The sequence below is a fragment of the Apium graveolens genome, chromosome 2, assembly GCF_009905375.1.
Source record: "Apium graveolens cultivar Ventura chromosome 2, ASM990537v1, whole genome shotgun sequence".
Lineage (NCBI taxonomy): Eukaryota > Viridiplantae > Streptophyta > Magnoliopsida > Apiales > Apiaceae > Apium > Apium graveolens.
In genome coordinates, this window is record NC_133648.1 from 11,537,287 (window position 1) to 11,609,375 (window position 72,089).

The following is a 72,089-nucleotide window of genomic DNA, read 5'->3' on the forward strand; positions in this document are numbered from 1 at the left end:
GGGTAATTATTTAACGTTCCGGGAACGTCGAGTGGGAATCTAATTAGGGTTTTGATTTTGGATTGTAGATCCGGATCGTGAAGGAATTCAGGCTAGGAAAGGGAAAGGTATTCTAGGCGGCAGTAGCTCAAACCCCGTAAGGCAGGAAAGCAATTTCAGGAAATTAACTCTTCCTACTTGTATAAAATGATTATAGAGAGGATATTGATGATGCAATGATAGAATAATGATCTTTTATAACACTTGTGATAACCTGTTATTGATTCTTGAACCCTGATATTGATACTTGTGTTATATCTATCATTGATCCCTTGAAACACCCTAATATTGTTCTTGTAATGACTTGATATGATTATTGTTCAAACCTTTATAGTAACCTTTTGATTCATATCATGATCACCTGTTGATACCTTGAATTCTTGTAAACCCTATCAGAACCTTTATAAATTTCCTTGCGTATTGTTTCGAATAACCTAAATCCTTCGTTCTTTTGTATACCTTATCTGTAATGATCCTTAGCATTGTTCTGTTTCCTAACTTGCGTACTTTGTTCATCATTTGATCAAGATCCTTAGAATTGATCTTTGCTTACCTTTGATACGTTCACTTTCTTTGAATTCCTGAATTGAACCTAAGAATGATTCTCGACTTGAAAGAATCTGAATGATTTCACATTCGTGGTAATGATAAAATGAACTTAGTCAAACCTTTCTTTTCCAACACAAGGTTCTCCAAATGAATTCATGATGGATTGGATTGAGACGTAAGAGACTAGTGGGACTAATCCAGTCATATAAGAGGCTAGCGGGGCTAGCCCAATTTAAGGCTGAAATTATGCCATAGGTACCTTAACGACCAGATGGAGGTCGGTACGGGATGATCACCCGTATTATTATTTATAAAAGTTAAAGTAGTTCAATCAAGGGTTCCCTATCACTTTATAAAGAGTAATTGAAAACATTTTTTTAGCAATAGGTTTCTTGAAAATGAAATGATTTAAATTGAATTTAGGTGAGTTGATTCTGTTATTGTTTAGCATATAGCTTTGAGAACCCTGATTCTTATCTCTAATATTGTTATTAATCATAAAATTGATTTCCAGAGTTGAATAGATTCTTGCTTTCCACTTGAAAGATCCATTGAGATCCTGCTATTGATTTGTGATGAATGTCGACTTTCACTCTGTCATAACCCTTGAACCTTGAAAGCCCAAAACCCTTTCTCGATACCTTTGTTCACCCAAAGACGGAAATCTGCCACCTAGAGATTTAAAGGAGAATGCCTTAAAATTTATTTTGGATATTTGATATGGTTGCATCATAGAACTGTCATATAGTTACTTGCTGAACTTTTGTGCTCATATATTTTGCTTTGTTCTAACAATGATAATTAAGCAAGAGGATGGCCAGACTTAGGCGCACTGCTCGTAAGAGCGTACCTGTGGCCCATACCATGTCGTAGGCTTCCAGATGCCAGAGCAAGTAGTATAGAATGTGTGAGCAAGCACTATAGTTGGAAAGTTTGTAATGATACAATGGGTTATCTGTCGGTTCCAAGTCGGAATCGATTATGTAAATTTATTAGTATATTTTGGGTTGTAATAATATTTACTGGTTGGTAGTTATGTCTTATCTCAAACTTAATCTTGTTTAGATCATGTTAATAGTTAATCGGGGTTTATGCTTTTTTAATGTTAGTTTAATGGTGTGTAAGTCCTCATTTCCTAACCCCGAGATTGAGGGTGTCACATTAATCTAATGCATTTTAACAGTTTTCACTAGCAGTTTACAGGGATGAAAAACAATTTTAGTTACATAAACCTGTTATAGCCTATATTGTGCGGATTGTTTTGGTAAATTGTGAACGTGTAGCTAAAATTATATAAACTTTCTCATTGCTAGTCATTTGTTTGAGTTCAATATCGGAGTGTTATGTATTCTTTAAATTAAATGTGTCATATTTATCCCACTTGAATTAGGTTTATACACAATATAAAACTATCAATTGCACCCAAATAGACTTTTCTTCTTTAATTTACCAGTAAAACCTCAAATTATCCCATCCTCCTTTCTTTAACATCACATGGGCAGGATTTTCAAACTAAATAAAATATCTTATAAGCTTGGTTTACATTAATTTTAGTAAGCAAATTAAGCTTTTTACTTAGTATTTTCTAATTAATTACTATTAGTTATATTTGGCACTTGCAAAATTTGTACTACTATCCCATTATTTTTATATTTCGGATATAAACTAGTACCCTTTCATTATATAGCTCATTTGTATATTATTTTTAATTTTTATATTTGTCAGTTTTGTAACCGAAATCGAGCCGATTATAACGAAATGGAAACTTTTAAACCAAAACCAATTCCGAACTAGCACATGTAGTTTTCGATTTTAGAAACCAAAAATATATGGTTGTGGTTCGATTTTATCTAGAAATCAAACTGAATCGGCCCATGATCTCCCTTAATCACAATGGCGGAGGTGGTACGATGATGATTGTAGATGTGAGTATTAATTAAAGTGAACGGTGATGTGTGATTAAATATATTTGAAAATTCAAATGAAATAAAAAATTAATATACTTATATAATGGAGAAGACAGGAGCGTTTAGGTGACGCCCTGTCAGATGCGCTAAGGATGCTTATTCTCGTAGCGTCTCAGCCTATTTTTCTAACTTTCTCAAAAAAATTAATTACTAAACAAAATTAATTTTAATTACCTTATTCTCTTAAGCTCAGATTACCATTTATTACTCGATAATAATTTTTCTTCAATTACCTTCCAAAGATTTGATAATAATGAAAAATAAATAATTAATTTAGATTTTTCTAAATTTTTTTTGAAGTAAAAAAAACTTCAATTGAACTTTCAAAGATTTAATAACAGAGGGAAGTCAAAATTTTATTTTAGTATTTTTCTAAACTTTCTCTTCAAGTCAAAAGAAAATTATAAAAATCATGTTTATGAATCAATATATCATTATATAAAATTATAAAATGATGGGTTTATTATTGCAGGAAAGTTTATGTGAGCCGTCTTCTTTCTTCTTTTGATATACATTTGCATGTGTATGTGTATGTGTAAATATAAATATATAGATATATTGATTTAATTTTGTAATAATCAGGTGAAGTATTCAAGAACCTTACAATCAAATCAGATGTAAGTGTTGTTTCTGAATTAAACTCTCGATTTTATGTTTATTTTTTATTGTATGGTATGATTGAAATTGTGAATGTACTAATGTTTATGTTTCAAATTTTAAGGTACTTTTGTTCTACTCCCTATGTCCATGTGATATCTTTACATTGTGTTTTTGCAGAAATACCAAGGAATATTGTAAAAGTAAACAAGCTAGTAGAAGAAATAATATTTAAATAAAAATATGTGCTTGACATGACATTAAATAAAGTTTACAGCATATGATTAAAGTATGGTGGGAATAGAGTTTAAGAACACCCGCCTAACTTAATTCACATTACAAAAGTTTTGAATTTGCCTCCATGTGCACCCATATGCTGCTACTATAAAACACCAACTTTATACAAAAATATGTGTAGCTACTTTACAAAATACAACAGACTAAATAATGGAAAGAGGGTCCATATTTCCAGATTCGGGGAGAGGCCAAAATGGGGAGCATATCAACACTTCTACACTGTCATCATCTGCAAAAATCAAAAGATTGTCAAACTCACAAAAAAGGGAAATAGTGCACACATTGTCATTAAACTTTAGCAAAAACAAGTTGCATAGGGATCAATCAACAAGATTGCCAGTGATTTTGGAGCTAGCAGAATGACTATTTCCAATATATGAAAAGATGTTCAACAATCAATTAAAGATGGAAAGGAGCTACCTAACATGGACAGAAAGTATAAAGGTGGCAACAAGAAATATTATTTTGACTAGGAAAAGGTAAGAACCATACCTTTACATCTAAGAACTAATATTAGAACACTTGCTTGTCGGTTAAAGGCATGTAAGTCTACTGTGCATAGAATGATTCAAAAGGGAAGTATTAAATCTCATTCAAATACTTTGAAGCCATATTTAACACCTACAAATATGAAAGTTAGGGTGAGATTTTGTCTACCACATATTGAAAAATCTACAATTCGTACAAACCCAACATATATAGGAATGTTTTCTATAGTTCATATAGATGAGAAGTGGTTTTATGACTAGAACTTCACAAAAGTACTACCTACTGCCTAGTGAACCAGAGCCATATAGAACTTGTAAGTCCAAGAGATTTATTACCAAAGTTGTGTTTATGAGTGCAGTGGATAGGCCTAGGTTTGACCAAGATGAAAATTGTATTTTTGATGGAAAAATAGGCATATTTCCATTCACTAAAGAAGAACCCGTTGTTAGAACAAGTAAGAACCGTGCAAAGGGTTATGTGGAACTCAAGCCTATAGAAAATATAAATAAAGTTGTGGTTAAACAATGTATGATAAAAAAAATCCTTCTGGCTATTAAAGTCAAATGGCCACAAGACAACATTGAACATATCATTATACAACAAGATAATGCTAGGCCTCATATCAATGGTGACGACTTAGAGTTCATGGAAGCCGCAAAATCTGATGGGTTTAAAATAACATTGGCTAATCAACCGGCTAATAGTCCAGATTTGAATATCAATGATTTGGGTTTCTTTATAATTATACAAGGATTGCAACACGAGAAAGCCCCTAAAACAATCTGTGAGCTAGTCGATGCAGTGATTGAAGCATATGAAGAAGTGGAACCTTCTACTTTAAATTGCGTTTGGTTATCTCTACAAAATTATATGACCAATGTACTAAAAAATGGTGGCAATAACAATTCATATGCTCTGTACTACTCCCTGTAGTTTAATTCCTCTGCTCAAATACTGGACAAATCACACAAATAATTTAAATCAAGTAAATCAGACAAGGGACAGTGCAACTAAGTCCCTGGCAGCGAGAGTGTTGTTACCTTGTATGTTAATGACGTTTCTCATTCTTACTGACCGCATCACTTTTAAATTGTCCTCCTAAATTTGTCTCATGCATAATGGTATTGCAATTAAACTAGGAAATTGAATATAAGAAGCCTATAAACAATTAGACAAGCCAAGTTGGGCAGCAAATGTATCTTTTAAACAAAGAAAGAAATATTGCATGGACTTGGATTGTCGACGAAGCCAATGCCATATATAATTGCCTTTCACATTGTTTTTATCATTTCTTCTCATATGACTTGTTTTGTCAATTAAAGTATAAATCGTAAACAAGTTAAAAAATTTACACGATTTGAGGGAGAAAAATTCGCATCATTCCGGTTGGGTCCTCGAATTGCAACTTTCTCGGTTTTAAAGTGTTCTTCTTAGCTTTTACATATTGCTCAATAATCTTATCGGGTGTGTCTTCAACAATTCCATTCATGAATAGCTCTGCCTTGTTTTCAACGATTTCGAGATCATCCTCACAAATCAAGACAGTGAGAGTTTTAAGAGGAAGTGGTGAAGATGCTGAAGAAAGAGGATTTTTTGAATATTCGAATTTTGGGTATGAATCGATAAGATACCGTGATTCCATTTTAAGAAAAAGATCAAACTTGGGAATAAAGCTGCAGTTGAATATGGGCAAAAAGGATTTTAGGGTTTGGGACGATTGTACTACGCCTGATTAATTGAGAGAGGGACAGGAAGTTGGGTGGGTGGGGATGTGGCTGATTCAAAGTAATTAAAATTAGAGCTAAACTAATTATCTGTATTACCCCACTCTTAATTACTGTCAACTCTATCCACTTGTCTATTATAATAATATTACTTTTCTTTATTTTAGTATATAAAAGTTTCTATTAAAGGTAATGTAAAGAATTGGTGGAACGACCCAAAAAGGAAAATGTAAAGAAATGAGGGGGACGGAGGAAGTATAATTGAAGATTATAGTTATGTTTTTAAGTTTGTTTTAATACTTATTTTTAATCGATTTTTCTTGTATGTGCCAATAAACACATGCTAAGCGCGAAAATCTTATGAGTTTAACTTATTTTGATTGGTTCATATTTATTATTAATAGTCGACCCCAATCAAAATAAGTTAAACTCATGAGATTCTGCGCATAATATGTGCCCATGGGCACACACTAGAAAAACTGTTACTATCTCTGTTTTTTTGTCAATTTGACTTTTGCTCACATTTATGTGCTTTGACCGGCTAGTTAGAAATATCATTTTAAAAAATTTCTTTTTGTGAATAAAATATAGGTTGTTACTTTTATTTAAAAAAAATCTATAAACAATAATTCTAACTAACCGATCAAAATATATTAAAATGTGTGTAAAAGTCAAAGTGACAAATAAAAAATTGAGGGAGTATTTAATATCTTCGTAAACACACGGTTCAGTAAACAATGGGTCAAAACCAAGTGATGGTTGTCTTCTCTTATATCGTCTCAGTCTAATTATGTTTAGTTAGAGGAAGTTTCTTTAAAATTATCAATTTATTCGGAATTTTAAAATGACCAACACGAAATCGAAAGTTCTAAAAAAATTGTATTCCTATTTTAAAATAAATTATTTATTTTATTTAAAAACATATTTGTAAGGTCGCTGCGAAGCGCGGTTAATAAATTAGTTACAAAAATGTTATTAGGGTATTATTTCTAAACACGATCTCTGATCTCATTAGAGTAGAGTAGCCCCTAGATTTTTAACTACTTTGAAATATTTATTTAAATTTAAGATTACTTTAGATATCTTTTATTTATTAAAAAAATATTTGTGTAAATTATAATAGTGGAGGAGTAGAAATGCACTTGATCGCTTCAAGTTGTTTTTCTTGAATTTCTACTTTTTGACTTTTTATTAAAATATATTTTAAAGAATTAATAACATCTTGGTAGTCATTAATTACATGTATTAATTATATATTAAATTTTCTTTATGATATCCATAATTACACGTATTAGTTATATATTTAATTTACTTAATATTATACATACAAAAGTTAAGGGGACTTTTTCCGAGCGCTATAATTATTATTTCAATATAAAATATTAGTTATTAATATGAAAAAAGAATTAGGTGAAATAATGACTATAAATTATTTATATTTTGGTAATAAATCTTTCTAAAATGGATACCAAATGCCAATTGGAAAAAATTGATTGGTAATACTTTTTTATAAAATGATTGGTTCATCGTGTATTAATATGCACCTACAAATCATATTAGTCATGTGTCATTTTGGGAATTATTTTGAAACTAATTTTGATACCCCTATCATTACTTTTTTTATTACCTATTAGAATAATGCAATATATTTTGAGACAATAGGTTATTAATAAGAAAAAAATACTTTTAGGTGAAATGCTGAATATAAATTATTTATATTTTGTCATTTTTTATTTCCATATAAGATTAATACAATTTATTATCGGACAACGGTAGGTTAGACGATCTTAAATTTTCAACAAATAATTTATTTATAATAGTGACAAACCGTGATAAATTATGAAAATATATAAAATTTTCAATTTGCATCTAAATTTTTAATACAATTAATATAAAAACTTCTATACATGAATAAGTAACATATAACCAACCATATTAAGTTAACCAACAAGACTCTTTTTTTATATTAAATTGAACTAACTCGATCCTTTTCTCAGTTGATTAAATCAAAAACAAATATGCACTTTTTTTCATTATATTGTACTTAAATAAATTAATATTGAATATATATTACGAGACGGGCGACGATTTTTAAAATATTACTCAATTATATTTAAAATTTACGATATCAACTGTCAAATAATTAATTCCGCTCGACTATATAACAAAATACATGTATTAAAATAATTTTAATACCGCACAGAACGCAGATTTATATCCTAATTTAATTTATGACTAATGAAAATAATTTCATTCGCACGGTTATATGACCAATTATATGACTCGGCAAGTCCATATTAAAATTAGAAAGATAATATGAAATTATAAATACAACTAAACAAATATCGTTACAGAACCAACACAAGGGTTTTATAGTTATAGCCAAGATTCAAGAAAATCAAAAGAGGGCTTATAGCTTCTTCTTCATCATCAAAACCCATCCAAGATTCATCCTTTTTTAAGGTTAGTAATTACATACTCACACCCTTTTTGTATCTATGCTTCTTTCACTATCTATTTTATATATTTTTCTGCAATTTTTTGCTGTAAAAATTGAAACTTTTGATGCAATATGTAAGTAGAAAATAACCCATTTAAATTACACTCTGTGTCTGTGTGAATGTTTGTGTATTCTTGAAACTCAGCTGGGTTTGTGTTGAAATTGATGTAAGAAGGAAAAAGAAAGCTAGGGTTTGTGATATGAGGACTTGGGGCGGTTTGATTTTGGAGAATTTGTTGCTTTAGAGTGAATGTTTACCTGGTTTGTACTAAGAAAATTATCGGGTTGTAAAATTGAGCTTCAAAATCGCATCCTTTTCGTTTTTGATAAATAAAAATTGAATCTTTATCTTGGTTTGGAGTGAAATAGTTGATTGTAAGTTTATTGTTTGAGGGTAACTATGATTTTCTGTAGGACTTGTGTTCATTTTTTATATATGCTTATGTGTTACTTGCCATGGCGGCCTTTTGGTTAACTTTGTGAAAGGTTTTGTGGAGTGGACTTCTTTTGTGTCAATTTTTTTAGAAGTGACAATGTCGTTAATTTGTAGTACTGGAAACAATTCGTTATTTTTCGTTTGTTTGTGTTATGTTTTGATTGCTGTTGTACTTGATTTCTTATTGTGATTAGCATATAATTGAGTTTCAAAGAGCATAAGTGTGGGTTTGGGAAGAATTATATTAGTACTATCAGATAGTAAGTGTCATAAATTTGTGACATCCTAAGTTATTTGTGGGAATTGGTGGTTTCACTGGTTTTGATGTGGAGTCATTTTATTTTTACTCCGTGCGACTATTCATTACTGCCAGTTTTGACTATAAGTAGCAGCTTTACAGGTCTATCACAGTTTCTGTCAACATGTCGGGTCAATTGACTCCAGCCAAGAGACAGCATGATCGGAGTGAGCAAAATGTGAGGGGCAAGTGGCAGAAGACTGCCTCCTTCAATTCACAAAATTTGAGAATCCCTCCCGGAACTTCCTTCTTTCGTGTACTCTGTCCTGCGTCTAAAGGTGGCAGTGTAATTGGGAAAGGGGGGACAATAATCTCACAAATCCGTCAAGAAACAGGTGCGAAGGTCAGAGTTGAGGAAACTGTCCCTGGTTGTGAGGAAAGAATCATTGTCATTATTGAGCCTGACAAGGAAAATGAAGGCGGTAGTGAACAGAACAAAGTGGAGGAAGAAAAAAATGCTACCGATGAAGTTGATAATTCAGATGAACGAGAGAAGGAAGGTGAGGATAAGGAATCTGCTGCTACCACCGATAAGGAGTCTGATGCTTCCAAAGATCCACAGTTTGAGAAGGGACCATCTGCAGCTCAGAAGGCGCTGCTACTTGTTTTTGAAAGAATTGCTGAAGGAGAACCTGAAACAGATGGTGGGAATGAAGAAAATGATAATGCTTCAACATTTTCTTTGAGGTTACTTATTCTTTCTAGTCAGGCGGGTTGCATTTCAGAAAATGGAGGGAGTATCATCAATCAAATGGAATCAGAAAGTGGGGCACAGATTAAAATTCTTCCTAGTGATAAACTTCCCGTTTGTGCCTCTTCTTCCGATGAACTGCTTCAGGTTTGATGATTAAATTTTTATTGTTCCCCTCTTCTGTTTCTGTCCAAATATAGATGTCATATTTTGTTACTCCATGCCGATTGCTGAGTACGAGACTTTTCTGATTTCAAAAAATAGAATAAAATCCAAGTTTCTTCATAATTACTACAATAATTATTACTCACATCCTTCACAACATCAGTTAAACCTTTAGTACTTCAGTTCTCTCATAAAACCTGCTCTTACTTTTCAAATCGTTTCTCTCTCTCTCTCTCTCTCTCTCTCTCTCTCTCTCTCTCTCTCTCTCTCTCTCTCTCCCCCCCCCCTCCCTCTCTCTCCCCCCCCCCCATCTCTCCCTCACTCACTCTCTATCTCTCTAACCTAAAAAGTTCTTGTAATCACTGCAATTTGCAAAAATGTCAATTATTGATTAATTTAGCTTTAATGCATAATCTCGCCAGGTCTTCAATTTTAATCAATTTGAGGGTGTTGATTGGATGAACTGGAATATAATCTATTACAGAAAGAAAATATCTCCGCATTATTTAGGGGAAAAAAAAGAGAATATTATTACATTTTATATAGGAAAAGTGGATGTTGAATAATAGTGCAGGAAGCATCATGTAATTTTTTTGAGTCATAACATAGAAGATGGTTATTTTTAGCTTGCTTTAGTTATTTCTATTCTAATGTCACTAAATATTATGTTGTTATATAGTATGTTTTTGTAATAACTAAAAAAGGCCCTGTTAATGCTAATGAATATGTTGTTTGCTTTACCTAAATTAAATTATGCCCGAAGCGTTTAGTTTGAAAGGCTCCTTCTGATTTAATCTTTCAAAACAAATATATATGTGTTAACTGCCCCATCCCTTAAATGGAAAAAAATAAAGTATGGGACTCAACAAGGTACTGCAGAATCTTTTGCTCTTTCACAGTCCTGGTGGACTTTGTCGATTGAGATGCCCCTTGACCCTTAAAATTGAATCTTGCCGCTTCTTTAACCCGTGATGTTTATCAGTGTAGCTGATTTTAATAGGCTTATTTATTTCTTTTAACTCATATTATTTTTAATCGTAATTTCACAATGTCATCGTCTTTCATGTTCTTATTGCAGATATCTGGGAGCCCGGATACTATAAGGAAGGTTCTTTTATCTGTCTCTCAACAGCTCTTGGAGAATCCTCCTCGTGATGATGAATTACTCTCCCTCAACGCTAGCATGCCGTCTTCTCATTCTTCTGGCCATCAATTTCCAAAACAAGAGCCAACCTATCCTTTCACTTCTCAAGGACCACCTTATGTTGGGCCTCGAGATAGTGAAAATGGTATTCTTGGTCGCATGAACCCTTCCCAAGATATCCTGACTTTCCGATTACTATGTCCTGATGAAAAGGCTGGAGGTGTGATTGGGAAGGGAGGATCTATTGTCAAGGCACTACAGCATGAGAGTGGCTGTGAAATAAAAGTTCTTGATGGGTTTCCTGGTTCAGAGGATCGTGTAATCATCATATCGGGTCCAGCGGTATAGTTTTGTATATTTTCTCTTTGTTCTTTTCAGCATCACGCTATAACTAATGATATTGGTCTACAAACATCTTTTAACTTTTAAGGCAAATACAATGCAGCATCCAGATGATAGGATATCTGCTCCCCAAGATGCAGTTCTTCGTGTCCAGACCAGGATTGTTAGGGCTGCACCCGAGGGCAAGGAAAAGACTGTGGTGGCAAAAATTCTTGTAGCCTCCAATCAAATTGGATGTCTCCTTGGCAAGGGTGGTGCTGTTATATCTGAAATGAGAAAGTTTACTGGGGCTTATATTCGTATATTGGGGAAGGATCAAATACCTAAGTGTGCCTCAGAAAATGAAGAAGTCGTTCAGGTTTTGTTGCACATAGTCCTTTAAATAGACTGTACTTGTCTAACAATCAAAATGGTTTAACTTTTAACTTTTCCTATTTACTGACATGCTTATCGTATGTAGCACAAGTTATATGACTATATTAACATATATACAAGTCTGTTGCCTACTAACTTTTTTAAACATTGACTTCCCCTTGAGACAGATAAATGGAGAATTTGACCAAGTTCAGGAGGCCCTACTGCAGATAACCAACAGACTGCGTGAACACTATTTCCGTGATGCATTCCCTTCAATGAACCATCCTTCAAATCACGCATTTTCAGATCAAGGACCTCCATTTCCGTCATACATGGGCAGAAGGGAATTATCACCTCCTGGAATGTTTTCCAACCTAGGCCCATCATTTCACAAATTTAATGCTGGTATGCCTCCTATGCATGGTGGCTTTCATCCGCATGATGACCGCCCTCCTTTTATGCACAATATCCACAGACCAGGCTTTCCCCCTCATCTCTCTGAAAGATTTCCACCTGCAGCCCCATGGGGACCTCAGGTACTGTATCTCATTACTTCTATAGTAATCTCTTTTGATATTTATCCTAAATAAGTATAAGCATGTACCTTGGCTTTCCATTTGTAATTTTGTTAAGTATTCCCTTTTGCTATTTACATATAGCATATGTTCTTGGTTGACAAAATATCAGTTTTTCTTTTTCAAAAGTTGTATCAAGAAGCTTCAGAACTCTTGGTTTCCAGATTGGTAATCTAAGGGATGTCAAAGAAGTTTTTTTTCTTTTGCAATGCATTATGTATCATTGATACATAGGGTAAAGCCTACCCACCTCAACTAGTTCATTGTAGGTTCAATGATGCTGTTTATAGAAGAAAATTGTTGCACATCAGCAAGGAAATAGCAAAGTGCAATTGATATTCATGTTATCCTTTTCTGTGTTATGATTTGTAATTGTACTGTTTCTTCCCTTCCCATATAATGGCTTTTAGGGACCAAGTGAAGGTGGTGGCGGACCTATAGGATTGCCCGACTATCCAGGAGGGCCACAGAGAAGGATGGGTGGATTTGGAGGGTATACTAGTTTTCTTTAGTTCAATTTGTGTATACTACTGATAAACAATGCTTGATTTGTATTATTAATCGTTTTATTGTGTACATTAATGCAATTTTCATGTAGAGGAAGCCATCAGGCTATTATCACTAATACCACTGTAGAAGTAGTTGTACCTCGTTCAGCTGTTCCTGCAATCTATGGCGAGGATGGTGGATGTTTGAAGCAAATCCGAGAGGTATATCTCATGGTCGAAGTTTCTATAAAATTACACTTCTGCTGGAAAGGAATTTGCAGAATAATGTTTTCGTATTAGCAATCATAATTTTTTTTCCTTATCTAACTTATTGAAGAACACACCTCCATTCATATCTTTCCTGATCAACTCCATGATATGTTCGTGATTGTTTTTTCTTTCTTCAGCATAAATTTATGACAAGCTGGATGTCGTATATATTTACATTCTAATTTTCCAGACAATCTATAGCTTACTGTAATTTAAATCATAACGACGACCAAATAGACTAATTCACTATTTTTATGACCTGCTGGACGTCCTATATATTTGTACTCTACTTTGCTACAAGTCAAATAACACTGGACTGTTACTATAAATATGTTGAATATAAGAGAACTATAATTCTGATGAAACTAATATTGTTTCAGATATCCGATGCCAAAATCACAATCAATGATCCGAAACCTGGAGCAACAGAAACTGCAATAATAATATCCGGTACTCCTGAACAGACACATGCCGCACAGAGTCTTATTCAAGCATTTGTTATTAGTGAGTCTAATACAGCATGATAGTTGAATTGAGGTAAGGCTCCTGGCTTCTGTTTTTACTTCGGTAAACAATCTTCCAAATATTTGTTAACGACATAGTAAATATATTGCAGATGACTTTGCATTTTTGATGTTAGCGTCTTTCTTTCAGCGGAAGATTATGGTTACCTTGCATATTGCTGTTAGTTACTTTCTGTAAGCAGAAGATTGTGGCAACTGTTGTGCAGGTCTTTTAAGGTGGTTCACTAGTATTGCCGATACTTTGTAGTGAAATTCGATGGCTCGATAGATAAAATAATATTCTAACTGTCAAGGCAAATGGGACAGTCTCTTATGCAAATGGGACAGTCCCTTTACAAATGAGACAGGGTATGAGACAGTCTCAATTACACTGCAGAAAATAAATAACAGAAATAAAATGCAGAATGCTGAAAACTGAAAAGTAAAAAACACCAGAAGTTTTCACTTGGTTCGGCCCCTACACCTAGTCTATGGCCTACATCCAAGTCCCCATGCCAACTAGCATAGAGAATGTATTATATCAACTTTAATAAAAGAACTTACAATCTTTTCCTTGATTACAAATATAGCACCTGAAAGAAACCCTTTCCCAAGCTACCTTGCTACCTAGCCCACTGCTATTCCTTAGCCTTCTAGCTACCTTGCTATACTTTGAAATCAAGCTTGCCACAACCCGGCACAAAGTTGATATGAATACACTATTCAGTTACAAGAATAAACAAATTGATTACAACTCAAACTAGGTTTCTTGTTTTTCTGGATATGAATATCTCGGGTATGAAACAAGAAAATGATTTCAGATGTTGAAAGATTCTCGTGAAAGTGTTAGCTACAAATCTGAAATGAAGAGTTGTATTTATAAGCAAAGTTCTAACAGATTTATTTTCAAACACAAGATAAGGTTGGAAGATAAGTTTGTTTGAAAATATTTGAATGAAACTTTGAAACTAATCTGTTAGTACGTTTGAAAAAGAGATAAATCAAGTAAAGAGATAAGGCTTGAGAGATTTAAACTTGATTTATAAGATAAGGTGGTGAGTTTGTTTGAGATAAGGTTTATCCAGATAAACAAGATTAACACAAAACCCTAACAAACTTAATCCTGAGAAATAGCCTCTGCTGAAACTTCTGAACAAACTGCAAAGCTTGAATCTCGATTATTTGCATTCTGAATATCATCATAAACTCGTAGATTAACATTCTCCCCCTTTTATGATGATGACAAAGAAAGCATAAATGCTCCCCCTATCAAAAACACTAAAGGCCTGTAAAACAAAGTTAGAACCAACAGAATATATTGCAGTTTATGATATGTGCAATTATATGAGAATGAGACAACTAAAGAATGAATGAGACAACAGAACAATATGCATAAAAGAAACAGTCTCAATCAATAAATACTTAAAACATAACAACCCATCCCTAAACCAGGATGTCCAGTTGTTATCTAAACAGAATCCAGAATAACAATTAAACACATAAAGCACATCCAGAATCAAAGTTCAAAACCAACACAACCAACAATCAAAGTCTTAAAAACGAAACACCCATCAAAGAAACCAAAATGAAACAAACGTCTTAAAAACATCTTAAAAACACATCTCATAATTTCTCCCCCTTCATCATAAAAGGGTCCTTCAATCAGAATCGTCATCAACATGAACTGGAGCTTTGTCTTTGCCTTTGCCTGTTCCTGAACCAGAAGCCTTGTTCTGGGATGAAGGAAACACCGGAGCTGAGCCGTACTCTGAAAATAGCTTGTCAAAAGCTTCCTGAGCTGGTGCCTTCCCGTCCCGTTCACGAAGCCAGTCAAAAATCTTTGCCTTGTATTCTTCTCTGGTCATACCAAAAACTGAAGGTGGAGGAATGGCAGGGAGTGGCAGAGGAGCAGTGATTTCTTCTAGAGTACAATCGCCAATCCAGTCTCTTTTCTTGTGCCAATACATCTTGCTCTTGTCTTGCATGGCTGACAACTGCTGAGATAAAAACTTAGTCTCTGACCCAAGCTTAAAAAACAACTTAACAAATTCTTTTTCCCATGCCTTAGCAGAGGAAACCATCCCTTCCTGCAGAGTCCCAAACTCAAAATCTATGGTCTTAGACAACTTGACATCAGAAGTATGCAAAACAGAAAGTTTAGCATTGATATCATCCAAAGACGAACAGACATACTTCCTAAACAACTCAAAAGAAGCATTGAGAATACTAACTTCAGAAGTTAGTGATCCAAGAGTTTTGACAGAAGCAAAATGCTGATTTAAATTAGCCAGAGCAGCAGAATTTTCATTTAATTTTATCAACAGAGAATTAAGAAGAGTATTGGTAGGCTGATCAAAGGGGTCTGAGGCATAATTGGGAGACTTAGGAATACCACCAACATTCCTAGAAGCATCATCAAAAACTAACTCATTTGATTCAGAAACTACGAGACCATTCGCAGTTAAAACAGACAAGTCAAAAACAACATTCAATTTTTCTGATTTAGCAGACTCAAAAGGAACACGAAAATACTGAAAAATCTTTGTTAACAAAGCAGGGTATGGAAGATGCATGGATTCATGTTTAGCACAATGATTCATGTTGGAAATAATCAATGAAGCCAAATTACAAGGGGTTTTCTTAACAAACACAGACAGAAGAATAGAATCCTGAAATGTGACTCTATCACGACCAGATTTACGAGGCAAAACATTCGAATGAAACAGTTTAAACAATAATAAGCACATAGGAGTTAAATCAGTTACCGATGGTTTGACAGACACAGAAACAAAGTTGTCACCGAGAATAGCTTTGAGTTGTTCCTCATATTGCAATCCAGGAATCTCGTCAAACGCCTGATGAGTGGTAAACGGGCAGGGGCCTTGATCGGATACTCCTGTGAGCCTGGCCAGCAAATCCGCCTTAAAGCAAACTGGACTTCCTTTCACCGAAGAGAACACAATATTGTCGGCCAAAATCGAAAAATTTGCATAGAACTCTTTCACCAAATCTGGATAAATCACATCCGACGGCGATAACAACCCAACACACCCAACAGCTTCAAACAGCGATGATACGCCAATCCTGGAGAGAAGATCAGTATCACACAACCTTTCTTTCAGAATGGACTTGTGCCACGCCTTAGTAGTGCTTTCTTTTGCATGTCGTTCGGAAGAATTAGGAGATGCTTCACTAGATGCTTCGGAAACAACTGCGGCCATACGACGACGCTTCGAACCAGACGGACCAGGGGTCGGAGTTTGGTTAGCGGTGGATCTTGAACGGCGAGCCATGGAAGAAAGAAGATTTTAGGGTTAAGAGAGAAAGGATAGAATTTTGGGAGAATGAGAGAGTAGAGTGAGAAAAGAAAATGAAAAGATTAAGAAAGAGAGTTTAAAAAGAAGTAGAAACTGAAGAGTTAGAGATGGAAGAGGAGATGAAGAGGTGCAAAACAGAAGTGATGTATTGAATGAATGATACATGCACGAGTTTCAAGGAAATGAAAAGTCTAATCAAAAGATTTACGAAATCTAATGCTATATACACGCATAAACACACGGACAAATAAAATAATAAAAAAAATTTATAAACAGGAGCCTAATAACTCAAATAATAAATACACAATATATAGTTAAGTATTATGACATAATTCAAATTTAAACACATAAATTACATAAAAACACGTAATAAATTACAGAGAACACATACCTAATTCACGACGCATGTTACAAAATCTATCTTCAGCTAAAGGCTTAGTGAAGATATCTGCACGCTGTTTCTCAGTAGAAATATAAATAAGCTCAATATTACCTTTAGAAACATTATCTCGTAGAAAATGATGACGAACATCAATATGCTTAGTACGAGAATGCATAACAGGATTTTTAGAGATATTAATTGCAGAGGTATTATCACAATATATAGGAATATTTGAGTAAGAAATACCAAAATCTTGCAATGTTTGTTGCATCCACAAAATTTGAGCACAGCAACTTCCAGCTGCAATGTACTCTCCTTCAGCGGTAGAAAGAGCTACTGAAGTTTGCTTTTTACTATGCCATGCAACTAAACAATCTCCTAAAAATTCACAAGCACCACTTGTGCTTTTTCTATCAACCTGTGACCCTGCATAGTCAGCATCTGAAAAACCGATTAAGTCAAAGGAAGAGGAGCTTGGATAAAATAATCCCAAGTCACTCGTACCTTTCAAATATTTAAAAATACGTTTAACGGCATTCAAATGAGATTCTTTAGGTTGAGATTGAAAACGAGCACACAAGCATACACTATACATAATGTCAGGTCGTGAGGCAGTTAAATATAACAATGAACCAATCATACCTCGAAATTTAGTGACATCTACAGGTGTACCTTGTTCATCCTTAGTAAGCTTAACTGAAGTACTCATCGGAGTTGATTTAGGTGTGACATGATCAAGTGCAAATCTTTTGAGTAAATCCTTTATGTACTTGCCTTGGTGAATAAATATTCCTGCATTAGACTGATTAATTTGCAAACCTAGAAAGTACTGCAATTCACCCATCAAACTCATATCGAATTCCTTATGCATGCAATCAGAAAACCACTTACACAAAGATTCGTTAGAAGATCCAAATACTATATCATCAACATAAACTTGTACCAAAAGAAAGTTATCACGTTTATGAAAAATAAAGAGAGTTGGATCGAGTGTACCACGAATGAAACCATTGTTCACAAGAAATTGACTGAGACGCTCGTACCAACAACGAGGGGACTGTCTCAATCCATAGACAGATTTCTTGAGCTTGTAAACATAGTTAGGGTACTTCTCGTGAATGAAACCTGGAGGCTGCTTCACGTAGACTTCTTCCTTGAGATAGCCATTTAGAAATGCGCTTTTGACGTCCATCTGATAGAGCTTGAATTTCTTGTGAGCTGCAAAAGCCATTAAGATTCGAATAGCTTCTAAACGAGCTACTGGAGCATATGTCTCGTCGTAATCGATTCCTTCCTGCTGGTTGTATCCCTGAGCAACCAATCGAGCTTTGTTTCGAATAATGTTGCCATCTTCATCCTTCTTATTCTTGAAAACCCAGCGAGTACCAATGATCTTGACATCCTGAGGAGGTGGGACGAGTTCCCAAACATCACAACGCTCAAACTGGTTCAATTCCTCCTGCATTGCAATAGACCAGTGTTCGTCTGCGACTGCTTCTTGAGCATTCTTTGGTTCAAATTCAGCAACAAAAGCACAGAATGCACATAGATTATGAAGTCTGCTTTGAGTAGAAATCCCTTGACCTAAATCAGTGAGAAGATTATCTGGTGGATGATTCTTCACAGTCCTAGAAGACTTAGGAAGTTGAATATTACTCATTTCTTCCTCATTAGAATTGTCTGCCTGGAAATGAATAGGAGTTGTCTCATTCAAAAGAGACTGCCTCATTTCCGCTTGTGAAGATTTATCCAGAGGAGTAACAGAATTCAAATTTGAAACACTATCGGGAGTCTTTGGAGAACCAGAAGATTCATCTGAAGCTTGAGTAGATCCTGCAGAATTATCAGAAGACTGAGATGGACCTGGAGAGTCTTGACTGCTTGATTTGTCAGAATGAGACTGACTCTTTTCAGAATGAGACTGTCTCATTTGGGAATGAGACGATAGATCCGCAGTGTCTTCATCAATTTGAGATATATTCCTTGAGGATTCATTGAATGTAATATTGATGGATTCTTCTACTTTGTTCTTGACAGAATTATAAACACGATAAGCTTTGCTTGTTGTAGAATATCCCAAGAAGATTCCTTCCGTAGATTTCGCATCGAACTTGCCTCGATTATTTTGAGTATCTAAAATAAAACACTTGGAACCAAATACTCGAAAATAACTAATGTTAGGAGTCCTTTTCTTAAGCAATTCATACGGAGTTTTAAGCAAAATAGGACGAATAAGTACTCTATTTAAAACATAACAGGAAGTGTGTACCGCTTCAGCCCAAAATTTTCTTGGAAGCTTACTCTCATGAAGTAGAGTTCTGGCAGTTTCCTGTAGAGTCCTGTTCTTGCGTTCTACTACTCCGTTCTGCTGAGGAGTTCGAGGAGCTGAGAATTCATGAGTGATTCCTCTTGATTTACAGAAGGTTATAAAATCCTTCTCGAATTCACCTCCATGATCACTACGAATAGTCTTGAGCTTAAATGAATACTTAGTCTCAAGGTTAGTAATAAGATCCTTAAACTCAGCAAAAGCTTCATCCTTAGTTCGTAAAAATAATACCCAAGTGAAACGAGAATAATCATCAACTATAACAAAAGCATAATTCTTACCTCCTAAGCTTACATACCTTTCTGGACCAAAAAGATCTAGATGAAGGAGCTGCAAAGGAACAGAAGTTGATACTTTATTCTTAGCAGTAAAGGAAGTTTTCACCTGTTTTCCAAGTTGGCAAGCTGAACAAGGTTCTATTTTCTTGTACTTCAGCTTTGGTAGTCCTCGAACCAGATCATGAGAAGATATCTTCCGAAGAAGATCCATGTGAACATGGCCAAGACGTCTATGCCACAGATCTTGTTGTTCTTGAACGGTAGCTAGACAAATTTCTTCTTGCTGTTCATCAAAATCTAATACGAAAATATTTCCTTTTCTTTTGGCAACTAAAGCAAACTCGTTAGTATGAGTGCCAATATAGCATACATCTTTATCGAACTTAACCTTATGACCAGCATCAGTAAGTTGACTTACACTAATAAGATTATATTTCAAACCATCAACTAAACGAACATTAGAAATGGCAAACCTGTCATTACCAATGGTGCCTTTTCCAATAATTCTGACGGTGTTTGAATCTCCAAGAGTAACTAAGCCACCTTCCTTGGCAACTAGAGATAGAAACTTGGATTTATCACCTGTCATGTGACGTGAACAACCACTGTCGATGATCCATTTATTTCGCGGAACATGGACCTTCAAACAAACCTGCAAGAATTGCTTTATCCCTTAGGTACCCACTTAAACTTGGGTCCTGGTTGGTTAGTATCACAAATCTTATATAAATGTCTATCTGATTTCTTAATCCACATCTGAACAATATTAACAGAAGTATTAGCAGATTTATATCTAGTAGACGATTTATAAGATGAGTTAGAGGAGTGGCCCTTGATACCACATAATCTAGATTCAGATGTAGGGTGGCCAGCTTTGCCACAATCTCGACATTTCTCATAAGGCATCTTATATTTCATAGGAGCTCGCTTATAACCGCCTTGAAATGCACGTTTCTTGATTGACTCACATCCTAAACCTCCTTTATCAAGAGAAGATTTTTGTTCACCAAGAAGAGCATTCAAAGTTCCTTCTCCATGAAAACATTTAGCTAAATCCTTTTCAAGCTGTTCGACTTTCTGCTTTAATTCAGGAACAAGGGGATCAGGAGCACTGTCTTCTTTAACGGTTTCTGAATCAACAGATATTGACTCTTTCTTCAAGGCTTCAAGGCATACATCCTTCATCTCAATCTCATTTTTGAGATATTGATTTTCTTCAGTAAGTTTTGAAACCCTTTCAAGCAATGATTTGTTCTCAGCAACTAGGGCTTCTTCCTTCATGGGGTCATCCATTTCACTAAGAACTTCACTTAAAGCTTGCTTTAAATAAGCATTCTTTTCTTTCAACTTCTTGACCTGGACCTGCAAATTTAAAATAGACGAAGATATATTTGAATTATACTTAATATTCTGTACCTCATCATTATCACTGGAGTCGTCCTCTAGTCCAGCAAAGCAAAGTTGAGCAACTTCATCGTCTGAATCGATCTCCACATCAGATTCATCATCACTCCAGGTAATTAATGCCTTCTTTTTGTTCTTCAGCTTGTAGCAGTCCTTTTTGAAGTGCCCTTTCTTTCCACACTCAAAACAAGTATCCTTGCTTTGATTCACTTTAACCTCCTTGCTCGGATTAGATTTGAAGTCCTTCTTCGGAAACTGTGACTTCATAGGTCGTTTGGAAACATTCCGTTTGGCAAGAAATTTATGAAACTTCTTTGTTAGAAGAGCAATCTCTTCATCAGAATCATCAGGAGACTCATCCATCTGCATTAAGTGCAAGAGTTTTCTTACGAGGAGCTTCATCTTCTTCATCATATCTACGTAGCTGATTTTCGAATTCCTCCAATTCACTGAACAGTGTTAGAGTATCCATAGTCGAAAGAAGTGTTGAATCCTGCAGAATGGTAACCTTTGGAGCAAACTTCTTTGGCATTGCTCTGAGGATTTTCCTATTTATCTCAGATTGAGGAATGATCCGTTCCAGAAGTGAGATGGAGTTCATCAATGTCAGAAACCTCCCTTGAGCATCTCGCACGCTTTCATCTCTTTCCAACCTGAAACCTTCATAGTCACTCATTAGCATACTTAATTTTACTTCACGTACCTTAGATGTGCCTTCGTGGCTGACTTTGATCGTATCCCAAATCTGCTTGGCAGTAGTACATGCTGAGACTTTTCTTAATTCTGTAGCTACCATGCCATTGAGAAGTGAATTCATAGCTTTAGCATTGGAATTCATTGCGTTCACTTCTTCAGGAGAGAGATCCTTGAGAGATTTTGGCTTTCCTTCTTTCATAGGAATTGTGAAACCATTTTCTACAGCATCCCATTCAAATGCATCACGCTGGAGAAAGATTTTCATTCGAAACTTCCAGTCATTGTAGTTTTCAGCACCATGAAGCAGTGGTGGATAATTGTTTGAATACCTATCTGGTTGAGCCATGGATCGCTAGCAAAATAAACACTAAAAAGAGAATTAAATGCACCTGCTCTGATACCAAATGAAATTCGATGGCTCGATAGATAAAATAATATTCTAACTGTCAAGGCAAATGGGACAGTCTCTTATGCAAATGGGACAGTCCCTTTACAAATGAGACAGGGTATGAGACAGTCTCAATTACACTGCAGAAAATAAATAACAGAAATAAAATGCAGAATGCTGAAAACTGAAAAGTAAAAAACACCAGAAGTTTTCACTTGGTTCGGCCCCTACACCTAGTCTATGGCCTACATCCAAGTCCCCATGCCAACTAGCATAGAGAATGTATTATATCAACTTTAATAAAAGAACTTACAATCTTTTCCTTGATTACAAATATAGCACCTGAAAGAAACCCTTTCCCAAGCTACCTTGCTACCTAGCCCACTGCTATTCCTTAGCCTTCTAGCTACCTTGCTATACTTTGAAATCAAGCTTGCCACAACCCGGCACAAAGTTGATATGAATACACTATTCAGTTACAAGAATAAACAAATTGATTACAACTCAAACTAGGTTTCTTGTTTTTCTGGATATGAATATCTCGGGTATGAAACAAGAAAATGATTTCAGATGTTGAAAGATTCTCGTGAAAGTGTTAGCTACAAATCTGAAATGAAGAGTTGTATTTATAAGCAAAGTTCTAACAGATTTATTTTCAAACACAAGATAAGGTTGGAAGATAAGTTTGTTTGAAAATATTTGAATGAAACTTTGAAACTAATCTGTTAGTACGTTTGAAAAAGAGATAAATCAAGTAAAGAGATAAGGCTTGAGAGATTTAAACTTGATTTATAAGATAAGGTGGTGAGTTTGTTTGAGATAAGGTTTATCCAGATAAACAAGATTAACACAAAACCCTAACAAACTTAATCCTGAGAAATAGCCTCTGCTGAAACTTCTGAACAAACTGCAAAGCTTGAATCTCGATTATTTGCATTCTGAATATCATCATAAACTCGTAGATTAACATGTAGATGTTCAATTACTGCTTTCCTTTGCTGGAAGGCAATTGGTGAGGGATATCAAGTTGTGGCCATAATGGGAATGAATGATTGTATTGAAACTAGATGTGTCCACCTTTAACCTACTAACATAGCCTACAGGAATATTGAGTTTACATAAACAAGAATTTTGATTAGACTTTTGTGGATTTATTTTAAATCTTTCTTGATCTGGGGATTTGATTCATTCTAAAAAGAAATATGGACTATTTTGATGCAAGGTGGTGAGACTTGGCTCGGGTGCCTGTTAATCTTTGGTTCGTGTGAATCATAGGATCTCCGCTATGGTAACTAGCAATTTAGCTCTTCAAAATTATGTCAAAATATTGGCTAATCCTAAATTTAATTAGTCAAATTTACATTTTGCTCTGAACAATGCTAGATATTTGGCTTTTTTGATTGTGGTCTTGTTTAAAGTAAGCAAAGGTAATAAATAGTAAACTGCCGAGAGAAATTAGTTATCAAATTTTTTGAGTCATTAGCATATGAGACATCTTGCCTCTCGGAATTTAGCTTGTCAAAGTAGACTCTCCGAGGAAATAGCGAGTCATGTCACCACCATGGGAGTGCCTCGCTAGTCGCTCCTGACTCTTTATATGGCCAGTTATATTAAAACTTTGAAATGTTAGAACATCTCGTTAATTAGCGATCCGCTCTCTAACCTAGTATCATATGTTGGTCGAATTTTATTCAGGTTACCCAGGTTGTATCCAAAATATTTCTATGTTATTGGGCATCTTTAAAACTTTTTCAATTTTTTGCACTATCATATTACCATCTTTGACCTTTTATATTCATGTATTTAAGATATGTTACAAAATTTTTTATTAATTTTTAAAATTTTAAATTATATGGTAATCTCTACTAATAATAGTCTTATAATAATATATTTTTTAGTCCCTATGATTATTATATAGAGGTTTTATTGTAGCTTCACCACTAATTTTATTATCAGAGCTGTACAAAATTAAACACAAAAACCGACTCAAGGGAAAGGAGAAAAAAAAATTGGTGCGGTGGTCGAGCTCTTATATCTTTGAAATTATACTCCTGGGTCAGGACTCAGGGGTTCGATAGCCAGTGAGATATAGAGCACGGAGGCTCGTCATGTCTCTCTAATTTCAGCTAGCCAAAGCAGGCTATCCAAACAAATAAAGAGCCATATCATTTTTATGGAACATTGCACTCTACTAGAGGATAACTCTCTGTAGATTTTGTAGAGGTATGTCAGTCATCTTGTTAAATATGTTCTCGTGTCATCCCCATTAGCCGTCGGAATGACTCTTCAATCAGATATAACGCATAGATTAGTCAAAATTTAATGAGTAAAATTCATGTTTTGGCCAAATTATTAGAGCTACAGAAACTGGTTTACCTAAATTTGATCCTCGAGAATAATAATTACCTTAATTATCCAACTTAATGAGCGGGTCATGGGTTAATGGCACATTCTTTGAATGTTAATACCGCTACATTCACTTTCCCACATGACAAATACAATTTCTCATAAACAATCTCCATTACAAGATTGCTTGCAAGAACAAGTTCTCCTAGAAATGTATTATTACAGAATTCCAAACATTTCATCATAATCATCCTTACTTGAAACTAATGCATTACACTTACAAATCACTACCATTACACATAATTAACCCAGCTGTGCTTAATCCTCCACATTCTTGAAGGGCTTGTATGTCTTGAGATCCGTAGCCAGGCCCTGTATCGATCCGGCAGCTGCCACGATTGACACAACCAAACACACCCAACTCAAAATCTTAAGCCACACCCAGGTAGAGGAGAATTTTTGAAGCTTTGTACGGGCAATGTACATTTCTATGGGGAAGTATACAGTTAATGGATAGAAAGAAGCAGCACCGATTAGCCCCAAGAAATCATTGAAAAACGGTAGTATCATGGCGATCACAGAGGTGATAACTACATACGTTGTTCGCCACACCATCCTGAACAAGTTAATATTCCACTCACCACAGAATGGAACGGGAATGGTGTACTCAGAGCTTATGAATTTGCTCTCAGGCCATCGTTTGCTGCATCTCGACTCCACAAATCCAAATATGGGTTGTGCAAACACCTATTTTTTTGGAAAGGAGAATAATATATATGTTAAAAAGAAAGACACTCTTGACAATGAAATTACATTTGACACAGGTACTTAACCTGATATGCACCGATGAGATGAACTGCAATGCAGACATTGGCGAAGTCAATTAGCCAATAGGGCTCGTAGAAACCAAAACCAGTGAGAAAGTTTCCGGGTGCCTTGTTTCCAAATGCAGCATAACCAAAACAGCCACATAACATATAAAACATAGTTGTAGTGGACACTCCAGCCAAGGAAGCTTTTTTCATGACTTTGTTTTCTGCTGGAGGAGATCTTAGTGTATCCTGTTTAACGAAATTTACAATTCAAGTAGTAAAATGAGAAAAAAAACAGGGAAAGGAAAAAAAAGGGTGAAGTATTGGATTCTTTTAATAAAAAATTTCTCATTTCATTATGGAATTAGAACATGGAGCAATAAATTTTGGTAGTTGTATATAAAATTTTGTTTATGTCTTGTGAAAATTAACTTATCATAATGTCCGATATTCAGCTAGCCACTTCTTTTACAAACTTTTTTTTTTAATTATAGCTTCTTCAAACCTAGTATTAGGCAAATAAGAACCCAAGTAATATATGTTATAACAACTTAGCCAATATTCTCCCAGCACCAAACATTAGTCCAAGACTACAAGTAGAGTTTTATAGTGAGATAGTGCCAAACCATCAACATTTGGACCTTTTTATTGAGTGACACATAATGTAATAAGTGACACCAATTATAAGAGAACAAAATCAATTTTTAACAAGAGCCATGTAAAAAAAGAATGGCTGGCAAGTAAAGAGGTGGAAATTCCACCAGAAAAGACAGGGGGTTCTTTTCACATGAAAGAAATATTTATATGTTAACATTCAAAAATAATGAAGGGCATATATCTCCCCATGTAAAATGTATATGGACCATCAATTTCATTGTCCATATTTTAACAATTTACATTCATTCATTTATATTCTCTAACCAAATCTATGTCTATGCACATGGAGTAATCACCTTAAACTCAGGAATGCCTTAGATTTAAGTGGGCCCGGACAAAGCACAACATTTGTTTGGAGATGATATCTCAGTATTACAACCCCTCATTAACATGAACAACTGAGCTGATCACCACTACAATAAATACACATTGATATACCAAACTATAGTTGGTTTTATAAAACTTAGTTTGAAAAGGAGTGTACGAGAGACACTATGAATGACGCACACATTCAATGTCTTCTTTGAAAGACTTTTACTATGACATAACTCAATTAATATGGCACACATATCAACTGAAGATAGACCTGGAAACAAAAACAAATTTGGTGTCATATACTAAATATACACACTCCCTTTTCAAATTGTTTGGTATTAGTTGAACTTTATCTCTAAACACATTCATTGCTCAGAGATATATGCAATCAGCATAGAGTGACACACATGTGTATACATAAGCGTGTAGATAAGAGAAGTTATACAGAAAAATGTAGTCCTCCTTAAAAATTAGAAAATTAATGCAGGTAAGTAGGATTTATAGAGGCTTAAAAAAGAGATGTATAGAGAATTGAATATAGAGAATGCATGCCTGAATTTCAATAAGGACGGTAGAATAATTATAAGCAAAAGCTATATCTCCGATAGACTGAAATGTTCTCCAAATCTTTTCTGCCCCGGAAACATCCACTCCAACTGTTGTCCCTGTCATAGTTGTCTTTGGATGTGCACCGTCTCCTTCAAATTCCATTCATCAATTAAAACAACATTTATAAACATACACGTGCATTGTATTTAAAAGCAAAAATACCATTAGTCACAACCCTACAGAGACTAAATTTACCTGCAACTTTGGCTATAGAAAGTGCAAGGCCGATGGAGGAGTAAGCAAAAGACATGACAGCGGCAAGAATAGAAAGCCATGAGAGCTTATGAAAGTTCGGTATCTGACTTAAAACTATCTGAATTGCTGCAAATACCGACATGTATGGATAATTAGAAACAGAACAAAGTTTATGGTCATGAGTTCCTTTGTTGTGGAAGCAGTCAGACCTGCTCACAGCCCTGTATAACAGTCACATAAACCACATTAATCATTTTATAACAATAAAATTGCCTATTCAACAGAAAAAGCAGTATAAAAATTACTTACACCATACTAATGGATGCAGTAATTGTGTATCCAATGGTGACTCCAATTAGATTTCCATATTGAGCTAATCCACATAGCTGAACCTTGAAACCTCCTGAGCAACCAAATATATATACCATATTTCAAATATTGCCATCCAATATTATTGCAGAAAAATTATGTAATTAAATAGTTAAAAATATAAACTACTAAAGCTCGAGTTTCCACTCAGAGATAATATTAACCCTCCATTTACTGACAAGAACAAACAAAACCAAATTATCTATACTGTTTGAGACATCTAAACAAGATTTCAATTTCAATAAAAGAGCATGCAAGATACAAATTTAAAATTCCACAAAATGTTTTTCTATTTATGCACACAACAATTATTGATAACAATAATTTATTAACTTACATGTATATCCGAAAAGAAAAGGGTAAAAATACCTAAATGAGACCGAACCACATCCATGTAAGTGTAGTTTCTTTTGCCGGAAACAGGGTCAGGTGATCGGTAACTATCAGCCAATAAAGTCGACGTAAAATAAGTAATAAATGAGAAAATTAGCAGAACCGCCGTGCCAGTAACCCAACCCAACTGTGCTATAGCCCATGCAAGAGACAAAACTCCAGATCCAATTACTGCTGTTATTATATGTGCACTCGCGGTAAGTAATGTTCCTGCACTCCAAATCCATAGATTAAAATTTAATTTCATCAACAACACACTCTTTGGCTTATGTCTGACACACGTTTCTAGGCAAAATGTAACATTTCTGAATCAAAACATCTAAAGAGTCTTTTTAGATATAAAAAAATAATGTAAATTCGAACTCACTTGGATTTTTATACATAAGTGCACAAGAATTATCTAAAATGAACATGCAGACAGGTAGATGCACGTATATATGTTCGAGTTCTATGTATACCAGTTCGTTTGGAACGACCATCATCATCAAAATTCTTGAGGATATCACCATCTTCAAGTTTTTCGGTGTAGAAAGCTTCTTTCTGGGCTTGGTTAGCCATCTCTCTCAGTATTTTCTCCCTCACTGTATATACTCTATATTTTGTTTATCTCTAGTGTGTGATTTGCAAGAAGTGTGGGGAGATTTGGGGAGTATATATAGAGTCTGAGAAAACAATAGACTTTTTTTCAATATTTTGACAAACAAAAGAAAGCTACGAGTGTTTTGGTTGAAAGCGGTCAACTAGAAAGATAGGAGTATTAATGGAGAATTTGTCACCTTTTGTTACAATAAAGAATATAAGATGTTATATTTTGAAAAAGGAAAAAAAATATGGATTATACAAAAATGTCAAATAATAAAATTCCCACTTTTTAAAAAAATATACAAACTTATAGTATTTTATTTTATTAATAATAGAGAATCTTTGATTCAGTGTACATTGTCCAAAAATGTACTCCCTCCCTCCGTCCCAAAATATAAGTTATTTGACTTTTTACGCGTATTTTAAGATGTATAAAAATCATAGTTTCACCTAATTTTTTCTATAAAAAAAATTATTTAAAATTTAATATTTTTATTCATAAAAAAAAATTTTGAAAAATAATTTGTGAAGTTATCATTTTTATTCATCTTAAAATATGCATAAAAAATCAAAAATACTTGTATTTTGGGATGGGGAAGTAAAATATATATTTACTATTTTCACAATTCAATACAATTTTTAAAAATTTTAAATGTGAATTCACTAACTACTATACTACTAGAGTTTGGTAGCTATAATTATCACATATTCAGAGGTTGAAAACCTCCGAATGAGGTTCGGTTCAAAACAATTTTAGGTGCTTCAGAGTTGTGTGCCTTTGATAGTGCTTTGACTTGAATGCCGTGGTCAATGTTCCATTCTATCTTTTTATGCTTTTAATTAGGTCCATTCATCAATATCTAAAATATTAAGATTCAAAGATGAATTATGTATATGTTTGTCCAATATTGGAAACCTTTTAAAACACACTTGTGATACCTCCACATTTTTATAAAATTGTAATAATCTCCTGAGAGAAGTCATTAGTAAAAAAATTATAGGTGATAAACATTATATAAGATTTGTATAAATTTTGAAATTTTATGTCAAATTCTTAAGTAAATTATAGTCAATTATTTTATATTGATTTAAATGTGTCAAATCTCAAGAACGGTAACAAAACTGTTAACATAAATTTAACATTTTAGTCAATCTTAATTCTACAAATTTTACATAGTTATTAAGTTAGTATTATTTTGGCCAATCATTAACTAACACTATTGATTTTTGAAGATACTCTAATAAATCAATAATATAAATGATCGAGTTCAATAGCATTAGCATATAATTGAATTCAAATTTGAATTGAAACAACATAGTATGTTAAACAATATAAATGAAAATTGTCTCATCTATTGAAACTTAGAGTTGAATCACAAAAAGTTATGTCCATTTATGACCTTAAACCACAATATGTAGGGGTGTGATTTTTATTTTTACCAAATTTAAGTGAACAAATTACTTACAAAAGCCAAAAAAAATATTTTTAAAAATGAAAGACAAGATTCTAAAATAGTTACCAAGTGTTGAATTGTTTAGTCCTTGTATATGAAATTCTACCATTACCGATGTCATTTTAGAAAATTTTAGAAATTTGTTTTCAAATATCTAGCATTGCTCATTACCAAGGGATGAGTGTTTTAATAAAACGAGACTTTGAAGAAAGCAGCAATATAAATGGTATTTATTTTAGTTCTCACAGCTTATTTATATTGTTATCCATGAGTCCATGACCCCTGCGTATATGAGACAATTATCAGCCTATTCTATCTAATTTGCAGCACAAGTTCTTATCTGTTTGTTTTGTTTCATCATGGCACAGGGGACCAAATTTGCTCAGAATTGTCACATTCTTGGCACAACTTCTGTACTGAAGTTTACAATAGAATAGCCAACTCATTCAATCATTCACCACCAGATTTCCGCATTTGCTTGTCGTGTCCATTTCTAATTGCTTTCCCTGATCTTAAAGGACCGTATTACATATGAATTATAAAGTTTGTCCGGAATGAAATTGTGCAAGATGAACTCACCACACATTGTCTGGAATGTTTCAGTCATGTGGATAGCGAAATCTCCTTCACATCAGCTTTAGTTATATACCTTACATGTGCTTAATTAGTCGAAAATTTGTATAAGAAAGAATCAAATTTTTAGGTCTATGTTACGTGGTGTTTAGTACTACATTTGTTATTAAATTTCCCTCACCTTAATGATATTCCCTCCGTCCATTTCTAATAACAAATGTTATGACTTTCGATTATCAAATTGATAGAATTTTGACTGAATTTAAATATATTATTTAATTGAAATTATTTCAAAAATTATATCATTGAAAACTACAACCAGCCTATTTTATTATATAACTTTAAGTTTTTTAAAATAATAAACGAATAAGTTTTAATTATTGGTCAAAAATTCATCAATTTGACTACCGTAGAATCAAATGAAGGATTATATCATAGCCTTGTTTCCAATTTTTTTTTTTTGAGGAAAGCAGAAATATGGGAGAAGAAAGTGAAAAAGGACTAAATTGGGCCTTTCATCTTACATATGAAACTAGCTAAGTTGATATGGGCCTGTTAAAAGTGATTCTAATATAGTTACAATAAGCCCCATTACTTTTGACTGTTATTTGAGCTCTATTAAGTGTCCCTAAACAAGCAAATCCTTTTCAGCACCAGATACATTTAATCAGTTGTGAAGACTTGTTCAATGCAGTTGCTTTCAATCCATATCTAAATACACATCACCCTAATAATAACTCCACTAGCCAAACTAAACTAACTATACAATCTTAGAATCTTGCCAAATGGAGCCAAACCAATGCATGCATGCATGTCTACAAAATTTATACTAGTAGTACTCCAAAGTCCAAACCATTCAATTTACACATTCAAAAAATAATCAGCCAAGCCTTCAACATGTCTCCGGCAGCCTATTCCACACTCCGTCTAAACAGCCTTCTTATCCTGCCTCTCTTCTGCTGCCTTCTCTTCGTCGCAAACTCTGACGACCTTGATCAACTTATTGTCATCAAAACTGCCTTCCAAGCCTCAAAAACAGATGTTTTCAGTTCATGGCAACGCGACAATTTGATTACAAGTTTTAGTGGGATTACATGCAACGAGGCAGGGCTCGTTACAGAAATCGAGCTTTCTCATCAACATTTAACTGGAATTGTTCCTTTTTACTCGATATGCCAGCTGACATCTCTGGAAAAACTCTCCCTAGGAGCCAATTCATTATCTGGTCCAGTGACACCTGATCTAAATAAATGTACTAATCTCCTGTATTTAGACTTGGGAAATAATTATTTCTCAGGTTCTGTGCCTGACATATCTTCTCTTACAAATCTGCTTGTGCTGCATCTGAATTATAGTGGCATTTCGGGTACTTTCCCATGGACTTCACTTCAAAAGATGACTAACTTAACTGTGTTAAGCCTGGGAGATAATTCGCTTGATCGAAGTGTTTTTCCTGAGGAAGTCACAGAGCTTAAGGAGTTGACTTGGCTATACTTGTCGAATTGCAGTCTAGAAGGGAGAATTTCACGTGGAATCGGAAGCCTAACAAAGCTCGAAAATCTTGAGCTAGCTGACAACTACATATCAGGGGAGATTCCAGTAGAGATCTCGAATCTTGTGAATTTATGGCAGCTTGAGCTGTACAACAATGAATTGAATGGCACATTTCCTCCTGGATTTGGAAACCTAACAAAATTACGCAATTTTGATGCTATGGGGAACTTTCTTGAAGGTGATCTCTCTGAACTCAGATTTTTGGATCAACTGGTGAGTTTACAGATACATGATAACCAGTTTTCTGGTCAAGTTCCAGAGGAGTTTGGTGAATTCAAGCATTTTGTAAACATCTCATTATACGGAAACAAGCTGACAGGATCACTTCCACAAAAGCTTGGTTCCTGGTCAGATTTCGAGTTTATTGATGTATCAGAGAATTTCCTCACTGGTCCAATACCTCCTGATATGTGCAAAAATGGGAAGATGTCTGAGCTGCTAATACTTCAAAACAATTTCACTGGAGAAATACCAGAAAATTATGCACATTGTCAAACGCTTAGGCGTTTTCGTGTAAGTGACAATTCTTTATCTGGTAGAGTGCCTAGTGGAATATGGGGTTTGCCAAATATTAATATTATTGATGTTGCAGTAAATAATTTGGAAGGTCCAATTAGTTCAGAAATTGGAAAAGCAAGCTCGTTAACTGAACTTTATTTAGGTAATAATCATTTTTCTGGTGAATTACCTCTGGAGTTATTGGAAGCTTCATCATTAGTTTCTGTTGATTTGAGCAACAATCAATTCTCTGGCCAAATTCCAAGGAATATTGGCAAACTGAATCAGCTAATGATGCTTCATTTGGAAGTGAACGATTTTACAGGCACTATACCTGATTCAATGGAATCTTGTGAATCTCTCAGTGAGTTAAACATGGCTCGCAATTCAATTTCTGGTAAAATCCCGAGCTATCTTGGGTCGATAAGGGCACTGAATTCATTGAATTTATCTTACAATCAGATAGCTGGAAAAATTCCCCAGACTCTGTCATATTCAAGAATAAGCCTACTTGATTTATCACACAACAAGCTCACCGGACGTATACCAAAGTCTCTTTCTGTTGCAGCCTATAATGGTAGTTTTACTGGAAACGACGGTCTCTGCAGTGAAAATATTAAGTTCTTTCAAAGGTGTTCAACTAGTTTGTCCCGAGAGACTCAAATCTTAATTGCTATCTTTGCTGTCACTTTACTTGCCCTTATTATATCACTAGCATGTTACTTCTACCTCAAGAAGAGACGTGATCATAAAATTCAGGATGGTTCCCCAAAGAAGGGCTCATGGAACTTGAAATCATTCAGTGTCTTGAGTTTCAGAGAAGATCAAATAGTTGATTCAATAAAGCAGGAGAATGTGATAGGCAAAGGCGGATCAGGAAACGTCTACAGAGTTGAGCTTCCTAATGGCACAAGATTGGCAGTAAAACACATTTGGAATACGGATATAAGTGCAGCAAAAAAGATTCAAAGTAGCTCAACAATGTTGCAAAAGGGTGGTCAGAAAACCTCTTCTGAATATGACTCAGAGGTAAAAATGTTGAGCTCAATACGACATGTTAATGTTGTAAAACTGTATTGCAGCATTACAAGTGAGGACTCGAGTTTGTTGGTATATGAATACATGCCTAATGGGAGTCTATGGGATCAGTTACACAGCAATGCCGGGAAAGGAACTCTTGATTGGGACAAAAGGTATAAAATAGCTGTTGGCGCTGCAAAAGGTTTAGCGCATCTTCATCATGGCTGTCAGAGGCCAGTTATTCATCGCGATGTCAAGTCTAGCAACATTTTGTTAGACGAGTTTTTAAGACCTCGAATTGCAGATTTTGGGTTAGCAAAAGTGATGCAGACTAGTTCAAGTTATTCTACTCATGTCATTGCAGGAACATTCGGATACATAGCTCCTGGTAATTTATTAACTAATCTTAAATTGTACTGAAACATTTCAATAGAAAATCTGAAAATGTAAATGATGTACTAAAACTTTTATCTGATTTTGCAGAATATGGATATACATATAAAATAAATGAGAAAAGCGATGTTTATAGTTTTGGGGTGGTTTTGATGGAGCTAGTGACCGGGAAAAGGCCACTAGAACCAGAATACGGAACGAGCAAGGACATAGTGAGCTGGGTGTGCAGCAAGATCACGGAAAAAGATGGCATTTTAAGCATAATCGACTCGAGGATTAGCCAAGATTGTAGAGAAGAAGCAGTGAAGATTTTAAAGATTGCGATTTTGTGCACGTCGAGGCTGCCAGCGTTACGACCAACAATGAGAAATGTCGTTCAAATGCTAGAAGATGCAGAGCCATGCAGATTGATTGGTGTGCTTGAATTTAACATTAGTGCTAGCAAGAAAGAAAATTTAGTAGCATAGAATTAGTAAGTTTTGAAGAACTTTTGTAAAGTTCGACCATAGCAGCAAATTTTATATATAGTATAAAACAAATTTCGCAGTAAACTCTTTTTATCTTTTTTTTTAAGTGTTTACATCTTTTATTGTTTTCATTGTCCATCTCGCCACTTGTTAATGATTAGCAACTTTGCAAACCGAGTTGTGTATACTTGTTGACTGCCTGTTAATTCATGATATGTCTCCTTGCTGGCTGCTGCAAGAATGATTCGAAGAAATAATCTATAAAATTTATGGTTCTAATTACATGTTTAACTTGTGGGCTAATATTGATCTAGTTACATGTTTAACTTGTTGTCTAATATTGATCAACTACTATATAGTTTTAGTTGCTTGAAACACTTGGAGAGTGTCTGGATTGCAGTGGAGAATCGGGATCGGGAATGAAAAGAAAGGATACGTGAATGGGAATGTAGGAAAAGGAGAATGTACATAATATAAAATCACTTGGGAAGGGTTTAATTTACCATCGTTGAAGGAATAAGATTCATATTTCATATATCAAAATTAATAATCCAAAAACTAAAATTATATACATGAGATTGAGATTCTGATTAACCGGACTCATTAATCAGGTACAAAACGCCCTCTATCTTCAACCCTTGTATTGGTCAATGGTCATGGATACATCAATGGTATCCATTACCTTACACTAAAATATTATATAATATTATTGAAGTCAAAAAGATTGCACATCAATGTTATACAATATTAAGACAGAAATACTATGTAATGCAACAGTCTGAAAATCAAGTGGTCTGTACTTCGGACTTTTGCCTATATTTTCACTATATATTTCACTATCAGATGGTCATCATCTCTCTGATGGTATCTTTCAAATGCGGACAGAATTAATCAAACACGAATTTAAAGAAATGCAGCCGGCTATGCCAATTGGCAAAATGACAACAGTTCATACCGGAGATTAGTCAAGAACCACAAAATTTAATAATCTTGTTATCAATTTGAATCATTTGTTAATCACACAAATAGAACTTGCAGCTATTTTCTGCGTTTACTTGTGTATATTTGTTAGTCTCGGTCATTTAAATTGGAGGTTCATCACTTTTAATGTAATCACTCTTGCATCTAGCATTCACCGAATTACTTGTATAGATATGCAAAAACTCATGCGAATGATCAATTCATTCACCCGTGTGATTTACATCCCTTCGCATTAATGGAAAGCTGTTATAATTATGATTTGGCAAAAAAACCTACCAACCTCACTTCTCTACTCTTGCGGATACATCTTAAAGTTAGTTTATTACTTCTTACCAAAACTAATTTTACAAATAGGATACATCTATGATACACTCTGCAAGCATGCAGCTAAAAAATTACGAAGGGATGACCAATAGCTTTTGACTTGATACTGTTCCACTCGGATGAAGCTGCAAGTCCAGTGATCAGCAGCAAAAATATCCCGCATAATTGCACTAACCCGCTCATGGAACCTTGGAATTAAACAGTCATCAATGGAGCTGCTGCTTAATTCTTGATTTGACAAATTTTTTCTACTTTATCATGTTGGCGTTGCACCATGAATTGAGGAGCTTTGTTCAGACGAATGCAAAGATGGTTGGCGGTGTGGTTGCTGCATGCTTCTTTCATTTGCAAGACCAAGTAATGCAACAGTTGCTCTGCATACAGTATACAATGAATTTTTACATTTCAGAAGATGATAACTGGAGTTCCAGCTACTGCGATAAGAAAGATTTTCCAAACATGATACTCCCTCCGTCCCACTAGGATGTTTACGTTCACTATTTGCACACATTTCGAGGCTTCTATAAAGTATAGTGTCATAATGTTTTTTTAAAATTTTTTTCTTTTGAATAAAAGTTTAAACATAAGATTAAAGATATCCTGATACTGTGATTTAATTGTATCAGTAACCGAATCATCATATATTGTGACAAAAATGAAAGACTCGCAGTGACCGTATCACTTTGACACTATGCATATTTGGACTGAAATTTTAAGCAGTCACATACTATTACTCTGAATTCAAAAAATGTGTATTTGTTTGACATTATTAAGAATATACCTTGGGCTATAAATGACAAATGTTTTTGACGCATAATTGGATATATTCCCATTTACTCCCGTACAATGCATATTATAAATGAGGGTGTTCTTTCGCATATATTAGTGCATTAATCCAACTTAAAATATTAAAAGTTCCTGACTAAATTAATTATTGATAGTCTGAACAAGCTTATACCTAGGTAGTGAAGTTTTAACGCTTGGTTGGCTTGCATAAGCAGCAAGAGGAGCTCTCAGGCTGGCAAATTTTTTAAGAGCGCCTTCAAGTTGCGGTGGTGGCAACTGCAGAAGAAAACATTAAAAAAAATCATAAAACATAACATCCATGTATGCCAGCATGTGCATGCGGGTGTACTCGCATTGACCAGCATAATGAAGTGGAAAGATTAGTATATACCTGTAACAGAACATAGAACGAATGCGGTTGTGTCTGAGAAACACATTTCAGAAACCCAGCCCATAATTTAGGCATTCTCCAGACCTGTATCCAACAGTAAAAGGATGAGACAATTTCTTACATATTAGCACGCAATAAAAACTCGCACATGCAACAAACATGTTGAAAATTAAAATGCCATATCTCAGTTTCAGTTAGCATACCTGTTTGCTTACAAGTTTCAAAAGTATTTCCATGACAAAATCAACCTGAAACGGTAAAGGAAAAAAACAATTTTGTCACTATTATCATTTAGTTGAAATCTGGTAGTAACGACTAAAAACTTAAAAAAATAATATCAACAAAAGATTCGGTCCGGAACCTTTTGCAAATTGACACCCACCATGAAACCTGTTATGTGTTGTTTAACTTGGAAAGACAGATACAAAAAAGATTGTTGGACTATTTTTTTACTTTTCTATCCTTTCCTCTTCTCCCATATTCAAACGCCAAAAGGCACCCCAACAAAAATGGAATATCTACACACAGTTGCATTTATATATAAACCGCAGCTAATGGGTGAAATTATCCATGTACTACATTTTATTAGATGTGTCATAATGATAAAACATTAGAACGACTACTAAAATTTACTTTAGGTAGAAAAAAGAGGGGAAAATTTTCTTAATCCCTGAATTAGTTGTTCCAAAATCCTCATGACGAATAAAAGAAAAGATCATTCACGTGGATAAAAAATTATAGATATTAGAAGAAGACAAGTATTCTGGAAAAAATAAAAGAATAGAAGAGATGGTGACAATGTATTCCATCACCATGTTGACAATGCGAATTAAAATAATCATAACTAATGGCTTCGTTTAGAAACCTAACCCTAATTATTTACTTCACACAAATCAGAAAGAAGCTATGCAACTCTCTTTCATGGGTCTGAAACCCTTATATTTTGATGTGGCATGATAAGTGTAAGCACATTTAATAAGATAAAACAGCACTCCTATAATCTGTGATTCAAGTCTTCACAGTACAAGTATATACTAAACAAAGGCCTCATTTGCGAGGTTAACAATAACAGCTTTCCCGTTGCCATTTAGCTACAGTTAACCCACATAAGTGTGATGGAGTAGATTTTCAACACATATAATAAGTTGGAAACTAATATGATAGGCAACTTACTGCAGATATGTAAATACGGAGCTATGCGACTTACCAAAGTGGGAAAAGCATCAATAGCTTGGATTACTGTCCTCATAAAAAGCATAGGCAGAGGAGTTTGATCCACCTGACATAAAGGAAAGAAGTCAGTAACGCAACATTTAACCCATTGAACTTTTGAGGCTCAATAAGCATACAGAGAACGCTTATACCATTTGGTTCAAAGCCTTTGCCAGGACCTGCTGCGTAAAAACTGTTCGTTGCTCAAAACAAGCTGAGCATGCATCTGTTATCTGATAGACATCATGGTAAAAAAAAATGCAATTAATATATCAACAAAAAGATTTACTCAATGACCGACTGAAAGTAATCGAGCAGGATGACACTTATATTGGCACACATTACGGGTGAGAATCTAATGTATTGGTAAAAAATTTAAATGCATGTGGATAATTAGAACTACTTGGCTAGTACTTTTAAAACCAAATCTCAAGTTCGAATAACAATGCACGGCCATCTAATAGCCCGAATATAACAGCTAGAATGATCTATGGTCTACCCACTCAGGCTCACTTAAGAAGTCATGAAAACTGCTCTCCAGACCTCTTAGAAATTGTGGAATTATAATTTGTGAACCAGCCCCACACCCTGTCGGATGATGATGGCAGGAACTGAGCTTTCTAGAGTTGAATGTGATATATGTGGAAATCCCGGAATTTTTTGGAATTTCCACACGCGTGCACACACATATATAAGAGACTAAAAAACACTATCCAAATGCAACAACTTGAGTAGAAGGAACAGCCACACATTTAGCCAAAAGTTCGTACTACTTTGAATTAAAACAACCATCAGACTAACAGAAATATAAAAATTTAAATACAATATTAGACTCTTAACATAAGGTAGAGTTTCATCGAGGAATAATTATGTCTTTGTGCAGATGCAACTGATTTTCATTTCTTAAAGAACTTGAACTGACATTTTGAATTACTACCTGTGAGTAGTGAAATCTAACACTCTGAAGTACTCGACATGCTTGCAGAATGATCTAGATGTCAATTTAGAAATTATGCTAGCAGTGAATTCAGATATGGAATCAATATAAGAACAAACATCGGTTGGTTTAATGCAAATATATTACAAGTTACAACTATAAGAAGGAACTGAAAAAAGGTACTATACCTTTTTCAGAACAAGGCCATCTCTCTCAGGATTAATGTCATGAATTGCAACCAACACCTCTGCTGGTGTCAGTGCAGGGCCGGTCTGAGCTGTGCCCTGGAATGAAGCATCAAAATAACTGTCAAACTCGAGAAAAAATCAGAAGTATCTTGGTTAATACTACAAAATACAAATAACTCCCTGCTACTTCAGATAAGTATCAAGAACATATTTAATGGACTGGACAAGGATTGAAGGACATGTGGTTGCAGAACATCAATTGAAGTGAAGAAAAATAATTTGCAGAGGAACTGCAACAGTTATATTTTTCAGTCAAAGTAAAACAACTTACAACTCAATCAAATCCAGCTACAAAAATCATCAATCAGCAATAATGGCAGAAATAGAACTCTACATAAATCACTATCTAAGATGGCAAGTACCTTGCTCTTCCACTAACAAAACTAAGGTAGGATTCCAAATTTGTAAAACAGTAGAATTCTATATACCACATAAACAGAGAAAGCACAGCTTGACCATCTATCAATACTGTTACAACTACTTCAGTAAAACAGAGATGTACGATGTTTATAAATAACCTTTTGTTCTTTCTTACCTGTAGTATGTTAGCAAGTGCTGTCTGAAATTTATCCAGTGGGAGATCGACCAGACGAGGAAATATTGGTAAAACCTGATGTAATGATGTAAAAGTTAGAAGAAAAAAATACATAACAAGGTCACAAGTGAAAGTTCTAATTACATTGCAAGTTTTCTTAAAATAGAGCACTTAGTATTTGAAACCATGGAACAAAAAAATTTAGGCCTCTAGTATAGCACATAGCATCTTTTCACGATGCTGGTTCAGAACGTGCATAATATGAACCCTAAACAAGCTACCAATTTGTCATCTAGTATTTACTTTTACAAGTTGGTTGCATCCAAGGTTTGCCACAAAAAATACAAGGCATTAAGTCCTTCACCAAAAATGGTCACCTAATTTATATTGCAAAAGCACAAGACTCTAACTGAAACTTTTATTGATTCACATATAAGCAGATAAAAAGTTGTAATTCATATTTGGCTCATTATATGAAAATAAAATTGATATATATAAGGATGATAATCAAAAGGTAAATTATCTTAATTTGTAAGGGGAACGTGAGACAATCTGTAGCATACAAAATGACAGGGAACTTGAATACACTTAGCTTCCGTTGCCTTACTATTGTCCTTATTCCACTCATATTTTGTGCTTAATTATTTGAGACCGAAGCATCAACAATGTCATTTATCATTTGTATTAACCAACCACGAACTAGAAAGCAATTCTAATCTTTTTTATTTCTATTTTCAAAGCATGTATATTGGCTTCTCTTCTTTCTAAATAATACTGAAGTTAGTGTGTTTACTAAAGATTTAAATATCTTTCCAGAAAAACAAAGGGGAGAATGAGTAAAAAAACCTCATTTTTGGCAAAGGAAGGCAACAGTGGAATAAGAATTGCGGCATCCTGCAATATATAATTGTAATTTGAGATCAAAGCACACAAGATCACCAGTCATGTACATCAGATAAAATTTGTATGGAATACCTTAAGTTTAGTTTCATACAAACGTCTAACAGTTGCAACCAAATCAGCCGATGGTACTGTGCCTTCTGACAATACATTCAACACCTTGAAGATATAATGAGCATCAGTGCATGCAACTAAAACACTGTGATGAAACTTGAAAGACTTTTTAGTAGTCACAGTTAACATCTTTTTTATAGAATATGCACCTGGGTCAGAAGATTTTCACTCCCTTGAGGGGGATTAGATATGATATGGAGCAATTCAGAATATGATGAACCCAGGGCCCTTACAAAAATAGGAATATGACGATGAACAGCCTGCATTATCACGAGAGACCAAAGACATTCTAAAAGATTCAGTAAAAGTGAATATGAGACCATCTGGAACTTGCTAATCTAGAATTCAATTATAATTCATTACATGAGCTTGATCCACGAAATATGTGTCATGTGCATTTACCAAGCAACAGATACTTTGGGAAATCTATCCGAAAAAGATAAGGGTTTCTGACCACCACCAATACTTAAATTTCATTATTTTTATGGATTTACTTTTTCTGAAGATGGACTACAATAATGCAGTGACATAGGTCATATGAAAACATTATAACTTTAAATCACATAAAATAACGGAGAATGATCCGACCAACAACCTGCTTAACAGCTTTTGGAGCACGCGAATAGTTATCAAATACGACTTGTAGAAGAGCAGGCTTCTGTAAGATAAGAAAGCAAGGATGTTTCAGTGAACACGAGAAAGTTAAATCAAGTCAGAGAGACTTTCGTGAGGTATTATGTTATCAGCATTCAGCAATACCTACCTTTGTACATAAAGCAAAAAATAGAGAAATGTGTTGCTGAGCTTGAGAAAATGACACTAATGTATCACTTTGCAAATCCTCCTTTGCAGATTCATTTTCAGCAGTTCCTGGCTCCGATAGTTGAGAACCACTTGTTGAAGTTTCATGGCTTCCAAGCTGAAATGATGTTTGAAAATTTTATAAAATAATAGTCACTGTATCATTTGGACTAAGACCCATAAACCAGAACATAATTTTACAAACTATAGTTGTCCAAATAGGAATTTCAACACAATCACATTACGACCCATGGAAAAATATACTATGGACTATCAGATTTTATGTAAGGTAAACGTAATAATATTTAATTACATTAAATGACCAAACAATCCAAAACAAGTGGATCTGGAAAACAAATAGCCAGATATATAGAAGTATGGCACACACCTCTCTTTCTGTCCTCTGCACAGTGTCTCCTGACTGTGAAAGCATGTTATCTGACGTATTTCTATCCATGGTTGATAACAACATATTTGTTGCGAATTTCTCAATATCTTCTGAAATGTAATTGATCACATACAGTTTGTTTGTCACCTGCCCAACAGAGAGAAAAAATGTTTTAAACACACATGATGCCTGAAACAAGGTAAATGATTGAAATTCAACTAGCTAGACAATAAATTAGCTTTACGCAGCCTCCCGCTCTCAACCCTCAAAGCAATGCATTAATTCTTATAGATTATAAATGTTCGTTACCAGTCTAATAGCTTTGGCACGAATATCATCTTGTGAATGAACTGCACACTGCCATTGGAAAATGCACCAATTAGAATTTACGAAAAAGGAATAGAACATACACATCTTCAAAGGTATAATCACGTGGACTTCCATTAGACAGATATATATATATATTACTATATAACTCAAGTTGGACCTAAATATCGGTGAAACTATGACTCATAAGTCGTATCAAATATATAATCAACTAGCTGTGTCACTGATAATGAAGGTAAATGAGTTTGTATATGAACTTGAATTATATATCAACTAGCCATAGTATATATTACACAACAAAAGCACAAAACTTGACTTGGTGGATCATATGCCAAGTGGGTAATGGATGATATTCAATATTAACAGGCCGTAAATGGGTTTTCAATGTTCATTACTACTGTGTTTCTACTAAACAAGAAAACTAATTAAAAGTGATTTCTTGATAACATCTACTATACTTTTTTGGGTCATAAACTCTAAATGACAATATACCTTGAGAGCTATATCCAAGCAGGATTGCCGATTGGCTGGACGCCCCACAATCAGGCCCCATACTGCACCAAGACCCTGCGTGACGCGATCGCCGTCACGAACATCTTTTCTCAATCCGTGATCAGAACAGCAGACATCATTCAGAAGTTTCAATGCAGTATCAGGCAAATAAGGAACTTCGCCAAGAAGTCGACTAAAAGACTTATCACTTGTTGGTAATGTGTCAAGCAAAGATCTAGCCTAAAACACAAAAGACATGTGAGCATAATTCTCTTTTGAGGAAATCATTACTAGAAGAGGGAAGTTACATACCACTCCTAGGAGAAACTTTTCATAAGCAACAGATGCAAAAGAAGAGTGTTCAGCAGAATCTGATAGCATTAAAGTATTCAAATGGTACAAAACATGCATCACAAGCTCATGTCCCTGCCAAATAACTCCAGTTAGATCAGCCTAACGAGTAACTTTAGGGAAGTGCTCAAGTAAACAAGCAATATAAAAACTTCACTCTGATGCTAAGAAATAAGCAACCCAAAAATTACAAAACATTAATCGTATAATGTTCATCTGCCTAGAATCACAAGTTTATGGTATGGTTATGATTGTCAAGGAACAAGAATGAGGGTGCATAAACAGAAAGCACCATAATTAATATTGATATTTACAATTAGCTAAAAAAAGGATAGAAATGTTACATCATGCTTTTCAGGAAGAGATTAATAACAGCGGTAAAAAATTAAAAACAAAGAATATATAAAATAACTGCATAAATGGCATCTATTAAAGTGCTCTAGGGACTTGTGAAAGTAGACAGATACCTAAGAAAACATTATGAACATCCAACCCAACCACCCTCCCCGAAAAGGAAGAAGAAAGAAACACAGCAGCAGTAACATAGGTACGACAAGAAACAACACATCTTATTTTCTACCGCAGATATCTTCTGATACGGATTGTTGACTTAACACTAAGACCATGCACCAAAGATGTACAGACCTTCTCAATGTGTACAGCACTAGAACCAAACAGATGCTGTATTCCCGCAACTTAGTTTCGAATAACAACTCAAAAAAAATTGACCAACAAGCATGAATTTGAACATATACGGAATAACTAATATCAAATAAGGACTACCTGTAACCACGTCTACTGCAATCAACACAAATAACGGAGAGGGAGGAAGTAATTTAACCAGCATGTAAAATGAGTATCGAGGTAGGAATCCATAGAAGTAAAGAATACAATAGAACTAATTTGTCAAACTTCATACTTGCCTCAGTTCGATATATTATGGACAAAATCAACCGAAAACAACATGTAATTGATACTCTTCATAACTCTTCAATGTTAAATTTGATCTATGGTAAGGTGATTCAAGATATAACACTTACCTTCTGATGTTGGTAGTCTGACACAATGTGCTTTAGCAACATCATAACCACGTCCTCATCCGCATCAATCTACAAAAACAGTAGGAAAACATGTCAATTTTCCTTGTACAGAGTATATTAAACCCAGTAAATTCAAGAAATTATACGAGGCTCAGAAGGTGTAAAAGTCATATACTCATATATAATGACAAATTATATATCAACAAATTCATACAGGATGCCCGGCTCAAAAATTCAACAGAGAAAAAAATCAAGTGGAAAATACACTACCAACAATTTTTTAGAAGTCCGGAAATCATTCAAGTTCAATTGTGCAGGTGGAAATAAGCAGATATCTTACACATGATGAGTACTATAGGCAAATACTATTTCCAACTTGGCATATTATGAAGGTAGGTAAAAAAGTCGATCTTTGCATGAAACACGGAGCAAGTGTAAAAAAGAACAAAAAGTGCATTAGGCAACAGGCTTAAATGGAATACCACGTACTTCAAAAGCAATGAAAATCAGATTGGACATAAATAAGTTAAGACACAGGAACTTTAGCTCTGATGAATTTTTCTTCTGTGTTAGTGGCTGAAGTGATAGCGCCCAAGTAAACTAGAATATCAAAAGAAACTACACTAATCATCTATTCTAACAACCAAAGAAATCTTCGTAAACAGAAGATACAAAAACTGGTTTAAGAAAAAATTTAACGAAAGAGTGTAATTGTATTAGCAAAGACTTCAAAACCTGGTTGCAGTAATTGTTTTACACAGTAGCCAAATTTTAGTTATCATTGACCTTACAGTGCATATTAGGACTCCCAAACGTAATTGTAGTATTACCATTATCAAGAATTCCAACTCCAAAACAAAAAAAAAAACTTCCTTTACCAAATCCAGAGTCAAGTTTCTAATATACCTAAATAATTAATTACTAATCATTCTGAATAAGCTTTTTTTATTACAAGTAGATTCCAACAGAATTGCTAACAATTTGCACCTACATCAAGCCACAGGCCAGACTCAGTATACCGATGATAACAGGTCAAGTACCCTGGAAAATAAATAGGGTACACAATATATACACACACACACACACACATTTGCCTAGTAATACTGGATACTGCAAGTGGGAATTACATAGGACTTGCACGCAGGAGTTGAGTAAAACCTGCATTTATATAATATAATATTAGTATATATGCACGAATAAATGTGTTTAATTCCGTTCCATAATATAATGAAAAAATATATAGTTCACATTGTATTACTCCACTTCACAAGTTGATGTTTAAAATGTAGATTTCCTCCACTGTTAAATTTGCTCATACAGGTTTCTATGATAGTGGCTAAAGGTTCGTAAATCCTGTTCCTAATTGCGTATAGCTAATAACTAATTGCTCTCTCAAACTCTTGGAGACTAATTTAGACCTACAGCTTTGGGTATTACTACAGTGTAAGACAAATTAAACAAACAAAACAATATCTATCCTAAAATAATCACTGCTGACAAGAATGATGAGTAAATGAATGTACTACTGGAGAAGGTAACGCAGGCACTAAAATAGATCAGATCATTGCAGAAAAAGTAAAAGTAACGAATAGTTTTCTGTTGTCAAGATAATCTACTTCAGAAGAATAGATGAAAAATGCAAGTGCTGAAACATTTCTTTTACTTAAGAACACTATACTGTACTGCAAGTAAAAAATGTTATGAAATCTACACAAATACAACATACAACTCCATGTTTCTGACCATTACTGCACTGACTTTAACCCTAGACTTCCTAAAACCAACAATGATAGGCAATAGTTCTCATATGTCGCATAAATCACTGCTTAGTCAGCAGGTTTTCCTTCGAAACCAAAATGGTTTAATAGATCTACCTCAGAAAACCAATAAATTACCTTGAAAAAAAAATGAGTATTAAAATGAAAAAAAACCCTTCTAAAAAAAACCCTATAGCAAGTATAAGCATTACTAATGCAATACTGTTGTAACCTGAACCCAAACATCCTTGCTTATAAGCATATAACACATAAAACGACACTTCAGCATACCATAATAATAACCTAATTGTACAGTGGAAGGAAAAAACCTTTAAGTTAGTCATTTTAATCTCGTACAAGACCAACTCATTTGGATGAAAATAGACTCCAACGTTCGAAAGATGTTTCTCTTGCAAGGTCAAACTGTTGACTTATTAAATATCCAAGATACACGAACTTTGTGGAGTAATGTACAAAAATATGTTTTTTTCAAAACATATAGATGAATGTATAGATTGGCATCTTTATCTCGTATATATGTTTCCAATAGCATAAGTAGAGATGGGAAACTCAGATTTTAATAACAGTCATTCAAGATTTCGGTAATTAAATCAACATCAGTGGATCAGGGACTACTATTAGAAATATAAGAGCGAGAAGAAATGCTTCACTGTTAAAACAAGTACTTCAAAATTATGATGGTGCTGTTTGTTGCATCATAGACGTGTATACTATAGTCATCATTTTATGTACATTTGCTACTGGGAAGATAATCCACATCTCATAGGGCATTAAAAGAATAAGTGCCACATGGTTTAAATAAAACATCCTATAATCCCCTCACAAGGGAAGAAAAAAGATATCTAAGCTCAACAAAGAGTTAACGAATCAAAAGAAGAGTCGGCCCCACCTGAGCAACCAATCGAGCAACTAGAGACATCCATGTCTGATTGTAGTCTGTTCCATTCAAATGTTTGTACGATTCAATGATAGACTCAAATGCCAGTTTCTTAATATTTCTTTTCTGTTCTTCTGCCAACTCAACATATGATGGAAGCAAGGGCAAGTCAGGATATACTTCTTCCAAGACGGGCGTGTTTGAAACAGATGGTGACAGTTCATCAGCTTCATCGAGAAAAGAATAAGGATCATCTGTGATTATCATCTCCGAATTTTCTACTGCCATAGAGTGCCGCTTAACATCATTAATAGGAGAAGGTGGATTCTCTGAAGAAACATTGTCCCTAACATCATGGACAGCTTCTTTGGCTTCTTCAACTTCCATAGCTTCCTCTTTGGGAGCTCTATCATCGGCTAAAGAAACAGTAGATGCTTTTGTCCTGAAAATGTCAGTCTCAGCCCTGAATAGATCAGTCTCGATTTCAGGTACAAAAGGTGCTGAATGTTTTTTAGTACTTATTAATACGGAATGCGTATCTGGCTTGTTAAGAGATCTAGAAGCCTCATGCTCCAGTTCTGTAAACCCACCAGTAGTTATACTTGTATTATTATCAAGAAGAGGAGTTGATGAAACACCCATCGGTACTGCCGCACGCCTTGGATCAAGACGACGAGGGTCCTAGATTAGTGAAACCATTATTAAAATAATCAGAAGCAATTACTAACTACAAACTCATTTCCATGAATAAAATTGTGGTTATAGGACACTGAAAAAACTAGATAACACATCTGCTAAACTTACCCTCCGTGGATCACGTTTTGATTCTGAGGCGGAATTAATTGGGGCAGATACCTCAGACAATGATGAGTTGTTTGTATTTGGTGAAGGAAAAAGCATGTGTGCCTGCTGAGTTTTCGGAACTGAAGTGTCAATCTGTGAAATTTGAAATGTACCACTCGAAGAACCATTTTGTCGAGTTGCTGACAAGCTACCTAGTCTGGTTAATGGGGGAGGACTTTTGGGCAAATGCTTCATATTTGTTATGACAATATCAGCCAGTATTTCAGGATGGATATTAGATATTAGAATTTTTAGTGATTCAGCACCTCTATCTCCTTCTGCAATTAAAGCACCAATCATGCCAATCATTTGTTCAACAGGGTTTAAATCACTATTCAATGAAGGAACGATAGGGGATCCTCCATTATTAACAGAGAGACTGTGCCCAGAATCACTTCTCTGTACTAGTGAGGGTGGAACAGTATTAACATCATAACGAGCCCTTTTGGTAGCTACATCAAAGTTGTTGACCTGAAATTCAGTGTTAGAGTGCCGTTTTCTTGTTACATCTCCGGAAGAAGGCAAATGATTTGTTGGTTGCTCATCCTGCAAAAATAAATTTAACCAAGGAGATGGCAGATCCGTTAATATATAATTATTTACAAATAATTAAACAAGGAACAAATTGCAGATCCAAAATATTATCAACCACTCAGCATATTGACAAATTACCTTCACCAACCGAGCATCGCGTGTAGCACGCTCATTATATTTTAACATTTTCTCCACTTGTCGCATGACCTGATCTGCCGCATCCCCAGCATTCATTGCCCGGAGTGCTTTAAGCAGCCTTTCTCTAGACTAATCACAAAAAGTAACATATCGTATCAGGTACGTGTTGTTGCGTTAAAAGGCCTGGAGTACCAGAACTCTAAACCATAGAAATCTTTCCGTTTTAAGACTAAATTTACCAAAGTTTACAATGCATAATTTCAAAAATAAATGCACATAAAGATTAAAATTTCCATCCACCATAGAACGCAGACTGCTTTCACAGAGATAGTATTATATGACGCGAACAGATATGAAAATTGGCTTTTTGTTTAAAAAAAAATAAAAATCGCCCTCCCTATTCAGGATAACATAAAACGCAATTTTACAGCATAACTTTAATTATTTAAAAAAAACATAATCATAAAATAGATGTAGTTCATAAAGAAAAGAACTAGGTTATGTAGATGTACATTGAATTATGCCTTTCTAATTTTCCTCGACAAGTCACAATTTGTTAGCAAAGCACTCTTAGTAACTACGATGTAGACTATCCTTTCTAAAATTATTCAATACGAAATTATAGTAATACTTGCATCATGGAAAGTATAAACAAAAGAAACCAATCAGGAAAAAAAGAAGAGAAGGCACTATTCTATGAGAATAAAGGCTAGCATATATATTACCTCTAAAAAGGCGGGATGGTTACACCTCAGAAATCCTAAAAAAGCGGTTCTCAAAGAATACTGAATACTAGGGGTATGGGCTCCTTTTGCTGTATCAAAATTTGGATCAAAATCAAGCAATGCAGAAAGGATTGATCTACCATGGAGTGGTCTTTTCCTTGCTATAGCTGCAAGACTAGGAAGATATGTCAAATTGTTAGACATTTTTTCAAGTCATATAAGTTGAAGTAAAATACAGACAGGACAAGTATAAATAACAGAGCTGCGCCTCAATAACTAAACATTTATACAAAATTGAAATTTATATATGATAAATGGAAAATATTTCCCAATCGAAAAATATAACACAATTAGACAAACGCACCTTTATATATAATTCAAATCATACTCCCAATGTATTAGCCTAACTAGGATGAGCATGTATTATATATATACAATAAAACCTAACTCTAATTACTCTGAAAAGAGTCTTAGACATGTAGATACTTAAATTGAAAACAAAATTTCAATACTGATCTTAAAAGATGTTTCTACATAAAAATCAAGGCAAATAGACAATCCAAACAAGTACAACTATGAAAACATATAACAAGATCAATTATTTGAATCCTTCCAAAAGCCACGCCACAGTTTTAAGTTGAATGATAGTGTTACGCTTTTTACATGAATCAAAAATCTATTGACAATCCACAGTAGACTAGACCAACAAACCCAACTTTATATAGTTGCTTGCGTTATTTTACTAAACTTATTTACAAAAGATAGTCACCGTTGTTGTAACAGAAGATGTCACCCTTGTCACTATCATCTAAGGTGATTCAACATGTATGTTGTTAGGAGAAAAGACTGTTGAGGTACAGCTTATCTTTCTCCAAATATCTTTTTAAGACAAAGGAACTCACATGTGTAAGGCACTCATCCCAAGCATAGGTGCACACAATGATATTAGATCACGCATAACTTGATGGTGTGTCTGAGAAAGATTTTGTCATCTTGAAGAATAAACTACATTCTACCGTATGATTATTGTCATTTCAGAAAATACACTGTCTGTGCTCTTTACGCTTTCCTAATTTAGCAACTACTGAGCCAAGCATCGAGTGCCTAATACTGAGCTAACATGGTGATTTTAGCAGTGTCAACTATATAACTTTCAAATATGTAATATAATAGCTTTAAATAGCATCCTAACTGAATAGAACTCTGATAGACGAATACAACATGTACATAGGGCTCATATACAGACGGAATAAAAAGATAATGCAGATTTAAAGTTGAAACAAGTAATCAAGGAGTAAGATTAAAATAATTATTTTTTGGGTTACATTTTCGTTTTTATCCATCCATCTTCTCTCCTCTATTTTCATCTTTTCATATTTATTTTTTCTCCTTGAGCCTTTGTACCATGTACTTTGTCAAATTCATGATGCTATTTTCGTTCATTTATTATATCTTATTTAGTGTTGCCAATATTATAATTGTTCTATTTCTTTCACTTAAACCAGCCTTATAATCCAAAATAAGATCACCATCCATAAGCACGCGTGTAGAATTATTACTTGAAGATTTTTAAATGTAAATATCATCGAGAATAATAATCCATACGACAACCCAGCACAGCAAATAATTTATACGAAAATTAATGAAAGAGAAGCAAAAATGAATAACTTGCGTCAACTTTATATAAGATTTATGTGCATCAGTATTCGATTACACAATTTAAATCGACTCTTACATGCTAGCTTTTTATGCATATATACAAACTGAGTTCTATATTTACTGGCCTGTCGCGAAAACTTCTAAAGTTATAAACAGTAATGTCCCGAAGTTAATCCGCATATCTTTAGCTTAACCACTTCTATCACCAGTCAGATGTTGGAACCATTAACTTTCATCAAATATATCTGTACCACCAAGCGCCCTTTGCCATTTACACTGCATCATGCAGTTGTACAGCTTACTGCAATAATACCACAAACAGCAGTTGAACGTGTACCTGAACGTGTACCATGACTGGTCCAAGACATTATCAACTACTTACCACTAACATACTTATAGATGACTAAAAAAAGATTTTTTTTCTGTTCTGGAAACCTGGAAACAAAACCAGTTGATTATCCATCAAAGGTGGTAGGCAGAACCTACATATAATACTATACGTAATACATACAGGCACAACGGATGCAAAAAATAATCCAATCACATGATGTCAATCGCACCTATTTAAACTTGCACCAACAAGAATCAGTTACATAGAAATATTGCAGGCAATAAGGCGTGAAACTGAAATCAAGCAAAGTGCTCAAACAATTATAAGAATCAGAAACTGAAGCTAAGATTTAGAAGTACTGATACGGGAAGACACCCCCATGACCAACTTTAAACTTACACCTAGCATGAAAATAAAAGTATTTAAATATCAACTGTCTAAATTATCACACGACCAACTGCTCCCCCTCCCTACTGCAATCACATAAGGAAAATATACAAATTATACACATGTACTTTCAAAATCAACAACAGTCCGGGACTATCAAGAGACCTAAATTCTGATTTAAAAAGCACAACAAAGAACATAATAATCTAACCACTTACCTCGACAAACCTCCAAAACCAAAACCTGTAATACTGATATGCTACTCTCACAACGACACATAAACATATATATTCAGGTATGTTGGAAATATTAGGGAGATAAACAAAATAAATGTAGAACTCACCAATTAACAATAGCAATTGTCATGGAACCTGGACGGCCACCACCAGCAGATCTCAAAAGGTCCATCATAACACCAATATATCTATTAGATTCTGACATTAAGGCGGCAACGTCTATAGCAGGCTGACCCCCGAACAGCCACGAAACATTAAAAGGTCTGCCCTTTTGTAGGACAGCTACAGCCAAAATAAAACTAATAAGTATTTAAATTCGGACATCGCTAACTGGAAAAGAAGACAAAAAACAGAAATCAATTCCGAAAAATCCCTACAGATCAGAGATAAATACCTTCAAGATTACATTTTCCAGGATCATCTGTGTCAGAAGTAAAATAAAGGACGTATGTTTCTAAAAATTTAATTGCCAGCAGCTTCTTTGCAATAGGACCAGCCTACATTTTAAAAACTACAGTTAGTTATACAATCCAGAAACCAAGAGCTATAGGGATTACATGTTTGGTACACCAGATATTAAATTGCAAGGCCGTACAATATCCAATATAATCCATGTGTAACTGAAACCAAGAAATATATTCTACAGATAATGAGGAAATACTGTAATGAGAATTTCAGGTGTACCTCTGCAACTGATTTAAAATTTAAAATGACTACAAGGTAAGTATAATGTTTTTATATATAGGTTTTCAATTACAACAATTTTCAATGCACACAATTAAACATTCCTGAAGTGTTTATATAAATATTCTATAAACAAAACAAGGTGATGTAAGTGCCCAATGTTAAATCATTTTCTGCATAGTTTACATACTCAAAGCATAAAGCTACACTTAGCTACTGCTAGTATGTACAATAAACAATAATAGAAACCCATTTAATCATGTTAAATAGCATAATTACATAACAAAACATATTAAAATAAAAATTCATGTACATTGATGTGTAGCTTACCTCCAGCAGAACACCAAACACAGCATCCCTGAATTTAATCATCCACAACCAGAGCTCTTCAAGCCACCTCTCAACTATACCACGCCGGTACAACTATATATTTTTTAAATAAATTTAAAATTAACAAACATTTATTAAGTAGCAGTGAGAACATCATTAAAACTAAAGTAGGGGTAAATTAAAAAATAGATGCGGCTGTAAAGGAACCGGCATGAGTGAAGTACAATTGAGAGTCTCGATATCCATAAACAATAGATAAAACAGGCCAGAGTACGTAAATAAGATAATAGCAAAAAACAGTAACCAAGGTATACTTTAAAATTAGGTTCCCAAATTGTCTTCGAAGAGGAATGGGAATCAAGAGAGAAACAAAAGCTTTTTTTCCCATTATCATGTTCCAAGTTTTCTATTTCGAGAGAGAAATGAAAAAAGCATCAAATATTACTGGATTCCTTAATTTACTCACTTTCATTTCTCCATTAAAAAATGTGCAAATACTTCCTTTCCTTTAGTATTATTTATTTTATTTCTTAGAAAAATTAAACAAGCGATGGATGTAATGTATATGTAACATAAAATTATGTAACCCTGTGACAGCAAGATACCGGTCGAAGTTGACAAGAGATCCCCTTGTATTCCTAAAACATAATGTAAAATCCAATTCAGAAATAACATCTTTGATTTTTTTTTTCCCCTTAACTTTAGGATTGCCTGATATTTTTCTATAAGAAAAGCACAACAACACACATTATATGTATTCTACAAAATAAAGATACTTCATAGCAGAGATGAAAAGCAAACATGCGACAGATCTTAGATTAGATCGTCTGCATGCAAATCCATATAAGAAAAATTCAGAACTGCTCCAAACTCGAAACAAAGAAGGTTATGGTGATACCTTTAGACAGACATATAGAATTCTTGCAAAAAAGATAGGATAATTACCTGCAATGATAACTCATATAACACACTGCCAAATATATTTGCACCAGCAGTGATAGATTTTGTTGCCACGGTGGAGTCATTATCTCCCAATGCTGTCAATAATGTTGGCATAAGTATAGAAAAATGTTCCTTAGCTTTCAATCCAATCTCTTCAGTAATCCTACCAACCCATAAGACAACAATAAATATAATTAAAGCTTGTAATCGAAATTTCGATTAAAAAGAGTGAATTATACTTGCAACAATCATATTAATCTCCTAGCCGGGAACAAAAATATCTTAACACGTCCACCAAAATGCAGCATAACAATCTACACAAAAACACTCACATCTGCCTATGTATAGTACGAGTTCGTAGAAACCTAACTATTTACCCTAAATTCCTAATTCATAATTCAATCAACTAAAATGCCTCCGAAACGTAATTAACCAAAGCAAGAAATATAAATTACATACACCACAATTAAACCGATAAATAGCGCAATTACTAACAAATCATATATTAATACATCAAATTTTCACTATATATACATGCACACACAATAATCAAGTACAATTAGCAAATGCCTCCGAAACGTAATTAACCGAGACAGAAATATACATTACCTACACCACAATTAAACCGACAAATAGCACAATTACTAACAAATCAAATATTAGCATATCGAGTTTTCACTATATACACAAAAGCGCACAATAATCAAAATAATCGACGAAAAAAGACCCGAAAATCGACACATACTCGATAACCGCTTTACGAACGAGAGATTCAGGAGAGGAGAAAAGTTCAACGAGAAAAGGAAACAAGTCAGCAGCTAAACCGGGTTCAATTGAGACCAAAATAACTTTAGCTTGTTTTAACGACGAGAGCTTCACTGCTAAATCTCCGTGGTTGTTCGCAGCGGCGAGGAGCGAGAGAGCTTGCTCTCGAGCCGCCATGTCGAGAGCAATTGGGGTTAATTGAATTGAAGGTTTGAAAATTTCTAGGGTTTTGAAAAGAGGGGTTTTAAATTAGGGATTATTTTGGGGGTGAATATAGAGATGATGTTTTTGTTTTGATTTTGAAGATGGTGTTTGTCAAGGGGAGATTGTGGTGGCTTATATATATTAGCTAGAGGTTAGTACTCGAGGGTTAGGCACGGGTCGGGTGCGATTCGATTACGAGGAAATAATTATTTTGATTTGAGGTTAAGGCAATACGTACGAGATCTTGATTTTTGACAATTTAATTTGAAAAATTATGTATTTTTTATATTTTTAACAAAAATTATCATGAAAATATTTAAAAGCATTTAGTAAATTTAAACTTCTAGGGCGTGTTTGATTTGGGGGTTGAGGGGTAGGGTGTGCTCGGTTGGGGTAGGTTTAGGGCTGAGCATTCGGTCGGTTCGGTCCAAAACCGGACCGAACCGAATAGACCGAAAAACCGAATTATCATATTTTCTTGAACCGAATCGGACCGAAATTTTATTATGGACCGGACCGAACCGAAATAATTCGGTTCCGTCCGGTTTTGGACCGAATGGACCGAATTTTTTGAAAAAAATAAAACTATATTAAAATTTTAAATCAAAAATTATAAAATCTAAAATATAATTAAAGTAAGATGATATGTAGAGTTCTAACAGTGTATAAATACAATTATAAATTAAAATTTATGATTAAAATTTTTAAGATATATGTTAAAGATATAATATAAAATTATGATATTTATGATTTGGACTATTCGGTCTATTCGGTCCGGACCGAAATATTTTTTACAAGAACCGGACCGAACCGAATTTTATTTCGGTCTATTCGGTCTGGACCGAATAGACCGAATTTTCTGAAAAATCAGGACCGAACCGAACCGAATTAGCACGGTTCGGTTCGGTTTTTCGGTTTCGGTTCGGTTTTGCTCAGCCCTAGGTAGGTTTTAGAAAATTACTTTTGAGAAAATATATTTTTAGCAGGGTTGGGCTGGGGTTCATTGAAGGGTTGGAGAGTTCATAGTTTAAAACAAAAAAAAAACTGCATTTTCAACACCCCAAATCGTGGTGTTGGCTTCCGCCTAATTTTTCACCATTTCACTCGGTCATTCTCGGTGCTTTTACTCCCTCATCTCGCTCTTCGACACGTCTCAAGGTACTCGTTCTCTTTGTTTATCTCTCTCGCCTTCTCTTACGGTCTTTCTCTTTGCCAATCTATCTGTTTATCTCTCTTCCAATCTTTGTCGTTTTCATAGACTGTTGAGCATTTTCCCTTTTAGATATAGAACCAACTTTTGATTCTATGAGATCAATTCTCAATTTGTGGCAACTCTTCATCACTTTCATATTGCAGGGAATGCAATCAAACTTGTCACAGAATGAATAGGGATCATTAGCCTTAGCTTCATTGTACTTGCAGACTCCTTCAGGTGGATTGCTAACAATCTTTTTACAAAGATGAGTTAGGTGATTCATTGATTCACAACTCTCACACCTCTTTCTAGGAGCATTTGCAACATAAGCAAAATTATTGCTTTTATTTATCCTAATCTTTTTATTTCTATTCTTCTTCTTTTTTGACCTGTTCAGCTTTAATCTCCTTCAGAGACTCCTTAGTTTCTTGATTGGCTTTTGGTGTTTCAACAGAGATGGAAGACTGAGTTGTCTCATCATTTTTCTTTTCCTTGTCCTCATCAGCTATCTCCTGTTTGATGATCAACTCTTCTTCACTGAAGTTCACTTCACATGCCTTGAACAAAGGTGATTCAACTTTCTTCAGGATAATTGGAACATCCTCAGTTTCAGTTGATTTTCCTTTGTCACTGACAGACTTCTTTTTGTTGTTCAAACCCTCATAATCAAGACCAATGGCGATGTTTGCACATGGCTTGTTCTTTTCATGATATTGGCCAATCAAATCAGAGGCATTTTTGAAGGATTTCAGCTTCACTTCATTCTTCTCCAGCTTTTCTCTCAATACTGCTTCAATTTCACTTGCACACTTTAATTTGTTCTTTAAGTATGCATTTTCTTGCTTAGAAGTATCAAGCTCAACCAGCAACAATTCAGTCTCTTGTTTTTCACTTTCAAGTTTTTCATTGATCTTTTTCAATCTGCTAACTTCCTCATTTGCAGCAACCATGCTTGTATGAATGTGGAACATTTATGTGCTCATCTTTTCAACAGTTTCCTTATATTGACTCATATTTAAATCAATTGTGGTAAGAGTTGGTACCTGTGATTTAGATGATGAAGAGTCCCCTTGCTCCAAGGCCATGAGTGCATAGTTTCCAACTTCTTCATCTTCATCATTATCTGAATCATCCCAGTTTTTACCCTCAGCAATATAAGCTTTCCCTTGTTGCTTCTTTAGAAAAGTATCATACTTTGCTTCCAATTCAAGATAGGCTTTGTCTTTCTTTGCCTTCTTGGGTTTCCTACATTCTGTTGCAAAATGGCCCAGCTCATCACAATTAAAGCACCTTATGTTTGATCTATCAATAAATCCAGTTCTGTAGCCATTTTTGCTATCAGGAGTGTACTTCCCTTTTCCTTTCCAGTTGTTGTCTTTGTTGAAGGACTGTCCTTTGCTCTTGAAAAATCTTGGTTTCTTCACTCTAATGTTAGAGAATTTTCTAGCCAAGTAAGCCATTGATTTATCTAGCTCATCAAGCTCATCAAGAGTGTAGAACTCATCTTCTTCATCCAATTCCAGTATGACTTGCTCTTTAGTGTCATTGGCTCTTTTCTCACTTGTAGAAACTTCTGGAGTTTGAGATCTTTGCTCATCATTGGAGGTCTGGCCATCATTCACAATTAGTGCACTTGAGCCGTCCAGTACATATCCTTGACCAGCCCTTAATGATTTCTTTTGAATCATTTCAAGTTCATAAGTTTTCAGAACCACAAAAAGCACTTCCAGTGTGATTCTACTCAGATCCCTTCCTTCTCTGATTGCAGAGATCTTTTGTTCCAAATGGTCAGGGAGAGTAAGCAAGAACTTCAAATTCACTTTTTCAACATCATAAAATTTATCATGAAGCTGCAAGTCATTTATCAGTTTATTAAACCTTTCAAACACATCGGTAATACCCTCATTTGGTTTAGCCATAAAACCCTCATACTGAGAAATCAATATCCTTATTTGATTTGACCTAACTTCCTCAGTTCCTTCACAAAGTATCTCAATCTTTTCCCAGATCTGTTTAGCAGTGTCACATTTGACATTGTTATTATACATTACATTGTCAAGTGACTCAATTAGTATCAGTTGCAAAGCACAGTCTAGGGAAACTTTCTCTCTTTCAGGTTCAGTATACTCAGAGGGATCCTTGGGAGCATAATGAGCTGGAATAACCATATCTCCTTCTGTGGTTTCCTCAACTCTAACCACAGGAGTGAAGGGCCCATTCTTGAGGATACCAATGTAAAGGTGATTGGCCATTCTTATAAACAGCAACATTTTCTTTTTCCATAAAGTGTAGTTGGCCTTATCAAAAGGAGGAATCTTGATACTACTGATTTTCTGTGTATTCATTTTTCCAAGATCTAATCTGTGTACTTTCATATTTTGCTCTGATACCACTTGTTAGGTATGAATACAACACAGAGGGGGGGGTGAATGTGTTTTGGCTTAAATGTTCGATTTTGATCGACTTTGGCTTTAGCAGTTGGTTGTTAACAATTATTTAGTAGAGTAGATGTTAAACATAAATAATTGTGCAAATATGTAAAACAAAGATCTTCAAAACTCACTTAATTTTATATTAAAAATCAAGCAGTGTTTTGCTACAAAATCTCTAAGTTCTTATTTTAGAACTTAGCTTCTTTCTTGAGAGAGAACACACAATTTTCTATCTAGATTGTTCTGTTTAACTAAAGGACCAGTGTTAAATTTATAACTCAGTTAACTGCTGGTTTACACAGTGGATAATAAACGTGCTATTAGCTTTTCTAAATTGTTACTTGTCATTTCTATTTATAGAAAAGCAAATCTTCCATTTCTGGCTTAGCATATCTTTAGCATCCCGTGATTACTTTAATCTCCTCTGTCAGTTAATCTTTGCCATTGATCTTGCACATCTCTCAAGCTGCTTTTTGTAGACTTGTCAATCCAGCTATGTGATTTGTTTGTTGATTTGCAACCTTGGATATTAAATTGTTCTGTAATTCTGTACTTAGAGAAATTTCTTCACTTCGAGATCTCCAATTAAGCTGTAGAGAACTCGATATCTCGATAGGCATGTTGGCTTGTCTATATCTCTGAAACTTCATTGTTGACTCGACTTATCGACAACTCTGAGTTCTCTAGTGAATTTTGGTTTATCGATAACTCAGAGTTCTCTAATGGACTTTGGCTTATCGATAACTCAGAGTTCTCTAATGAATGTATACTTGTCGATATCTCTGAGTTCTCGAATGGGTATCTGACTTAACGATATCTCCAATAGCATTTCCTGAGTTCTCGATAGACAATTCCTGATTTCTCGATAGGTCTTTCTAAGTTCTCGATTGACTTCTCTATAACACTAATTATGTGACTTGTAGAGATCTTGACTTAGAATGTTTTATACCAGACAGATTTATTCAACTCCAAGCTTCTTCATAATTCTTCTGAGGCATGATCTTCTTGATCTTCTTCCAGATAGAATTCTTAGGCTTGACACTGTTTAGAGAAAAATGCTCTAGTCTGCTCCTTTTACATTTTACAGACATTAAGTGTTACAAGTATGAATTACAGATTAAGGTTACAGTACAACTAATCTCAGGGTTGTCAGTATGACTTAGTCTTGTTATGATACATGCATGTCTTGCACAACAGGATCAATTATCTTTTCTATAATTTCGAGATAATGTTCCTCATTTCTGGTTGGGACGTTAATTCGTCTGTCTTCAGAGGTAGAATTGTGAGAGGAAGAAGATCTTGTTGCAATATCATCTATTTGAAGAGGTTCATCATTTCCAGACATTTCAGATGTCTCAGAGTCGGAAGATTCAAGGAGTAAAGCCGAGATTTTGTTGGATATGCTTTCTTCTATGTTTAACTCTTGTATTTTCCTATTAAGTCTGCAGAATCTAGATATATGTTCCTTTTTCCGCATTTGTAACAAGTTATATCTTTATTGGGTGGTTTAGTAAATCTATTTTTTTGAAAGGTTTTTTGTTGTAGGAAGGTTTATTGTTATTATTAAAGGAAGGCTTATTATAGAACGGTTCTATTAATTTTTTATAGAAGTGTTTAGACTTTGTGAAAGACCTTTTCTGATAAGGTCTTTGATATGGCTTGCATTCGCCATCACATTTTGTTTTTGAATAGCTTTTGTTGGGATTATAGTCAAACTGTTGACATAAAGTACCTAATTCTTGCTTTGTTCTTTTCATTTCCCATTTGAGACGTCTTTGGAGTTTTAAATCTTGACAAATCTTTAGGCATTCTCGTTGTGTCGGGCTTATGAGTTGGCCATATGTCAGGTTTTTGTAAGGTATCGGGCTTCCATTTCTAGTTATTAAAGAGTATCTAACTCTTTCACCGAGTAAGGTTGGAAGTCCAGCTAAGAATTTTTCCTTCCAATTTGCATGGTTCGACTCTTCTAAGCATGACTCTGGTAAGGAAAGTAGTTTTATATCTTTGGAAATCACTAAGTTTTTTATATTTGAGATTATGTAAATGCTCAGCATTCTTATCTCTCAGGTGAGAAGGGTCGCAAATGAAGTGGTGTGTTATGACTAGAATGAGTTGTGCTAGTGCTCCTTGGATAGGGTTTCCTTGTTCATCTAAAATGGGTTTTCCCTCTTCATCTTCCCTAATGGAATTTAGGATTTCAAGATGTTTTTCAGGGGTAAGGTGATAGTCCCACCAACCTTTCAATTGGCCAGAGAACCCTGCTATGAGTAATTCAGCTATACCTTTGTCCGGGGTTCCTATTTGGGTTGTATAAGCATTGGCTGCCATGGTCATTTGTTGTAAATGATTTAGAACGTTACATTCAGACATTCCTTCTATATTCCATTCATAAACAGAGGATGCATTGAATTTAGACTGGATGCATTGAATTTAGATGAAATTTCCCTCTTCATCTTCCCTAAAGGAATTTAGAATTTCAAGATGATTTTCAAGATGAAAAAGGAAACCCTATCCAAGGAGCACTAGCACAACTCATTATAGTCATAACACACCACTTTATTGTTGACCCTTCTCACTTGAGAGATAAGAATACCGAGCTTTTACATAATCTCAAATGTAAAAAACTTAGTGATTTCCAAAGATATAAAACTACTTTCCTTACCAGAGTCATGCTTGGAGAAGACTCGAACCATGCAAATTGGAAGGAAAAATTCTTAGCCGAACTTCCAACCTTACTCGGTGAAAGAGTTAGAACCTCTTTAATAACTAGAAATGGAAGCCCGATACCTTACAAAAACCTGACATATGGCCAACTCATAAGCCCGACACAACGAGAATGCCTAAAGATTTGTCAAGATTTAAAACTCCAAAGACATCTCAAATGGGAAATGAAACAAACAAAGCAGGAATTAGGTACTTTATGTCAACAGTTTGACTATAATCCCAACAAAAGCTATTCAAAAACAAAATGTGATGGCGAATACAAGCCATATCAAAGACCTAATCAGAAAAGGTCTTTCACAAAGTCTAAACACTTCTACAAAAAATCAACAGAACCGTTCTATAATAAGCCTTCCTTTAATAATAACAATAAACCTTCCTACAACAAAAAACCTTTCAACAAAAATAGATTCACTAAACCACCCAATAAAGATATAACTTGTTATAAATGCGAAAAAGGGACATATATCTATATTCTGCAGACTTAATAGGAAAATACAAGAGTTAAACATAGAAGAAAGCCTATCCAACAAAATCTCGGCTCTACTCCTTGAATCTTCCGACTCTGAGACATCTGAAATGTCTGGAAATGATGAACCTCTTCAAATAGAGGATATTGCAACAAGCTCTTCTTCCTCTCACAATTCCTCCTCTGAAGACAGATGAATCAACGTCCTAACCAGAAATGAGGAACATCCTCTCGAAATTATAGAAAAGATAACTGATCCCCAAATAAGAAAAGAGCTCTTAGAAAAATTACTCCAACGACCAATTGAACCCAAACCAGAACAAAAACCTCTATTCTCCCATCAACAAAAACTACATATGTGACTTGACCACAATATTAAAAAAAAACAAAAACCCAACCAGAAATCTGTTCCAACAATACAAGACCTACACAAAGAAATCAAAGAAATCAAAGAAGAATTAAAAATCCTTAAAGAATAACAGAAGATAGATTCTGAAGTATTAAATGTCCTTCTAGTTCATGAAATAGAAGAACAAAATACTGAACAAAAACAACTAAGCAGTTTAAACAATACTCCTGAACAAGATGAAGATTTCTTATTTGAATTAAGACAAGTTACCTACCGAAGATATCTCATAAAAGTCAAAGTTATCTTTTCAGATGACTTTATCTTAGATACCATTGCCTTATTAGATACAGGAGCATATTTGAATTGCATTAAAAAAGAAATAATACCAAAAAGATTTCATCAGCATACCAACAAAAAATTAACCGCCGCTAATAACTCAAACCTCAATGTAGTTAGTAAGGTTGATGCCTCTATCAATAATAAAACTTTCTAAATTAAGAAATCTTTTCTTCTAGTTAAGGGAATACATCATCTTATCATATTAGGTACACATGTCTTCAATTTAATAACCTCGTTTACTATCACCTACGAAGGTATTACTTTCAAAACCCATGACACCCAACTTACCTTCCCATTTAATGGAAAACCCAAAACAAGGAACCTCAATACAATAAAGGCATATTCTATATATAATAACGAGATAAATGCCTTATTTCAAGGCAAACATATTCAATTATCACGTCTAAAACAAGACTTTTCCTCTCAGAAGATTAAGAAGCAGTTACAAGACCGCTTTATCAAAGAAAAAATCTTAAAATTACTAAATAGAATTGGAACTCTGTTCTGACTTACCAAATGCATTTTGGCATAGAAAACAACATATGATTGATTTACCTTATGAAAAAGAATTTGATGAGAAGGAAATACCAACAAAAGCGAGACATATCCAAATGAACTCCGACCTAGAACAACATTGCAGAAAAGATATCACTGATCTCGAATCCAAAGGAATCATATCAAAATCCAGATCTCCGTGGTCATATGCAGTTTTCTATATAAACAAAAATGCCGAAATTGAGAGAGGGACACCAAGACTAGTTATCAATTATAAGCCTATAAATTAAGCCCTAAGATGGGTACGATACCCTATACCTAATAAAAAAGACCTTTTACAAAAATTAAGATCTTCGGTAATCTTCGTTTATATATATATATATCAGTAATTTTATCCGATTCAGTAAGTTTTCAAACAACTCATGTTTAGGTTAAAGTTCGGTTTGGTAGATTTGCGAACAACTCGTGTTCAGTTTGATATTATCAGAATAAAAAATTTGAGAATGCTAACGAATATTGTTGAATCCTCTAATTTTTTGTTCGTATTCCTTAAATGTTCGTTTGAATTCGGTTCCTTTACAATACTTATAAGTCATAACAAGAGATGATCAAATCCCCCGTCTCCTCTCAAAATAAAAAAAAGTAACAATTGTTTAATCAAAGCATTGACTAAAATCAATTTGGAAAAGTGAAAATTAGAAAGTTACTTTAACCTTGACTAGCTTCGTTTTGCAAAACCAATGAATACTTTATAATTTAGGCCTTTTTTGGATGCGAGGTTGAGAGGAGAAGGGTCGGGTTGAGATAAGTTAGGCTAGGTTGGGTCGGGATGGGATAAGTTAGGTTGAACCCCCACCTCATTTGGTTGTAAGAGTTGGCTAGGGAAGGGTTTAACCCGTACCTTGTTTGGATGGTGGGTGGGTTGGGTATTTTTTTTAACTGGAGGTTTGATGTTTTATTTAAATGGATGATCCGGTGCAAGTTTAGTGGAATAAAATTCAAAAAATAAATATATTTTATATTTTTAAATAGAAATAAGTTATTCAATTTTCAATTTTAGAAATTGAAATTTAAAAAAAATCAAAAATTTAACATTTTTTTAAAAGAAACGTTTTGAAATTTGAAAACTATTAACGAATATTTAAATTTATTTTTCTAATCTCAATTTTTGATTATCACAAAATATTTTTTTAAAAAGGGGCCAATATTAGGACCTCACATCACTAACATATTCCGTAAAAAATTTTTAGCTAAAATATTGGAGTTCCTCTTAACCCTTTTATATATGCGTAAACATCCTCAAATTCATATCTTATGTACTAACTAGATTTAAAATATGCATTATAAGGACTCCTGTTAATGAAAACTAAAAAGACCACAACATGTTAAATGAGTATTGGACATGATGAGTAACAGAGCAGAACATTAAGAAAACCTTTAATCAGAGTGTTTAATTTCAGAAAATGACTCCACCATTAAAAATGTTACTATTTTAAAAAAAATACTAATTCAACATTAAAATCTTACACAATACTACAATACTATAACGAAAACCATGATGTGTCATTAGTTAAGCCTAACATCAAACAAAATCCAAGGTGAGTGTCACTGATACATAACCATACCAGAGAGTTGATATGGAGTGGTTTTCAGCAGTTACACATCAATTTCGATCTCTGCTATAAAATAAAAATGAAGTTGTAAACTCAGGTACATATTTCTCAAACTAGTAATCTCGCAAGTTCCAGTATTCTAGTCTACTAATCTGCTATGTACAAAAGGTAATATGGATGGAAAACACAGTTTATCTAAATAATCTACCCAATGAATAAATAGAGACTCTACTTACAACAATAATATTTATAGTTATGCAAGGATTCAGAACCAGCTATTATTTAAAAGTGAGTGATGTAAAAGAATCTTGTGTTGCTACGTTAACTGAAGCATCGGTGTCCAAAAAATGCCAAGGTTGATGGGACTGCAAACCTTGATCGGAACCATCCTTGTTTTACGGTTATCAACAACTCTTATTACCAACAAATACTATTGAACAAAGGTGTTGTCCCTGACTGCTTCTAAATATAAGATAACAATTTAGCTAATATTTTATTTAGACTACAATTATACCATTTAGCTAATCATTTTAATAGGACTTTCAATGCATTGTCAACAGAAGAAAAATGTACACATTAGACTGCAAATACTTATGTTAATAATCCTGACCTCAAAATATAAAAACGCAAGTGCACATTGATAAGCAACCAAATAAGAAAGTCCAAAGAATAAACTATACGAATCACTCACTGAGTTAATGCTGCTTCTTAACATCTTTCATCATTTTTTCAAGTACTGGTTTTGGGCATTTTTTTGGAAGTAGACATCAAGTCCTTTACTTGCACATGACTTTTTAACAAAAATACGAATACCTCAACAACAATATCTTCACATTCTAACTGTATTTCATTGATTATATCCCACAACTGCTCCACGGAAACTTCTCATTATCGATCATCTCTTTAAAAACTCCTACCAAGATGCTAATAGAGTCATCCAACTCCGAAGTTTGTTCATCATCAGTCTTTGTTTTTTTTTACTTGGCTTAATATTAACTTTGAGACATTGTACTAGACACGGGAACATTATCAGTGGTCGCATTGTCGTCAATGTTAGTTGCCAAATTTTGTCGGCTCATCTCTGTTGTCGTGATAACAGATTCACCAGTTGCTCAATCGATTCCAAACATTTCCACCATCTCATTACAATGCCTAAATAGTTTATTCATCCACTCCTCAACTTCTGGTTTAGCCTAACATAAAATACCAATGTAAATGTCAAGCATCTGGATCATAAAAGTAGCATCAGAATAAAGTAATGTGATAGTTAAGACATTCAATGAACCAAGCTAGACAATCACTACACAGAATAATGTAATGTACAAATATTGATTTTATCATGAAAAGCCACACTGGTCCTAAGTCCTCAAGGCATAAGCCAGTAAAACTATTTGTCTGTATTCAAGACTTCTCAATTTTGTTAGTATCATAGTGTATATGATGAGCTTCTTCAAGTGTATAACACTAAAAACATGAAATAATATTAGCTTCTTTATGCCCATACATAATTTGATTTCATTATCAGGACATCTACAAGGAATAAAATGTTTTTCGAATGGTTGTTTGAACCAAGCTTATTCTGTCATTGTTAAAATGTAATAATCAGGTTGACATTCCCCATCAACTGCAAAATGTTCACCCATTTTTAAACAACACTATACTAGTTGGATTGTGCTGAGATTGGAATATTACCTGATTGCGTTTAGATTGACTAGATAATCTTTACCATATAGGCTAAAGAGTAAGTAGTTTATATATATCTATTGTTTAATCTTTTGTACTAATATCTGACTCCTCGAGATAAATAATTCATTAAACCGATATACCAGTACTTAAGTAAGATACGTGTAAGCTAACACCAGGATTTCCGCATCTTAGTTAAGTCATTACTAGGTCCATACATCATATATAAATCCCAGAATCAAACAAAGCAACCATGTTTTTCTGATATGCATATGTAAAACTAATGACCATAATCAACCTAACTAATATCAGATTCTTACAAAAAAAACACAGCCTAACATGTGTCAAATTCTCATTAACGTGTATATATAATATATATTGAAAAATAAAAGTACGATAAATTACCTCAATTAGTTGTTTCCAAACCTCAGCTTCTGCAGTCCAATGTTGCTTAATAGGATCCCAATTCCCAACCAATACAACTAAGCCAATACAACTAAGCCATCCTTTAAAAATATCATAACATCTAACCCAGCTTTTCTTTAAATTTTTCATCATATTTCATATCTTTTGTTTGTCTATAAATTTTGTAGGGAACTTTTCTTGAAGATCTGTCAATGTTAGTGAATGTTTATTGTGTAAATTACCCATTTGCTTTATTCCCCGTAATGTGCTCATAATGATAGGACAAAATCAGAGCTTAGTCAATGAGAATTATCCATGTACAATGATTTCGGAAGTTCTTTTAACTAAACCGTACTTGCATTACTCAAATAATATCTAAGTGTAGTACATGAATAATGAAATCGGGTGGAGTGACATGCCACTCACCCAAGCCTGGCGTAGAATAAGTAGCTTTTGCTAATTCGTGCGCTACCTTATTCGCAGACTGGTAAACAAATCCGACTAGCACGTGATTAATATGCTTTAGGAAATGATCACAATCCAACACAATTGTGCCGAAATAGGCTTCCCTGGTTTGCCATTACATGCTTCAGCCAATGCCTTACAATCTGTTTCAAAAACACAACACGTAAAATTAAGTTCTTTCACCCATGATATGGCTTCTCTGAGGCTTATTGCTTCTGCTTCACGAGGCTACCAAGCTCCAACTATCCTCCTGTTTCTTGCACATAGGAATTGACCCTGTGAATCTCGTAAAACACATCCGATACCGATATTACCATCCTGAAAGATTGCAGCATCAACATTTACCTTGACCCATCCCTCTTGCAGTTTACTCCATATTCTCGACGCTGTTAAACCTGCGTTGTTGCAGCATTTCTCATTCAACTGAGCTTCTTTCCAGTCATTGAGTAGATTCAAAGCAGCAGCCCGAACTCCAAATATGGATCTGTTAGCTTTCTCCCATACCCAGTTATTACGTCTATTCCATATGCTCTAACACGTCATCCCTATTAATACACATTGATCATTCGAGCACTTAGCAAATGCTCTGACTAGAACCATAGTTGTTGTATCACCTGGTAAGACTTGAATACATTGTTGCAGCCCTGTAGTTAGCCAAACCGTACAAGCAAAATTACAAGTAAATAGAACATGTGTATCGGTTTCATTTTCCCCGTGACACCAAGGACATCGAGTCTACACACTTACTTGTTTAATTGCAAGGGCCTGTATTGTTGGTAGACAACCTTTACAGATTCTCCACAACACATTGCTCACCTTCCCTAGCAACTTTAAAGACCACAGACGTCTCCAAAAATCCACCATTCCATTACTTATATCCCCTTGCAGCCATTTATAACAGCTTTTCACTGTGAATAAACCATTGTCCTCCAAATTCCAAAACCACGAATCTGCTCGTATATGCACAATAATTGGGATTCTCATAATTAGTGTAATAACCCCAATTTTTGGAAATTTTTGAAACCCTTATGGATAGTGATTTTGCAGATTATGTTGAATAAGAAAACTTTTCATGCCACACTATGTAGGGGTTCTGTTATTGATATTCTGAGATTTTATTAGTACTCTATATGGTATATAAGTGTATGTAAAGATCGTCATAATCCAATTCCGAACACTTTTATTTTTCTCGAAAATCCACCAGATACCGAAAGAATTGAGTATAAGGTAACATGATTAAAATGATTTAAATTCAAGGATTATGAGAGAGGATCATAAAAGGAATATAATGTATTGAGAAAGGTTAAGGGAACCCAAGTAATAAGATCCCGGGTATGATCCCTCAAACGATAAACGAAAACGAAAGTTAAGCGAACCGTATAACAGATCAGCGGTCATTAGCCAAATAATTAAAAGCTAATAAAAGAGATTAGTGGGGATGATGTCATCAAACCAATGAGAAGAGGACAAAGGAGGGAGGGTGACATCACATGGTGACATAAGCATGACCAAGCAAGTGTGTTGTTGGATGATTGTGAGCCACACAATATTTACCATGGTAACAACCTAATTAACAAGCAAAACAAACACAAAAATCAAAAGCAACCAAAACAAAAATATTTTCTTCTTCCCCCACTCTTTGCTCTCGGCTTTTTCATGAAAAGCAAAGGAGAAAATTTCAAAAATCAAGCTACACACCTTCATAATTCAAGAGGTTTGTTTCTTTAGCTTCCATAATTCATAACTAAGATGAGCCATAAGTTTAAGCTCAAGATTCCATGTTTAACATAGCTAATCAATTCATCAAAGTTCTTGGTGAATAGTGTTTTCAAGAAACTAACTTTGTGTTTTCTTATGTTTTCTTCAAGATCCAAGCTTAGTAACGATAGTTAGTGGTTATTTAAGGCTTCCTAAGTGATTCTCCACTCTCCAAGGAAGGTATAACCCCTCCAAACCCTAACTTTACTTTGAGTATTAGGTTTGGTTTTGTTTTTTATAGTTCATGAGAACATGATTCTTGTATGTTTAGAGTTTGGATGGAATTATAATGATTTTGGGTTATAAATCTTGGTTGTTGGTTGATGAACCTTAAGTATAATTAGCAGCTCTTGTTTGAGATTGAATAATTTGGAAAAATCATGAGGTTATGGACTGAGTTAGTAAGGTTTGGATGAAGTTTGGTGGTATTGGTGGTTATGGGTTGATTTGTGGTTGATTGGAGTAGTTTAAAATTTGGTAATCGCGTAAACATAGCCGTCGTAATATCCGATTTACTTTAAGACTGTTTTGTTCTTAACAATCAGGACCCGTGAACTCACTGTTAGGTTTTGACCATTGTCATGATTAGATAGTTCATGTTACGAGCTTCGTTTTGATATGTGGTTCGTTTGAATCCGATGTACGGTTTAGGAGAAACGACCGTTTTAATTAACGGCGTTTCGCGACCGAACCATTACCCTCGCCTTACTTTGAAACCTTGGTTAAGGACTTTAAATGACTAATTGGGGTATGAAACAATTATGTTAAGTGGATTAGGCAGTTGGTAAGGTACTCGCAAAAGAATCACTTTAAAATTCTTAATGGTTAATTTATTAAAAATGGTGGAGTCGAGGGTACTCGAGCGATGTAAGTGAATCGTTAAGCGCAAAAGCAAGCGGTAGAGTCTAATTGGTTAAAGTCTAGTTTCTTAAGCGACCGGGGTTTAATTCCGACTTATGTTGTTGTTCATAGGTTGTCGGACCCACTCTAAGCTTAAGTTTATCCGGGAGCACTCAGGCAAGTTTTTTACCCGTATAACTGTTGTTGTGATGTATATGTGTATATGCATGGTCTTGTGATAAATGCATATTTGTTATTAGCAAATTCTTGCGATATATTGGAGCATGTGATATGGTATATATGCATGCCTGTTTCGTATTCTTGATTTATATATCTGTTGGTTCAAATGCTTATTAGTTGCATAATACCTATGCTAGAGATAAACAGTAGTTGCGTATACCCTGAGTATAGGGGACCCAAAGGTAAACCCTTTTCTAAAACCGGGAGTAGATGTTCCCGAGTATATGATATATATATAGTTATATATATATTGATATAGTTTTCAAAACTATTAATCGAATAAGGTTTATTCGATAACTTTATTTTATTTAATGAATATTACTTGAATATTCATTCGAGGACTTATGATTCAGTTTATATTATTTAATGAATATTATTTCGAATATTCATTCGGGGATTATGACTCCGTTTATTTTATTAATGAATATTATTTTGAATATTCATTCGAGGGCTTATGACTCCGTTTATTTTATTAGAGAATATTATTTTGAATATTCATTCGAGGGCTTATGACCCCGTTTATTTTATTAATGAATATTATTTTGAATATTCATTCGAGGGCTTATGACTCCGTTTATTTTATTAGTGAATATTATTTTAAATATTCATTCGAGGGCTTATGACCCCGTTTATTTTATTAATGAATATTATTTTGAATATTCATTCGAGGACTTGTGACTCCGATTATTTACTAAGTAATATTCTTTATTTTATTAAAGAATAATGTTTCGATAATCAAACTTATTTTTGATTATTCAAATAAAGATAGTACTTTTGTATAAGTATATCTTTGGTTATTTAATACCCATTTCAAGTATGAGTTTAACACTTCTACTTCGATTATTTTATAGAGATTATCCTTTTTGGGAATATTATTATTTAAATAATAATATTCGGATTTTTTCTAATATATTGGGACTGATTTATTTTAATAAATCAGCAGTACTCCAAACATTCTTAAAAATGTTTTCGAGTCTTCAAATTGACTTTTAAAGTTTAGAGCGGATCCCAAAACTCGTTTTCAAATTTAAGATCTTCGTTTTGAAGGGGACTTGAATACTCGTTCAAAAATCTAAAGGATCTGGCTCTGTGGTGTATTTTATATTCGCAACGAGGTTGCTGTTTTGATATATGAATTGGTTACTTACCCAATGTTCGGGAAGTAAGTCCATCTAATTGAGTCGGCATAAGCGACAGGCCGGGGTACGGTCTATCAAAGTGTAAGTGGCTGGGTGGCAGCCCATCAACGTGTAAGAGGCCGGGTGGCAGTCCAGCACAAGGTCCTAATGAGGTCAGGGTGATGACCGGTGGGGGATTCATCCATCTACTAGTAGAAAAGGTTACTTATTGGTATCTTTTCCTGATCAGCAAGATATCAGGTTTATGCCAAAATTCTTTTCTTTCCAAAATTCATTGGATATTGCAACTCTGTTCATACTTTACATGATAGAGGTTTTCAGGAAATGTATGAGAGATATATATGGATATATATATATATATATCGGGACTTAATGAAGTATCTCGTAACTTTATTTCATTCAATAATATTTCAAAGATTGAATCTATTCAAATCTTGTCTTGTAGTCTCATCTATGTGATGAACTTTTGAAACTAATTATAACTTGAACGGTGGTAGTTCAAGTAGTATTCAAAAAAGATATAAGCATATTGAAGTATCTTGTAACTTCATCTTTTCAACTTATATCTGGTTAATGATTATCTTATACATGACAAAGATTTTCACAAAAACGTTGAGACAAGGTTAGATATATGAGATCACTTTGCAACGATAGTTTTATACAGTTATAAACTGGAACTCTGTGTATATTATACATGGCAGAGGATTTCAAAGATTTTGAAAAGTATATATATATATATATACTGAATATTTTACGACTTCGTCGCGTTAAGATATCAGCTTGGTTCATTTCTTCTTGACCAAGACTTTCATGAGTACTATGAGAATGCTCATATATAGTTAATCATTATACATATTATTTTGGTGTGCTTGTTGCTCACCCTTGCTTTCTTCTTTCATCACACAACAACAGATAGAAAAGATGAACAGGACCAAGTTCCCAATTCGCGAGCGGATAGGAAACGTTCCGCAGTTTCCTATAGGCGTTGATGTCTCTGTAGCTGAGGTAGGAACTACCAATAGGCTAGGCTTTCAACTTTTGATGTACCAGACTTATGTATCTTTATCAATTGTAATAATGGCAAAGAAATGTAAATCTATTCAGAAACCCTTTTAAGGTGTAATGGCATATAATTTTGGAATAAAATGACTCATGTTATTTTTGGATATTCATCTTTGAGACTATAACTTGTGGTGTGTGTGTTTATTGTGGGGTCACAGTACA

At 34.3% G+C, this 72,089-nt stretch overlaps 5 protein-coding genes across 7 annotated transcripts; 3 read left to right on the forward strand and 2 right to left on the reverse strand.

Moving 5' to 3' along the window:
• Positions 1-4,175: 4,175 nt before the first annotated feature.
• LOC141685434 (uncharacterized) lies at positions 4,176-4,871 on the forward strand. The gene has a single exon (XM_074490537.1). It carries the CDS (start codon positions 4,176-4,178, stop codon positions 4,869-4,871), a length of 696 nt encoding a protein of 231 aa, XP_074346638.1.
• Positions 4,872-7,977: 3,106 nt separating this feature from the next.
• LOC141706949 (RNA-binding KH domain-containing protein RCF3-like) lies at positions 7,978-13,699 on the forward strand. 3 transcript variants are annotated; one of them, XM_074509858.1, is made up of 9 exons: positions 7,978-8,125; positions 8,991-9,734; positions 10,831-11,238; positions 11,342-11,596; positions 11,781-12,131; positions 12,581-12,663; positions 12,769-12,880; positions 13,309-13,465; positions 13,583-13,699. In XM_074509858.1, the coding sequence occupies exons 2-8, from the start codon at positions 9,021-9,023 to the stop codon at positions 13,450-13,452; spliced, it is 2,067 nt and encodes a 688-aa protein (XP_074365959.1). In that variant the 5' UTR covers positions 7,978-8,125; positions 8,991-9,020; the 3' UTR covers positions 13,453-13,465; positions 13,583-13,699. The 3 variants fall into 3 exon arrangements, with proteins under 3 accessions (XP_074365959.1, XP_074365957.1, XP_074365958.1); XM_074509856.1 differs by having other exon boundaries at positions 13,545-13,694; XM_074509857.1 differs by having other exon boundaries at positions 8,999-9,734; positions 13,545-13,694.
• An 11,015-nt stretch (positions 13,700-24,714) lies between these two features.
• Positions 24,715-28,610, reverse strand: LOC141706950 (amino acid permease 6-like). The gene is made up of 7 exons (XM_074509859.1): positions 28,380-28,610; positions 27,898-28,131; positions 27,469-27,562; positions 27,160-27,380; positions 26,908-27,053; positions 25,405-25,632; positions 24,715-25,318 (listed from the first exon to the last, which is right to left on the reverse strand). Exons 1-7 carry the CDS (start codon positions 28,477-28,479, stop codon positions 24,890-24,892), a joined length of 1,452 nt encoding a protein of 483 aa, XP_074365960.1. The 5' UTR covers positions 28,480-28,610; the 3' UTR covers positions 24,715-24,889.
• Positions 28,611-31,330: 2,720 nt separating this feature from the next.
• LOC141706953 (receptor-like protein kinase 7) lies at positions 31,331-34,534 on the forward strand. The gene is made up of 2 exons (XM_074509861.1): positions 31,331-33,990; positions 34,086-34,534. The coding sequence occupies exons 1-2, from the start codon at positions 31,338-31,340 to the stop codon at positions 34,460-34,462; spliced, it is 3,030 nt and encodes a 1,009-aa protein (XP_074365962.1). The 5' UTR covers positions 31,331-31,337; the 3' UTR covers positions 34,463-34,534.
• Positions 34,535-35,626: 1,092 nt separating this feature from the next.
• Positions 35,627-54,846, reverse strand: LOC141706951 (uncharacterized). Its single transcript, XM_074509860.1, has 27 exons — positions 54,499-54,846; positions 53,757-53,916; positions 52,812-52,904; positions 52,192-52,294; positions 51,905-52,079; positions 49,185-49,359; positions 48,460-48,588; positions 47,749-48,333; positions 46,957-47,625; positions 44,290-44,358; positions 43,211-43,324; positions 42,899-43,138; positions 42,389-42,436; positions 42,080-42,226; positions 41,654-41,809; positions 41,486-41,548; positions 41,040-41,150; positions 40,852-40,935; positions 40,723-40,770; positions 39,877-39,951; positions 39,282-39,377; positions 38,309-38,389; positions 38,152-38,223; positions 37,148-37,192; positions 36,945-37,028; positions 36,726-36,829; positions 35,627-36,141 (listed from the first exon to the last, which is right to left on the reverse strand). The coding sequence occupies exons 1-27, from the start codon at positions 54,693-54,695 to the stop codon at positions 36,024-36,026; spliced, it is 4,041 nt and encodes a 1,346-aa protein (XP_074365961.1). The 5' UTR covers positions 54,696-54,846; the 3' UTR covers positions 35,627-36,023.
• Positions 54,847-72,089: the final 17,243 nt, after the last annotated feature.

Coding starts and splice junctions, on each gene's coding strand:
- LOC141685434 (XM_074490537.1), top strand. CDS start 4,176: ATGAGAAGTGGTTTTATGACTAGAACTTCACAAAAGTACTACCTACTG.
- LOC141706949 (XM_074509858.1), top strand. CDS start 9,021: ATGTCGGGTCAATTGACTCCAGCCAAGAGACAGCATGATCGGAGTGAG. Junction 11,239..11,341: donor TCATCATATCGGGTCCAGCG/GTATAGTTTTGT, acceptor AATACAATGCAG/CATCCAGATGATAGGATATC. Junction 12,664..12,768: donor AGGATGGGTGGATTTGGAGG/GTATACTAGTTT, acceptor ATTTTCATGTAG/AGGAAGCCATCAGGCTATTA.
- LOC141706950 (XM_074509859.1), bottom strand. CDS start 28,479: ATGGCTAACCAAGCCCAGAAAGAAGCTTTCTACACCGAAAAACTTGAA. Junction 28,132..28,379: donor TGGTCGTTCCAAACGAACTG/GTATACATAGAA, acceptor TTTGGAGTGCAG/GAACATTACTTACCGCGAGT. Junction 27,563..27,897: donor TGTGGTTCGGTCTCATTTAG/GTATTTTTACCC, acceptor TTGGTTGCTCAG/GAGGTTTCAAGGTTCAGCTA.
- LOC141706953 (XM_074509861.1), top strand. CDS start 31,338: ATGCATGTCTACAAAATTTATACTAGTAGTACTCCAAAGTCCAAACCA. Junction 33,991..34,085: donor ATTCGGATACATAGCTCCTG/GTAATTTATTAA, acceptor CTGATTTTGCAG/AATATGGATATACATATAAA.
- LOC141706951 (XM_074509860.1), bottom strand. CDS start 54,695: ATGGCGGCTCGAGAGCAAGCTCTCTCGCTCCTCGCCGCTGCGAACAAC. Junction 39,952..40,722: donor CTTCCTTTGCCAAAAATGAG/GTTTTTTTACTC, acceptor TCATTACATCAG/GTTTTACCAATATTTCCTCG. Junction 36,142..36,725: donor GTTAAAACTTCACTACCTAG/GTATAAGCTTGT, acceptor TACTGTATGCAG/AGCAACTGTTGCATTACTTG.